This window comes from Hordeum vulgare, chromosome 2H (assembly GCF_904849725.1).
Source record: "Hordeum vulgare subsp. vulgare chromosome 2H, MorexV3_pseudomolecules_assembly, whole genome shotgun sequence".
Taxonomy (NCBI): Eukaryota; Viridiplantae; Streptophyta; class Magnoliopsida; order Poales; family Poaceae; genus Hordeum; species Hordeum vulgare.
The window spans coordinates 645,914,556-645,985,667 of record NC_058519.1 but is presented as its reverse complement, the minus strand read 5'-3'; the positions used below and the strand labels follow the sequence as shown (position 1 = coordinate 645,985,667).

The window sequence follows — 71,112 nt, the reverse complement described above, 5'->3', positions numbered from 1 at the left end:
CGTCACACGGAGTGACAAATCCCAGTCTCGATCCATACTAACTCAACGAACACCTTCGGAGATACCTGTAGAGCCTCTTTATAGTCACCCAGTTACGTTGCGACGTTTGATACACACAAAGCATTCCTCCGGTGTCCGTGAGTTATATGATCTCATGGTCATAGGAACAAATACTTGACACGCAGAAAACAGTAGCAACAAAATGACACGATCAACATGCTACGTCTATTAGTTTGGGTCTAGTCCATCACATGATTCTCCTAATGATGTGATCCCGTTATCAAGCGACAACACTTGCCTATGGCCAGGAAACCTTGACCATCTTTGATCAACGAGCTAGTCAACTAGAGGCTTACTAGGGACAGTCTTTTGTCTATGTATCCACACAAGTATTGTGTTTCCAATCAATACAATTATAGCATGGATAATAAACGATTATCATGAACTAAGAAATATAATAATAACTAATTTATTATTGCCTCTAGGGCATATTTCCAACACCGAGTACGTCTCCGACAGTGGGGAGGCGGAGGAGGAGTCTGAAGAGGAGGAGGGGGAGGCTGGGGAGCAGAGCTCGCCACCTCCACCATCACAGCCTCGGACTAAGCGCCGTCACAAACCCGCGGCTCCGCCGGCTCCTCCAGCAGCTCCGAGTGCTCCGCCTGCTTCTTCCGTGGCTCCGAGTGCTCCGCCAGCTCCTCCCATGGCTCCGAGTGCTCGGAGCGTGAAGAGGACCAGGGACGCTGCTGCCGAGCCTACGGACCAACCGTCCAAGGTGGCCAAACCAAGTGGGCCCAAGCCTCGGAAAGCTTTGCCTCGGATGAGGATCGTTGTTCCAGTTGCCTCAACATAAGTGTCTTGTTCTCCCATCTTCATTCGATATTTGACTGAACTCATGCTTATCGGACGAGTGGATTTTACTCGACAGAGCTGCCACCTCTCTGCCGCGCCAGGACGATGATCCCATGGATGCGGATAACGTTGCCACATCTCAGCAAGGTACGTTGTGACGACTCCAAGAGTTTGCATTATTGTTTCGCGAGTGTTGTCTTTAATCTTGCCCTTTTTCTGCAACCTCATGTTGTTCAGTCAAGCTTCCTTCGGAGGTGATTCATCTGGAGGAGGAGGACCAAAGGGGATCAGGGCCAACTTTGGCGCCTGTCCTTGAGGTTGTTCCATCTGCTGCTGCTCCCACCATGGACGGGCCGCCGACCGAGCCGATGCCGTCGACTGAGGCGGTGTCCCTCGCAGCGGAACCGACTGGAGCAGGACTTGGGATGCCCAAGGAGTCTTCTGTTGTGCCAGGCATGTCGATAGTCCAGTACGAGATCCGACACCTCCCGGAAGACCAAGTGGGAGCCGCCAAGGAGGCGATGGTGCAGGTGGATTTGATGGTGGGTGATGTCAAGGGAGCGTATGACTCCATCACGTCTTTGTACAAGAGAAGCTTGGAGCTCCGAGACGATATCCGAGTAAGTGCGCTAGTAGGTTTTTACTTCCCTCTTGTAACCCACTGGGTGTTCAAGTGATATACTCGGATACAGTAGGATTATTTTGCAGTGGGTTCACTCAGAGTGAACCCAGTGGGTGTAGTCCCCGAGACTGTTGTTGAGTGCTTGCACTGGCAGTTGTCTTTATATGTATTTCCCGTTATCTGAGCAGATCCGAACTGGTCTGCCCGAATATTACCAGTGGGGGCACTCGGAGTGCATCCACTTGATGTAGTCCCCGAGAGTAGTGTTACTCAGGTCGGGTTATAGCATTCTCGTAGATTTGCATGTTCGTCATGTAGCTCAATAGGGCCGGCCTATTCGAGCTACATGCCAGTGGGGTCACTCTTAGTGAACCCACTGGGTGTAGTCCTCGAGACCGCTGTTGAGTGCTTGCATCGGCACGGGTCTGAAGAACTTTGTTTGTTTTCCTTGTTGAATCTGTCTGAGCTTCCCTTTGGGCTGATTTGGCAGAAGACTTGCGAAATGGGATCCGCGTACAATACTCTGAAGGCGGAAAAGGTTCAGCTTGCTATGGAATTGGAGGCGGCTGTGAATGACTTGGCTAGTGTGAAGGGGGCACTTGCTGACCAAGAGAAGTCTTTGGAGGAGTCCCGGGAGACCAACAAGGCATTGGTGGCCGAAATAGAGAAAATGGGCAAGCAAAGAAGTGAACTGATGGGTCAAATGAAGGTGATGAACCGTCGATGCATTTCGCAGGAGAAGTATGTCAACGACTGGGCGAGGAAGATGATTGCACTGCTCGGTGGTAAGCTTCTTGCCGAGTGCTACTTGACTTTGTAATTCATTCTGCGCTTACTTTCTGCTCTTCTTTTCTTTGCAGATTTTTGTCTGGACGCTGAGGCTGAAGCAGCCGACATTGAACGGTCGGTTGTTCCGAACGTTCCACTCGGCGACGAAGCGAATCGGGACATGCTCCGAGCACATATTCACCTTGGAAGAGTGGGGCCTTTCATCGGCCGTCTGAGAGAAGTCATCGGCCGGATCGACAAGGAGCTGTGGCCCGAAGACGATTCCCGGCAGGAAATAGAAGGGTTGATGACTCGGCTGGAGGACGTCCCGAACAGAGTGCAGGCATGGAAGAAGTCAGCCGCGCGTTGTGGTGCGGACGTGGCGCTATCGCTGGTCCGAGTGCACTGCAAGGAAGCTCGCGAAGAAAAGCTGAAGGCGTTGCAGGTCGCCAACACCAAGAAGCTTCAATTAGAAGATTTCATGGAGACCTTCCTCAAGACAGCCACTCGTATCGCGGACGGGATCGATCTTCAGACCTTTGTGGAGCCTGCCAGTCCTGGTGCCAGTCCTGATGACGCTCGAAAAACTTCACCTCGGTATGCCGAGTGGTATCTGTATCAAACTTGGGCCACTGCTGTTGGCCGTCACATTCGTGGTTTGGTGTGGGTAAGCTTGATCCACACCGAGCCGACTATCGTAGATCCAACGTTGAATTCGAATCGAATATTTTGTTGTTCTTTCGCCAAGTTTATTTTCTGACATGATTTGAGATCGTGGTTTTTGTTTGGCGTTTCTTGGTGAAGCCAATGGCAAACATGCGGAGCATGTAATTGTCAATTGTCTTCACATCCACATGAGCCTCAATGAGGGTCTTCTAAGCCTTGGAGTGGATCTCGGGGATACACTCGAAGGAAGCTTTTTTACTTAGGCGATTCTGGATCGCAGCTAAGTCCCCGAGTGCGGCATCTCGTGCGCACTCGGAGCGAGTTGATACTCATGTAGTTGTCAGTTGTCTTGACATCCACATGAGCCTCAATGAGGGTCTGCTAAGCCTCCGAGTGGATCTCGAGGATACACTCGAAGGAAGCTTTTTACTTAGGCGATTCTGGATCGCAGCTAAGTCATCGAGTGCGGCATCTCGTGCGCACTCGGAGCGAGTTGATACTCATGTAGTTGTCAGCTGTCTTGACATCCACATGAGCCTCAATGAGGGTCTGCTAAGCCTCCGAGTGGATCTCGAGGATACACTCGAAGGAAGCTTTTTTACTTAGGCGATTCTGGATCGCAACTAAGTCCCCGAGTGCGGCATGTCGTGCGCACTCGGAGCGAGTTGGTACTCATGTAGTTGTTAGTTGTCTTGAGATCCACATGAGCCTCAATGAGGGTCTGCTAAGCCTCCAAGTGGATCTCGAGGATACACTCGAAGGAAGCTTTTTTACTTAGGCAATTCTGGATCGCAACTATGTCCCCGAGTGCGGCATCTCGTGAGCACTCGGAGCGAGTTGATACTCATGTAGTTGTCAGTTGTCTTGACATCCACATGAGCCTCAATGAGGGTCTGCTAAGCCTCCGAGTGGATCTCAAGGATACACTCGAAGGAAGCTTTTTTACTTAGGCGATTCTGGATCGCAGCTAAGTCCCCGAGTGCGACATCTCGTGCGCACTCGGAGCGAGTTGATACTCATGTAGTTGTCAGTTGTCTTGACATCCACATGAGCCTCAATGAGGGTCTGCTAAGCCTCCGAGTGGATCTCAAGGATACACTCGAAGGAAGCTTTTTACTTAGGCGATTTTGATCGCAGCTAAGTCCCCGAGTGCGCCATCTCGTGCGCACTCGGAGCGAGTTGATACTCATGTAGTTGTCAGTTGTCTTGACATCCACATGATCCTCAATGAGGGTCTGCTAAGCCTCCGAGTGGATCTCGAGGATACACTCGAAGGAAGCTTTTTTACTTAGGCGATTCTGGATCGCAGCTAAGTCCCCGAGTGCGGCTTTTAGGGCGCACTCGGAGAGAGTTTTTTACTTAGGCGACTCTGGATCGCAGCTAAGTCTCCGAGTGCGGCTGTTAGCGCACACTCAGAGAGAATTTTTTGACTTAGGCGATTCTGGATCGCAGCTAAGTCCCCGAGTGCGGCTATTAGCGCACACTCGGAGAGAATTTTTTGACTTAGGCGATTCTGGATCGCAGCTAAGTCCCCGAGTGCGGCTGTTAGCGCACACTCGGAGAGAATTTTTGACTTAGGCAATTCTGGATCGCAGCTAAGTCCCCGAGTGCGGCTGTTAGCGCACGCTCGGTGAGAATTTTTTGACTTAGGCGATTCTGGATCGTAGCTAAGTCCCCGAGTGCGGCTGTTAGCGCACACTCAGAGAGAATTTTTGACTTAGGCGATTCTGGATCGCAGCTAAGTCCCCGAGTGTGGCTGTTAGCGCACCCTCGGAGAGAATTTTTTGACTTAGGCGATTCTGGATCGCAGCTAAGTCCCCGAGTGCGGCTGTTAGCGCACACTCGGAGAGAATTTTTGACTTAGGCGATTCTGGATTGCAGCTAAGTCCCCGAGTGCGGCTGTTAGCGCACACTCGGAGAGAATTTTTGTCTTAGGCGATTCTGGATCGTAGCTAAGTCCCCGAGTGTGGCTGTTAGCGCACACTCGGAGAGAATTTTTGACCGGAGTCTGCAAACGCGGAAGAATTTTGGACCTGCAAAAAATCAGTCTGCTTTGTATTACTTCAATGATACTTGTTCTTTACATTGCCTCCGTCGGCGGTCACGTGAAGAAGCGCTTCAGGAGATCTCCGTTCCATGCTCGCGGCTCGTCTGTTTCCCTGTCGAGGTTGTAGAGTCGATATGCTCCGTTGTTCAGCACCTTAGAGATGATGAAGGGTCCTTCCCAGGAGGGAGCCAACTTGTGAGGCCTCTGTTGGTCCACTCGGAGCACCAGGTCACCAGCTTGGAATGTGCGACTCCTGACGTGTCACGCGTGAAAATGCCGCAGATCTTGTTGATAAATTGTTGAGCGAGTGAGTGCCATCTCGCGCTCTTCTTCTAGTAGATCCACTCTGTCTTGCCTGCCTGCTCCGCTTCGGCTTCGGAGAAGAGTTCGACTCGTGGAGAGTTGTGAAGCAAGTCGCTCGGAAGGACTGCCTCTGCTCCATAAACGAGGAAGAACGGGGATCGCCTTGTAGATCTATTCGGAGTTGTGCGGAGGCCCCACAACACCGAAGGCAGCTCGGTGACCCACGCGCCGGCGGCATGTCCAACTTCTCGCAGGAGTCGAGGCTTCAACCCTTGAAGAATAAGTCCGTTCGCCCGCTCTGCTTGCCCGTTGGTTTGAGGGTGCGCCACAGATGCAAAATCCACTCGGATACCTTGGCCTGTGCAAAAACCTTTGAATCTGTCCGAGTCAAAGTTTGTGCCATTGTCAGTGATTATGTTGTGCGGGACTCCGAATCTGGAGATGATGTCTCTGACAAATTTGATGGCCGTAAGGGCGTCGAGCTTCTTGATGGGCTTGGCTTCAATCCACTTGGTGAACTTGTCGACTGCCACCAACAGATGAGTGAATCCCCCTTGGCATGTTCTGAATGGACCGACTATATCTAATCCCCACACTGTGAACGGCCAAACAAGAGGGATTGTTTTCAACGCGGATGTTGGCTTGTGGGACTTGTTCGAATAGAACTGACAGCCTTCGCATCGGTCGACCATATCCTTTGCCATTTCATTCGCCTGCAACCAGAAGAAGCCAGCTCTGAATGCTTTGGCGACGATTGCTCTTGAGGAGGCATGATGGCCGCAAGTTCCCGAGTGAATTTCTTCCAGGATTAACTGCCCCTCCTCGGGGGAGATGCATCGCTGAAGGACTCCTGAAACACTTTCCTTGTACAACTGGCCATCAATGACGGTGAAGGACTTCGACCTGCGGACGATCTGCCTCGCTTGGACTTCGTCCTCTGGTAATTCTTGCCTCAGGATGTATGCAATGAACGGCACAGTCCAATCGGGGATGATAGCAAGAATCTCCATGATCAAATCAACCACAGCGGGGACCTCGACTTCAGTCGGATCTGTTGAGCTCTTCGGTTGTACCGGTTCCTCTGTAAAGGGGTCTTCTTTCACCGAAGGGAGATGTAGGTGCTTGAGGCAAACATCACTCGGGACTGGTCTCCGAGTGGATCCGAGTTTTGCCAACTCATCAGCTGCTTGGTTCTTCAGTCGCGGAACATGATGAAGTTCCAGACCTTCAAACTTCTTCTCGAGCTTCCTTACTGTGTTGCAGTATGCAGTCATGGTGGGATTCCTGACATCCCACTCCTTCATCACTTGATTAACCACCAAATCTGAATCGCCATAGATCATCAGGCGACGGACGCCGAGTGTGATGGCCATGCGCAATCCGTAAAGGAGAGCTTCATACTCTGCTTCATTGTTGGAGGAATCGAAATGTATCTGCAACACATACTTAAGATTATCACCTTTCGGCAATACGATCACTACGCCAGCGCTGGAGCCATTCAGCATCTTGGACCCGTCGAAGAACATAGTCCAATGAGCCGAGTAGATGTGAGTCGGTTGCTGTTGTTCTACCCATTCTACTATCAAGTTAGCCAGGGCTTGAGGCTTTATAGCCTTCTTGGCTTCAAACTTGATGTCGCAGTATAACATCTCCATAGCCCACTTCGCCACTCGGCCTGATGCATCTCGATTGTGGAGGATTTCCGACAACGGAGCATCAGAAACGACAGACACCGAGTGGTCTTGGAAATAGTGAGCCACCTTCTTTGCAGTCATGTAGATCCCATAAATAAGCTTTTGATAATGGGGATACCTCTGCTTGGAAGGAGTCAGGACTTCGGAGACATAATATACTGGCCGCTGAACCTTGTACGCTTTGCCTTCTTCTTCACGTTTGACTGTAAGAACAGTGTTGACGACTTGATTTGTAGTCGCGATGTACAGAAGAAGGGGTTCTTTACTGAGCGGGGCAGTAAGAACCGGCTGGGTGGAAAGCAGGGCTTTGAGGTCGTCGAATGCAATCTGGGCTTCGTCTGTCCACTCGAAAGTATCTGATTTCTTCATGAGTCGGTACAGAGGTAATGCCTTCTCGCCGAGTCGAGCGCTAAACCTGCTCAAAGCCGCTAGGCAACCTGTGAGCCTTTGAACATCATGTATTCTAACCGGCCGCTCCATTCGGACGATGGTCCCAATCTTTTCGTGGTTGACATCGATTCCTCGTTCAGAAACAAAGAAACCGAGTAACTTTCCGCTGGGAACACCGAATGAACACTTGGCAGGGTTGAGCTTGATATCGTACCTTCGAAGGTTGGCGAATGTTTCTGCCAAGTCAGTCAGCAGGTCGGAACCTTTGCGTGACTTGACTACGATATCGTCCATATATGCCTCCACATTTCGACCGATCTGGTCAAGGAGGCATTTCTGGATCATGCGCATAAAAGTTGCTCCTGCATTCTTCAAACCGAATGGCATAGTGATGTAGCAGAAACACCCAAATGGGGTGATGAAGGCTGTTTTTATTTCATCGGGACCATACAGACGGATCTGATGATAGCCCGAATAGGCATCAAGGAATGATAAACGCTTGCAACCCGCAGTCGAATCGACAATTTGATCAATGCGGGGGAGCGGGAAATGATCTTTCGGGCAGACCTTATTGAGATGCTTGAAGTCGATGCACATACGGAGGGACTTGTCCTTCTTGAGCACCATGACAACATTGGCGAGCCACTCGGAGTGGTGTACCTCGCGAATGAAGTTGGCTGCCAAAAGTTTAGCCACCTCCTCTCCGATTGCCTTCCTTTTGTGCGCGGCGGACCGACGCAGGCATTCTCGGACGGGCCGAGCGGTAGGATCCACATGTAGTCGATGCTCAGCCAACTCCCTGGGTACACCTGGCATGTCAGCGGGCTTCCATGCGAAAATGTACCAGTTCTCACGGAGGAATTGGATGAGCTCGGCTTCCTATTTTGGATCAAGGGTGGTGGAGATGTTCGTCGGGGCGGCGGTGTCGTCCGTCGGGTGGATGCTGACTTTCTTCGTGTCGCCCGCCGACTGGAATGCAGACTCCAAAGCTGGCTTCTTCGAACGCATCAAGTCAGCGGGGTCGGCCGTCTTCTTGTACTCATCCAGCTCGAGGATAGCCATCTGCTGGTCGGCAATCCGCGACCCCTGCTGCAGACACTCTTCAGCCCGTTGCCGATTGCCTGTGATGGTGATCACACCTTTGGGACCCGGCATCTTCAGCTTCAAATACACGTAACATGGACGGGCCATGAAACGTGCATACGCCGGACGGCCCAGAATCGCATGGTATGCACTCTGGAAGTCCACCACCTCGAATGTCAGCTTTTCCTTGCGGAAGTTCTTGTCGGAGCCGAAAACGACGTCTAACGCGATCTGACCGAGTGACTTGGCCTTTCGTCCTGGGACGACTCCGTGGAACTGCATGCTGCTCTCGCTAAGTTTGGACATCGGAATGCCCATCCCCTTGAGAGTGTCAGCGTACATGATGTTCAAGCCGCTGCCGCCATCCATGAGGACTTTGCGCAGTCGGACTCCTTCCACCACCGGGTCGACTACCAGAGCCTGCCTCCCCGGGGTGGGTACGTGTTGGAATTATGCCCTAGAGGCAATAATAAATGTATAGTTATTATTATAATTCCTGTATCAAGATAATAGTTTATTATCCATGCTATAATTGTATTGAATGAAGACTCATTTACATGTGTGGATACATAGACAAAACACCGTCCCTAGCATGCCTCTAGTTGGCTAGCCAGTTGATCGATGATAGTCAGTGTCTTCTGATTATGAACAAGGTGTTGTTGCTTGATAACTGGATCACGTCATTGGGAGAATCACGTGATGGACTAGACCCAAACTAATAGACGTAGCATGTTGATCGTGTCATTTTGTTGCTACTGTTTTCTGCGTGTCAAGTATTTATTCCTATGACCATGAGATCATATAACTCACTGACACCGGAGGAATGCTTTGTGTGTATCAAACGTCGCAACGTAACTGGGTGACTATAAAGATGCTCTACAGGTATCTCCGAAGGTGTTAGTTGGGTTAGTATGGATCAAGACTGGGATTTGTCACTCCGTATGACGGAGAGGTATCTCGGGGCCCACTCGGTAATACAACATCACACACAAGCCTTGCAAGCAATGTAACTTAGTGTAAGTTGCGGGATCTTGTATTACGGAACGAGTAAAGAGACTTGCCGGTAAACGAGATTGAAATAGGTATACGGATGCTGACGATCGAATCTCGGGCAAGTAACATACCGAAGGACAAAGGGAATGACATACGGGATTATACGAATCCTTGGCACTGAGGTTCAAACGATAAGATCTTCGTAGAATATGTAGGATCCAATATGGGCATCCAGGTCCCGCTATTGGATATTGGCCGAGGAGTATCTCGGGTCATGTCTACATAGTTCTCGAACCCGCAGGGTCTGCACACTTAAGGTTCGACGTTGTTTTATGCGTATTTGAGTTATATGGTTGGTTACCGAATGTTGTTCGGAGTCCCGGATGAGATCACGGACATCACGAGGGTTTCCGGAATGGTCCGGAAACGAAGATTGATATATAGGATGACCTCATTTGATTACCGGAAGGTTTTCGGAGTTACCGGGAATGTACCGGGAATGACGAATGGGTTCCGGGAGTTCACCGGGGGGGCAACCCACCCCGGGGAAGCCCATAGGCTTTGGGGAGACACACCAGCCCTTAGTGGGCTGGTGGGACAGCCCCAAAGGGGCCTATGCGCCAAGAGAAAGAAAATCAAAGGAAAAGAAAAAAAAAGGGAGGGAAGAAGTGGGAAGGGAGGGGGACTCCTCCCACCAAACCAAGTCCAACTCGGTTTGGGGGGGGAGTCCTCCCCCCCTTGGCTCGGCCGACCCCTTGGGAGTCCCTTGGACCCCAAGGCAAGGTCCCCCTCCCTCCTCCTATATATATGGGGCTTTTAGGGCAGATTTGAGACGTTTTTCTCACGGCTGCCCGACCACATACCTCCATAGTTTTTCCTCTAGATCGCGTTTCTGCGGAGCTCGGGCGGAGCCCTGCTGAGACAAGATCATCACCAACCTCCGGAGTGCCGTCACGCTGCCGGAGAACTCTTCTACCTCTCCGTCTCTCTTGCTGGATCAAGAAGGCCGAGATCATCGTCGAGCTGTACGTGTGCTGAACGCGGAGGTGCCGTCCGTTTGGTACTAGATCGTGGGACTGATCGCGGGATTGTTCGCGGGGCGGATCGAGGGACGTGAGGACGTTCCACTACATCAACCGCGTTCTCTAACGCTTCTGCTGTTCGATCTACAAGGGTACGTAGATCACTCATCCCCTCTCGTAGATGGACATCACCATGATAGGTCTTCGTGCGCGTAGGAAAATTTTTGTTTCCCATGCGACGTTCCCCAACAGTACGTGTGCTGGATGATCCGACTGATCAAAGGTGATCGAAGTCTGAGACCATTTGAGGAACGTGGGGTTGGTCGGGGTGGCCATGTTCACCTCCCAGTTCACCAGCTTCAGTCGACTCTTGCTTTCCACGTCATCATAAATCATTAATGTTGCGTGGACTTGGGGGAACGGATCCTCCTTGTCCTCATCATCCTGCTCGTTGTCCTTTTCACTCGGCTGCCCTTCGCCGAACCCTTGGATCAGGAGGCGACATTGCCGAGTGGTGTGCTTCGGGAATATGGCGTTGCCTTCTTCATCCATCTTCGTGTGGATCGGACATGGCTGATCCAGGATGGAGTTCCCGAACTGCTTCTTCTTGGGGGTATACTGAGCTTTCCCCTTGCCCTTGAACTTGGCATTTGTAACAGCAACTTCCTCTGCTTGCGGAGTGGGCGGAGCTTTCTGCTTTTGCTTCCGATTGTTGTTCCCATCTTCGTCGGCGACTGCCTTGTGCTTGCCGCTACGTATGCGGTCTTCTTCTTCGCCATTTGCATAGCGTGTGGCTATCTCCATCATCTTGCTCATGGAGATGTCGCCTGTCCGACCGAACTTCAGGTATAGATCTCTGTATCGCACGCCTGCCTTGAATGCGCAGACTGCTTGATGCTCAGTGACGTTCTCCACCGTGTGGTAGAGGGTCGTCCAGCGCTGGATGAAATCGCGCAGGGGCTCATTCTGCTTCTGGACGCAGTGTTGGAGCTCCACGAGACCAGCAGGGCGTTTGCACGTGCCCTCGAAGGTCCTGATGAACACTCGGGACAGATCTGCCCAGCTTTAGATGCTTGATGGAGCCAACTGATTCAGCCACGCTCGTGCTGAGCCGTCGAGCATCAGGGGGAGATGATTCATGGCGACCTGGTCATCTCCGCCACCGATCTAGACCGCCACTCGGTAGTCATCCAGCCACGTTTCTGGCTTGGATTCTCCTGTGAACTTGCCGATCCCCGTCGCCAATCGGAAGTTGGGAGGGATGTCAGCTGAACGGATGGCCCGACTGAAGCACTCGGGACCAGAGACGATGGTCCTGCTTCCACTCAGACGGTCTCTATCGTGACCATCACGGTGGGCTCGACTCCTGTCGACCTTCCTCTGGGCGATGTGTCCTCTTGCGTCGGGCCTTGGATCATACGTGTCACCGACTGAACGCCGATCATCATGATGTCGAGGCCCGTAAGGCCCACCTCGTGGAGGGGTGCGTGAACGGCGACGAACTTCGGGATTCGTGGAACGGCTGCCCCCTCCGCGTCGCTGATGAGAGTGGGGGATGTAAACCGACCGATGCGTGTTCGCGTGAACAGAACTGTTGTGGATCCTGTTGTGCGACTGGGAGACCGCCGAATTCTGCTGCTGCGCCGTGTGCAACAGGGCACGGATCAGCTCGATTCCTCTACCAGCCTCCGAATCAGTCGGTTGGAGGGAATCGGCTATCTTGGCAGCGGCAGCCAGGTTGAGGACGGGTGTACGGAACACCTCGATGTTGCTCTGACGAGTGCGTCGACTGGAAGAACGGTGGTGTTGACGGCGAGCGCGGGACGATTCGCCGACCTCGTGCTCGTTCCGGCTAGTCCGGTGGGGACTTTCATGGGAATTTGCCATGAGAACTTCGGCTGCAGGCCCGCGACCCAAGTACTCGGAAGGCAACTCAGTCAGAACTGATTCCAAGCACTGGGACGGTGACGCGACCACAACCGACTCGAGGACCGCCACTTGAGAGGACGCGTTCTGGCGCGCCTGGGCGTGTCGCACCCAATGCTGGAGCCGCGGATGGCGGGACCGCTTGTTGCGGCGCGTGACGGGGGCGAAGGTCGACACCGGGGCCGACTGCTGGAGAAGAAGGACGCCGCGGGGACCGGCACGGAAGTGCGTAGCCCCGCGACTGGGGAGCGCCTTGACGTCGAGAGACGCATCCCGAAGCCATGCCGAATCGTCGACGATGAAGGAGAGTGCACCGAAGAGGATCTCCCGACCCATGCACAAATCTCCGGCGGACGACATGATGAAAAGATGAAGCTACAAACTCGCCGGAAGTCGCTTAGACGCCTGCCCCAAGGTGGGCGCCAACTGTCGTGGTATAAGTCTGACAGTAGATGTGTAGGGTACGAAAGGATGGGCAGAGCCTTAGCTACGGCGAGGTTGTATGAGTTCAGGCCCCTCTGCGGTGGAGGTAAAAGCCCTATGTCTCAGTGCTCTTGGGAGCTTTAGTGTCGAGTGGAATATAGGATTACAGTAAAAGCCAACCCCTGCACCAGTGGGGAAGGGTGGCTTATATAGAGTGCGTTGCCCTTCACAACGGTCCAGTGGACATGGGTGGAGTAGTGGCGAATAAATGCATACGTTACAGGTAACGTATGTCTTAAATGCGAATAATGGTGTATGAAAACGTACGACCGTTGCCCTCCTGGGAGGTTACGATGTGCATAGTGGAATTCAGTCGGTACGATAAATACGCTCCGAATGCTCGTCACCGACTGGATGATGGGGGGTCCATAGTTCAGTCGGAACTGTCTAAGGGCCTTGCCCTCTGTGAAGGGTAGTCCTTGGGTAGGACCTATAGGGCAGGCCTATGACCCTACCCTGGGACTATAACCCCATCAGCTACAGTACCTAAGGAAGTGGTGATTTGCTTTCTTATACTAATGATATCACGAGTTTTTGTTTAAGTTTCGTGTTGTGAATTTTTCAACTTTTGGGTGAAGTTCTTATGGACAAAGAGATAAAGAGTGGCAAGAGCTCAAGCTTGGGGATGCCCAAGGCATCCCAAGTTGATTCAAGGATTGCGAAAAAGCCTAAGCTTGGGGATGCCCTGGGAAGGCATCCCCTCTTTCGTCTTCAATCCATCAGTAACGTTACTTGGGGCTATATTTTTATTCACCACATGTTATGTGTTTTGCTTGGAGCGTCTTGTATCGTAGGAGTCTTTTATTTTTGTTGTGTCACAATCTTCCTTGCTGCACACCTAGAGAGAGAGACCTGCACTCACCGTGATTTTGTCGAGCTTCACTTATATCCTTTGGTTAGGCAATTCAGCTCACATGTGTTTCACTTATATATTTTGAGCTAGTTGATTTTGCTCTATGTGTTTCACTTCTATCTTTTAGAGCACGAAAGTGCGTGGCGTGGTAGTTGATCTATGCTATGAAAGTAGTCTCAAAAGGGGTGGTTATCCAAAGGGATATGAAAACTTCCACCTTCATGTGCATTGAGTAGTTAGAGAAGTTTGATTCATCTCAATTAGTTTTGAGTTGTGGTTGTGGTAATATTGAAGTTATACTAGTAAGGTGTTGTGGATCTAGAAATACTTGTGTTGAAGTTAGTGATTCCCGTAGCATGCACGTATGGTGAACCGCTATGTGATGAAGTCTGAGCATGATTAGTTTATTGATTGTCATCCTTTGTGTAGCGGTCGGGGTCGCGTGATGGTTTATACCTACCAACACTTCCCCTAGGAGTATGCGTTGAATGCTTTGTTTCGATTACTACTAAAACTTTTGCAACAAGTATATGAGTTCTTCATGACTAATGTTGAGTCCATGGTTTAGATGCACTTTCACCTTTCACCATCACTATCTTCTTTAGTGTCGTGCAACTTCCGCTGGTGCATAAACCACCATTAGCCTCCCTCAAAACAGCCACCATACCTACCTACTATGGGGTTTTTTTCAAAGTCATTCCGAGATATATTGCCATGCAACTACCACCATGACATGTGCCACAACTTCTACATCGCCATTGCATGATCATAAGATAGCTAGCATGATGTTTCCATTGATGTCTATGATATGCTAGATCATTGTCACGGTACGCTATCGAAGGCATTCCATATAGAGTCATCATTGCTCTAATTTTTGAGTTGTAAGTGTGATGATCATCATTGATGGAGCATTGTCCCATGTGAGGAAATAAAAGAGGCCAGCGAAGCCCATTTACAAAAAAAGAGGCCAAAGATGCCAACCAAAATAAAAATAAAAATAGAGAGGCCAAATAGCCCACCAAAAAAATAAGAGAAAAAGAGAGAAGGGACAATGCTACTATCTTTCCACACTTGTGCTTATTAAGCACCATGATCTTCATGATTGAGAGTCTCTCGTTTTGTCACCACCATATAGCTAGTGGGAAATTTTCATTATATAACTTGGCTTGTATATTCCAATGATGGGCTTCCTCAAAATTGCCTTAGGTCTTCGTGAGCAAGCAAGTTGGATGCACACCCACTAGTTTTCTTTAAGAGCTTTCACATACTCTTAGCTCTAGTGCATCATTTGTATGGCAATCCCTACTCATTCACATTGATATCTATTGATAAGCATCTCCATAGCTCATTGATATGCCTAGTCAATGTGACCATCTTCTCCTTGTTTGCCTTGCAACCACCACCACACTCCATTCCACTTATGGTGCTATAACCATGGCTCACGCTCATGTATTGCGTGAGAGTTGAAAAAGTTTGAGAAAGTAAAGGTGTGAAAACAATTACTTGGCCAATACCGAGGTTGTGCATGATTTAAATTCGTTGTGCAAGGATGATAGAGCATAGCCAGACTATATGATTTTGTAGGGATAACTTTCTTTTGGCCTTGTTATTTTGAAAGTTCATGATTACCTTGCTAGTTTGCTTGAAGTATTATTGTCTCCACGTCAATAGCAAACTATTGTTTTGAATCTAATGGATATGAACATTCATGTCACATAAGAAGAGTTACAAAGTACATCTATGCTAGGTAGCAGAAAGCATCAAATTATTCATTCTTTATCACTTCCCTACTCGAGGACGAGCAGGAGTTAAGCTTGGGGATGCTTGATACGTCTCAAACGTATCTATAAATTTTTATGGTTTCATGTTGTTATCTTGTCAACTTTGGATGTTTTATACCTTTTATATCTATTTTGGGACTAACTTATCAATTCAGTGCCAAGTGCCAGTTCCTGTTTTTTCTGTGCTTTTGACTCTTTAGAGATCTGATTTTGGAACGGAGTCCAAACGGAATAAAATCCTCGAAATGAATTTTTCCAGAACAAAAGAAGATCAGGGGACTTGAGGGCCAAGGCAGGAGGCCCAGAGGGACCCCACAAGCCCTGTAGCCGCGGCCAGGGGGGCCGCGGCTACCACGCTTGTGCCCCCCCTGGAGCTCCCCTGCCCTAGCTCTTTGGCCTGTATATTCCCTAAAATCCCAGAAAAAATAAGGGCGTCCACGAAACCACTTTTCCGCCGCTGCAAGCTTCCGTTTCTTCGAGATCTCATCTGGAGACCCTTCCCGGCATCCTGCCGGAGGGGACTTTGGAGTTGGAGGGCTTCTTCATCATCATCATCGCCCCTCCAATGACTCGTGAGTAGTTCACTTCAGACCTACGGGTCCGTAGTTAGTAGCTAGATGGCTTCTTCTCTCTCTTGGTTCTTCAATACAAAGTTCTCCATGATCTTCATGGAGATCTATCCGATGTAATCTTCTTTGGCGGTGTGTTTGTCGAGATCCGATGAATTGTGGACTTGTGATCAGATTATCTATGATATATATTTGAGTCTTTGCTGATTTCTTATATGCATGATTTGATATCCTTGTAAGTCTCTCCGAGTCTTGGGTTTTGTTTGGCCAACTAGATCTATGATTCTTGCAATGGGAGAAGTGCTTGGTTTTGGATTCTGCCATGTGGTGACCTTTCCCAGTGACAGTAGGGGCTGCAAGGCACACATCAAGCAGTTGCCATCAAGGGTAAAAAGATGGGGTTTTTATCATTGGTTTGAGATTATCCCTCTATATCATGTCATCTTGCTTAAGGCGTTACTCTGTTCTTTGGACTTAATACACTAGATGCATGCTGGATAGCGATCGACGTGTGGAGTAATAGTAGTAGATGCAGAAAGTATCGGTCTACTTGTTTCGGACATGATGCCTATAGAAATAATCATTGCATAGATATCGTCACGACTGTGCATAGTTCTATCAATTGCTCGACAGTAATTTGTTCACCCACCGTCTACTTGCTTTCATGAGAGAAGCCACTAGTAAACACTACGGCCCCGGGTCTATTCACATCCATCGTTTACATCTCCGCTTTTACTTTGCTTTGTTACTTCGTTGCTTTCAGTTCTCACTTGGCAAACAATCTATAAGGGATTGACAACCACTTCATAGCGTTGGGTGCAAGCTTTTGTGTTTGTGCAGGATCTTGAGATACTCTTCCGCCGGATTGATACATTGGTTCTCAAACTAAGGGAAATACTTATCGTCGCTGTGCTACATCACCCTTTCCTCGTCAAGGGAACACCAATGCAAGGCTCCAAGGCCACGGGGGAAATCCTTTGCATACTTTCCTAGGAAGTCCCTTAAGGCGTAGCCGTAGTTGAAGGATTCCTGGTGCCGTCGACACAACTATTTCTGGCGCCGTTGCAAGGGATACACAGCAAACATCAGAAGTATTTCTGGCGCCGTTGCCGGGGAGGATAAATCAAGATCTATCCAAGTAGGTCTCACAAACTCTTCTCTTGCATTTACTTTTGTTGCCAGTTGCCTCTCGTTTTCCTCTCCCCGAGTTCACATTTGCCGTTTTCATTCGCCTTTCTCCTTCGCCGTTTCCTTTTGCCCGTTTCATTCTCTCTTCCCATTCGTTTGTGCGTGAGATAGTCCATCAATGGCTAGACCCACCACTCCAAACGACACCCCTGGAAATGAAGTTCTCAATTTCAGGCACAATGAGGAAGAAAATTTGAAGGACGCTTGGTACAGGATTTGCAATGCTCAAAGTAGATCTACTCGTAAGCAATCCACTACCGTCCTCCTTCGCAGTTTCTATGTTGGAATTTCTCCTTGGAATAGGTATATCCTTGATACAATTGTAGGCGGGAACTTTTTGGGGAGCCATACCGTTGACTCCTATAGAGCTATCATTAATTTGGTAGGCTCACACCCGCTCATGGTTAATGGAACTATCTTGACCTTGGAACACGTGATGCAAAGGCTTGACGCTATTGAAAACAAAATTGCCACAGTTGAACTTATTGAGGGTTTGGATAGAAAGATCCACAATCAAATTACTCAGTACGGATCCAAAGTGGGAAACTTTTTGAAAAATTTAAAGGAGAAGGAACTTATAGTTAACGATTCTTCTAGAATTGCCAAATTAGAAAATGTCATAACTAACTTGGGTTCCGCTTTTGCCGCTGTGCAAAATACTCCAAAGACCGTCAAGCCTGTTTTTGTTCCTAGAGCTAGTGGTGAGTCATCTAATAAAGATGAAAATCTTAAGATGATAAATGATCACGCTACTTGTGGTTTGAGTACCAAAGATGACTATACGTGATTCCATCACTTTCGCCTAGCTAAGGGCGTTAAACAAAAGCGCTTGTAGGGAGGCAACCCAACGAATCTATCCTTTTTATTTCTGTTTTGTGTTTTCCACACTTTCATAATTCTGTTATGATTGTGTTTTTTGTGTTTCTTTTTGCGTTTGTGCCAAGCAAAACCGTTATGATTAGTCTTGAGGATGATTGTTTGGTCACGTTGGAAAAGACAGAAACTTTCTGCTCACGAAAAGAATTTTAATTTTTTTTTCCTGTAAGATCTTTTGAGTTGATTCTTTTTGCTGCTGATTGCTACGCAAATTCTTCAGACTATCGTAATATTTCAGAATTTTTTAAGTACCAGAGGTATACGAAACATACATATTGCTACAGACTGGTCTGCTGTTAACAGATTCTGTTTTTGTCGTGTTGGTTGCTTATTTTGATGAAACTATGGATCGTATCGGGGGGTATTAGCCATGGAAGATTGAAAGTATAGTAACCCAACATCAGCACAAGTAGAATTTGAGTTTGCTACAGTACCTAAGGAAGTGGTGGTTTGCTTTCTTGTACTAATGTTATCACGAGTTTCTGTTTAAGTCTCGTGTTGTGAAGTTTTCAAGTTTTGGGTGAAGTTCTTATGGACAAAAATATAAAGAGTGGCAAGAGATCAAGCTTGGGGATTCCCAAGGCACCCCAAGAGATTCAAGGATGCCGTAAAAGCCTAAGCCTGGGGATGCCCCGGGAAGGCATCCCCTCTCTCGTCTTCAATCCATCGGTAACGTTACTTGGGGCTATATTTTTATTCACCACATGTTATGTGTTTTTGCTTGGAGCGTCTTGTATCGTAGGAGTCTTTTATTTTTGTTGTGTCACAATCATCCTTGTTGCACACCTAGAGAGAGAGACATGCACTCACCGTGATTTTGTCGAGCTTCACTTATATCTTTTGGTAGACAATTCAGCTCACATGTGCTTCACTTATATCTTTTGAGCTAGATACTTTTGCTCTATGTGCTTCACTTATATCTTTTAGAGCACAGCGGTGCATGGCTTGGTAGTTTATCTATGCTTTGAAAGTAGTCTCAAAAGGGGTAGTTATCCAAAGGGGTACGAAAACTTCCACCTTCATGTGCATTGAATAGTTAGAGAAGTTTGATTCATCCCAATTAGTTTTGAGTTGTGGTTATGGTAATATTGAAGTCATGCTAGTAAGGTGTTGTGGATCTAGAAATACTTGTGTTGAAGTTAGTGATTCCCGTAGCATGCACGTATGGTGAACCGCTATGTGATGAAATATGAGCATGATTAGTATATTGATTGTCATCCTTTGCGTGGCGGTCGGAATCGCGCGATGGTTTATACCTACCAACCCTTCCCCTAGGAGTATGTGTTGAATGCTTTGTTTCGATTACTAATAAAACCTTTTCAACAAGTATATGAGTTCTTCATGACTAATGTTGAGTCCATGGTTTAGATGCACTTTCACCTTCCACCATCACTATCTTCTTAGTGCCGTGCAACTTTCGCCGGTGCACAAAACCCACCATTAGCCTCCCTCAAAACAGCCACCATACCTACCTACTATGGCTTTTTGAAGGTCATTCTGAGATATATTGCCATGCAACAACCACCATGATATGTGCCACCACGTCTACATTGCCTTTGCACGATCATAGATAGCTAGCATGATGTTTCCGTTGATGTCTATGCCATGCTAGATCATTGCCACGGTACACTACCGAAGGCATTCCATATAGAGTCATAGTTGCTCTAAGTTTTGAGTTGAAAGTGTGATGATCATCATTATTGGAGCATTGTCCCATGTGAGGAAATAAAAGAGGCCAAATAAGCCCATAAAAAAGAGGCCAAAGAGCTCACCAATTTTTTTAAAAAAAATAGAGAGAAAAAGAGAGAAGGGACAATGCTACCACTTTTTCCACACTTGTGCATATTGAGCACCATGATCTTCATGATTGAGAGTCTCTCGTTTTGTCACCACCATATAGCTAGTGGGAAATTCTCATTATATAACTTGGCTTATATATTCCAATGATAGGCTTCCTCAAAATTGCCTTAGGTCTTCGTGAGCAAGCAAGTTGGATGCACACCCACTAGTTTTCTTTAAGAGCTTTCACATACTTGTAGCTCTAGTGCATCATTTGTATGGCAATCCCTACTCATTCACATTGATATCTATTGATGAGCATCTCCACATCTCATTGATATGCCTAGTTAATGTGACTATCTTCTCCTTTTTGTCTTGCAACCTCCACCACATTCCACACCATCTATAGTGCTATAACCATGGCTCACGCGCATGTATTGCGTGAGAGTTGAAAATGTTTGAGAAAGTAAAGGTGTGAAACAATTACTTGGCCAATACCGGGGTTGTGCATGATTTAAACTCGTTGTGCAATGATGATAGAGCATAGCCAGACTATATGCTTTTGTAGGGATAACTTTCTTTTGGCCTTGTTATTTTGAAATTTCATGATTACTTTGCTAGTTTTCTTGAATTATTATTGTTTCCACGTCAATAGAAAACTATTGTTTTGAATCTAATGGATCTGAACATTCACGTCACATAAGAGGAATTACAAAGGACACCTATGCTAGGTAGCATGAAAGCATCAAAAATTCATTCTTATCACTTCCCTACTCGAGGATGAGCAGGAGTTAAGCTTGGGGATGCTTGATACGTCTCAAACGTATCTATAATTTTTGATGGTTTCACGCTGTTATCTTGTCTTCTTTGGTTGTTTTATGTACCTTTTATATCTTTTTTGGGACTAACTTATTGATTCAGTGCCAAGTGCAGTTCCTGTTTTTTCCGTGTTTTTGACTCTTTTCAGATATGATTTTGGAATGGAGTCCAAACGGAATAAAAACCCTGAAATGTTTTTTTCCTGAACGGAAGAAGACCAGGGGGCCTTTGGGCCAAGCCAGGTGGGCTCCAGGGAGCCCACAAGCTCCCGCCATGCCACTAGGGGGGAGGCAGCGGTGGGCAAGCTTGTGGCCTCCCTGGCCGCCCCCTGACCTAGGTCTTTGGCCTATAAATTTCCAAATATTCCGCAAAAAATCAGGGAGCCTCGAAAATACTTTTCCGCTGCCGCAAGCTTCCGTTTCCGCGAGATCTCATCTGGAGACCCTTCCCGGCACCCTGTCGGAGGGGACTTTGGAGTTGGAGGGCTTCTTCATCATCATCATCGCCCCTCCAATGACTCATGAGTAGTTCACTTCAGACCTACGGGTCCGTAGTTAGTAGCTAGATGGCTTCTTCTCTCTCTTGGATCTTCAATACAAAATTCTCCATGATCTTCATGGAGATCTATCCGATGTAATCTTCTTTGGCGGTGTGTTTGTCGAGATCCGATGAATTGTGGACTTGTGATCAGATTATCTATGATATATATTTGAGTCTTTGCTGATTTTTTATATGCATGATTTGATATCCTTGTAACTCTCTCTGAGTCTTGGGTTTTGTTTGGCCAACTAGATCTATGATTCTTGCAATGGGAGAAGTGCTTGGTTTTGGGTTCTGCCATGTTGTGACCTTTCCCAGTGACAATAGGGGCAACAAGGCACACATCAAGCAGTTGCCATCAAGGGTAAAAATATGGGGGTTTTATCATTGGTTTGAGATTATCCCTCTACATCATGTCATCTTGCTTAAGGCGTTACTCTGTTCTTATGGACTTAATACACTAGATGCATGCTGGATAGCGGTCGACGTGTGGAGTAATAGTAGTAGATGCAGAAAGTATCGGTCTACTTGTTTCGGACGTGATTCCTATAGAAATAATCATTGCATAGATATCGTCATAACTCTGCACAGTTCAATCAATTGCTCGACAGTAATTTGTTCACCCACCGTCTACTTGCTTTCATGAGAGAAGCCACTAGTAAACACTACGGCCCCCGGGTCTATTCACATCCATTGTTTACATCTTCGCTTTTACTTTGCTTTGTTACTTTGTTGCTTTCAGTTCTCACTTGGCAAATAATCTATAAGGGATTGACAACCCCTTCATAGCGTTGGGTGCAAGCTTTTGTGTTTGTGCAGGATCTTGAGGTACTCTTCCGTCAGATTGATACCTTGGTTCTCAAACTGAGGGAAATACTTACCGTCGCTGTGCTACATCACCCTTTCCGCTTCGAGGGAACACCAACGCAAGGCTCCAAGGCCACGGGGGAAATTCTTTACATACTTGCCTAGGAATTCCCTTAAGGCGTAGCCGTAGCTGAAGGATTCCTGGTGCCGTCGACACAACTATTTCTGGTGCCGTTGCAAGGGATACACAACAAACATCACTCCACTACCATCACCGCCACACCATCGTGTTGCCGAAGAATTCATCTACCTCTTCGTCTCTCTTGCTGGATCAAGAAGGCGGAGATCGTCATTGAGTTGCACGTGTGTTGAACGCAGAGGTGTTTCGTCTCTCTTGCTGGATCAAGAAGGCGGAGATCGTCATTGAGCTGCATGTGTGTTGAATGCGGATGTGCCGTCTGTTTGGCGCTAGATCGAGACGGATTTTGTGGGATGCTTGCGATTCGGATCGCAAAGACGTTCAACTACATCAACTGTGTTTCTTAATGCTTCCGGCTTAGAGATCTACAAGGGTATGTGGATCCGATCTCTCCTCTCGTAGATGATCATCACCATGGATAGGTCTTGCGTGTGTGTTGGATTTTTTTTTGTTTCCCATGCAACGTTCCCCAACAAGTAGCTAGATGGCTTTCTCTCTCGTTTTTCTCTCAATATAATGGTCTCTTGGAGATCCATATGATGTAATTCTTTCTTTTGTGGTGTGTTTGTTGGGATCCGATGAATTGTGAGTTTATGATCAGATCTATGAAAAGATATTTATGCTTTATTATTATAGCCTTGTATTTCTTGTCCAATATTTGGTTTTGTCTGGCCAACTTTATATTTTATATTGTAATGGGAAGAGGTGCTTTGTGATGGGTTCGATCTTGCGGTGCTCAATCTCATTGACAGAAAGAGCCATGACACGCATGTATCATTGCTATCAAGGATAAAACGACGGGGTCTCTTACTACATGAATAGATCTTGTCTAAATCATGTCATCGTTCTTAAGGCATTACTCGGTTTCTCCATGAACTCAATACACTAGATGCATGCTGGATAGCAGTCGATGTGTGGAGTAATAGAAGTAGATGCAGGCATAAGTCAATCTACTTATCTTGGACGTGATGCCTATATACATGATCATTGTCTTGAATATCATCATAATTATTTGCTTTTCTATCAATTGTCCAACAGTACCCACCGCTTGCTATTTTCTCGAGAGAAGCCACTAGTGAAACCTATGGCCCCCGGGTCTACTTCACATCATCTATTTGCAATCTCTATTTTGCTATTTGTTTTTCTACTTTATTTGCTCTTTTATTTTAGATATATATTATGAAAAAACCCAAAAATACCTTGGTGCGTTCTATTTGCTATCACTCTTATTTGCATCTATCAATCTATCCTTACTTTACCCACGAGGGATTGACAACCCCTTTATGCGTTGGGTTGCGAGGATTTGCTATTTATGTTCAGGTGTTGCTTACATAGTCTTATGGATCTTCCTACTAGATTGATACCTTGGTTTCTTAACTGAGGGAAATACTTCTCGTCGCTGTGCTACATCACCCTTTAAGTTTGGAGGGAGACCAATGCACCTGCGAGGACCATCACATATCTATCGTGGCATTTTCATAGCCATTTCGAGATATATTGCCATGAAACTTCCACAATTCCCTCACATGACTTGTGTGTTCATTATCATGTTGCTTTGCATGATCATGTAGATGACATAGTATTTGTGGCAAAGCCACCGTTCATCATAACCTACATGTTACGCTAGATCATTGCACATCCCACTACACTGCCAGATGCACTCATATAGAGACATCTTGTATATAGTAGTTGTTCATATCGAGTTCTAAGTAAATAAAATTGTTATGATCATCATTATAAGGGAACTTTGTCTCAATTAAGAAAGGATGATGTAGACTGTGATTCCCCACAAGTTCGGATGAGACTCCAAAAGGAAAAAAAAGAAAAAAAAGAGAAAAACGAGAAAAATGGGGGAAATGAGGAAAAATAAGACAAATAAAAAAATTGAGAGAAAACAGAGATGGGTAGTGCTACTATCTTTTTCCACACTTGTGCTTAGAGGGAGCACCATGTTCTTCATATAAAGTCTCCTGAGTTGTCATTTTCTATGCTAGTGGAAAATTTTCATTATAGAACTTTGATTGTATATTTCAATGACAAGCTTCCTCAAATTCCCGAGGTCTTCATGAGCAGGCAAGTCAGATGCACACACACTTAGCTTCAGTTGAGCTTTCACACACTTATAGCTCTAGTGTATTTGTTGCATGTCAATCCCTACTCCTCACACCGATGTCGATTAATGGGCATATCCATAGCCCGTTGGTCCACCTAGTTGATGTGAGACTTCCTTTCCACTTTGACTCCTTTTGATCTCTACCACCATATTCTATTCCATCCATATGCCATATAATTCACGCTCGTGTATTGAGTGAGGTTGAAAATGTTGAAGCACGTTAGAAGTACGATCCAATTACGTGACTTGACACCGAGGTGTTCATGATTTATACTTATGCGGTGAGGACGGAGTCATGCCATGCTAATATGATAAAATGAGTAGGGAAAAACATTCTTTAATGATCGTATATTTTGAATATGAATGAATAAGTTGTTCATGTTTATGGATATTATTATGTTGATATCAATTAGTTCATCGTTTCTCAAGATCATACCTAAAAGAGATTACATTTTGGGTAGCATGTCGCATCAAAAGTTCTGTTTTTAATCATTTACCTACTCGAGGACGAGCAAGAATTAAGCTTGGGGATGTTGATACGTCTCCAACGTAACAATATTTTTTATTGTTCCATGCTATTATATTATCAATCGTGGATGCTTTATATGCAATTATATGCCATTTTATATCATTATTGGGAACTAATCTATTAACCAAGTGCCAAGTGCCACTTGTTGTTTTCTACATGTTTTTTGGCTTTTCAGTAAACCACTACCAAACGGAGTCCAAACGCTATGAAACTTTTGATGATTTTTTCTAGACCAAACTAGGATATGGAAGCTTCACATAGAGACCAGACGACACACGAGGAGATGGCAAGACAATAGAGTGCGCCCAAGGGGGTAAGAGCGTCCTGATGGCTTGTGGGCCACGTGGCTCCGTATGACCTAATTCCACCTCCATAAATTCTCTAAAATCTTGAAACCAACATAGAGCCACCCGAAACACTTTTTCTACCGCCGCAAGTTTCTATTCCGATGGAAGGCCATCTGGAGACCTTTTCTAGTGCCCTGGCGGAGGGGGAATCGATCATGGAGGCCATCTACATCAACATTGTTGCCTCCATGATGATGTGTGAGTAGTCCACCACAGACCTACGTGTGCATAGCTAGTACCTAGATGTCTTCTTCTCTCTCTTTTATCTTCAATACAAAGTTCACCGCAATTCCCGCGGTGATCTATTTGATGTAATCTTCTTTGCGGTGTGTTTGTTGGGATCTGATGAAGTGTGGCTTTATGATCAGGTTATTCATGAATATATATTGAGTCTTCTCTGAATTCTTTTATGCATGATTGTTATAGCTTCGTATTTCTCTTCGGTCTAACGGTTTGGACTAGACTGATTTGTCTTCAGTGGGAGTAGTGCGTTTTGACGGTGTCCTGGAATATGGGGCCCTAACCTAGTCACCCAGGCTCCTCAGATCTGGCCGATGGGCCCTCCTCCTTCTCAAGATGTACTCCGGAGGTTGCACGATGGGGCGTGATCGGGACTGCATCTGCCGAAGACCAAACATATACTCAAAGACTTCTCCTGCTGCCTCCACGCCCAAATGCTTTATTACTTAAAACATTCAAGCATTACACCTGGCCTTCGCATAACCAAGATGCACACAAACAAGATTCTCTCACACAAACGAAAAACGAAAAGGCAAAATACAAAGAAACATGTAGAGTCTGTATAACGCCGAAAGCGCGCGGGGGGGGGGGGGGGGGGGAGGGACAATCATAAGATCATGGTGTCACCCATGTTGGGTAAAAGTATACCTCATTGTTGCTTCTAATCGTGTACACATCTCCGTAAACAGGTCTCGATTCTCCACACGTTGTAGGGAGGACCATAAACGAAGAGTGTTGGTACATCTGTAGGTAACTGACAATAGAGAAGTACTTTTATCGTTTAAAACCTCATCATTTCTAAATTGCCAAAATGACCAAATAACGACAAGCGCTACCATCCTTAAAAGAGTTCTAAACCTGTTATCAATCCCATGTAACAAGTTCTCAAATACATACATCAACAACACTACAAGGAGGATACAAGGCACAAACTATTTGGATGATTGACCATATAGAACAATTCGATTTGCATTGGAAGAATAAATGTTTTATTGTCTCATCATGGTGATAAAAAACACATTATTGACTTCCATGCCAAATCCTCTTAATAATGTTATCTTTAGTAAAAATGACTCCGCGATGAAGATACCATGCAAAGATTTTATTCTTAAGAGGTGTCTTCATCTTCCAGATCTTCTTGTCTTTAGCTTCCAACTTTGGCGTGCGTGTGTGGGCCGAGAGCGGGCACATAAATCAACGACTAACGGGGGAGAGGACGACGCGCGGCGAAGCGGACTGCGCAACCCTCGCGGAGCTGCGCGTGGGGCGGAGGGCCAACTCTAGCGTCCCGTTGTACCGGTGCGGGAGGAGCAACGGTGCATATCGGAGCTGCCCCTGATGTTCACCTTCGAGCGCTCGGGCGCAATGCTTTTTTTTGAATACTATACAACCGCAAGCATTCATATAAATGCGCGTACACTCACCCCTATGAACGCGCGCGCACACACACCTTACCTCTTTGAGCACCTTCGAGAGACTGAGCCGTCATATCATCTTGAGATTTATGATGTCACCATAGGTGCCTCGTCGTTGGCGGAAGTGTTTCCTCCCACCGAATGCACATCGCCGAAAGTCCTGAAATAAATCCAGGAATAATGCGAGCACCATGACTTGAACCCTGATGGGCTGGTGATACCACTATCTTTCTAACCATCCAACCACAAGGTTGTTCGTGCTCCAACGCAATGCTGAGGGCCAACTCCTTCTCGAGGTCGATGTTGGAGCCCAAGTGGTTGCTGAAGCTTGGCATGCTGTGAGATTCGATCGGAATGAGAGAGAGGAAAGGGGGGAGGGGGAAAGCGAGAGAGGAGAGTGGAGTGAGTTACGGTTCGGAAAGGAGACATATTGTTTTTTTTGTGATGACATCGTGGGGGCGGTGGTGGGCCGAACTGATGTGACCGGACGTGTCTGGGCCATCCCATATCCATCCTACATTTGAGCTGGATATGAGGGATGTCGGACAATCCAGACGAGTCCAGTTTAAGACGTTCAGGTGGGTCGATTTTTCTACTGGTCCATTCGGCCGGACATTTAAGTTGGGTTTGAAACGACCGACTATAGATGCTCTAATTTCTTTTACTTGTCTACATGTAAGTGTGGGTGTGGTGGGTGGGCATCCATGAGGTTAATGTCAGTCTCAAAGCCCATCCCATGCGCCCAATTCAGCTGCCCCCTTCTCCATTGCCTTTTGCGTTTGTCATCTCCTCTGATTATTCCCCCAATATGAGATCCGTCTCCACTTTTGCATGGTGGTCTGCCAACCAGCACACATGGCCATGGGAATGGGATGGTGGCAGGGCAGATGCAGAATAGATAGAGAAATTTACACACACAGCTCCCAGAAAAAAAAGGAGGAGCGAGCAGCAAACAGCCCCCGCATTTTCCTCTCTCCCCTTTCCCCTCGGATACCCACCCTCACCCCCCCGCCCGAGGTCCAGTGGAGCCACGCACTGAGCCCGCCCGCCCGCCGCGAGCCCGACCCCCTTCTCCCTCTCCTCCTCCTCCTCCCGTCGCCGCTGCCCCCTCCGCCCGCCGGCGCTCCCCCCCTCCGCCCGCCGGTACCACGTCCCCCACTGCCGGTTCGACTCGATCCGGGCGGCCCCGACCCGTCAAGCCGCGCCGGAGATCGAGGAGGGCTCGCCTGAGGCCCACCAGGCCCCGCGGTGACCGGCAATTCCGCCGCCAAGGAGGTGCGGAGGTGCGTCCCCGCGCCCGCCCGCGCTCCCTCCCTCCCGCTCTACTCCGCTCCAGGGAAGGGAAAGAGCGCATCTTGGAGGGACGATTTGTCCGTTCGTCTTCGTCCCGCTGCTGGTGCGGTGGGTTGGCTCGCTTGCTCTGCTCCGCTCAGCTCAGCTCAGCTCAGCTCACGGGGCCGGATTTGGTTTGGCGGTGTGGGTGCGGTTGGGGCGTGAATTAAAAAAGGGCGAGGAGGGGGAGTGGTTAGTTCTTCCCTTGGCCGCTTGCAACGGGAGCGCTGCTTCGTTGGCTCGCTCGTGCCATTAAAGGCGTCTCCTTCCTCCCTCCGCCCCCCTCTCTCTCCCCCCCGTCGCCCGGTGGTTGGGTTCTTGGAAGATCTGCGGCGGTTCTTGCCAGGGGTTTGCGCAGATTTGACGAATCTGGAAGGAGGAAGAAGAGGACGGGGGCAGGCTCTGATTCGCCGTGGTATTTATGTGCCATGAGGAAGCTCTTCTTCTCCGAGTTGACCTCCTGCAAGGAGACCAAGCTCCAATCAGCCACCCATTCATGGCTGCCCATGGACAAAGGCAAGCTCTCCAAGTTCACTGGCCACTCCAGCTCCTCCTCCTCGATGTAAGCCTTCTTGCTTCCCCACCATCCCTTATTTCCTTGCAAGAACGCAGTACAAGTGCTCTGTTTGCTGCTGAATTGTGCTATGCCTTTGGTTAATTACTCTGGTCTTAGTGTGGTGAACATCAAAATTCAGATTTTTAGTGCTGCTAGTTGGTTTTGGGCGTCAAGAGCCAGCTGATTCAAGTGCCTTTCCTTGTCTTTGCGATGCAGAGAATGTCTGATGAAAATGCCAGAGCCGCCGGTCCTCCCGCACTTCAAGCCCGCTGACTACGTTGACATACTGGCTCAGATTCACGAGGAGCTGGAGTACTGCCCTCACGATGAGAAGTCGTGCCTGTACCTGCTCCAGTTCCAGGTCTTCCGTGGGCTTGGCGAGGCCAAGCTGTCGCGAAGGAGCCTCCAGGCTGCGTGGGAGAAGGCGAGCACGATACATGAGAAGCTCATATTCGGGGCATGGCTCAAGTACGAGAAGAGAGGGGAGGAGCCGATATCTGACCTTCTTGGCTCGTGCGGCAAGTGCTCTCAAGAGTTCAAGCTGCTGGACTTCGTCTCGCAGATCTCCGCCGAGTCGCATGGGATAGGCTTTGACGACGAATCTGATGAATTCCAGGGCTCCCCGGTGGTTCATTTCAGGATAAGAGATGACATGATTGCTTGCGATAGGCGGAAGCTTGCGGCCTTGTCAACTCCACTGTATGCGATGCTTAATGGTGGGTTTAAGGAATCACATCTTGAGGTCATTGACATGTCTCGGAATGGCATCTCCCCTATTGGCATGCGGGCCATCAGTAAATTCAGCCTGTCAGGAAGACTACCGTATTTGTCAGCAGAAGCTATCTTGGAGATGCTTGATTTTGCTAACAAATTCTGCTGTAAGGGCCTCAAGGATGCTTGCGAGCAAAAGCTTGCTTCTTTTGTTTCTTCCAGGCAAGATGCTATAGATTTCATGGAATGTGCTATTGAGTTGGGCTGTTCCATCCTTGCCGCGTCATGCTTGCAGGTGCTCTTGAACGAGCTTCCAGAATGCTTGAATGATGAGCAAGTGGTTAGGATATTCTCCTCTGCGAATAAGCAGCAGAGATCCACTATGGCTGGCAATGCATCTTTCTCCCTATATTGCCTTCTTGGTGAAGTCTCCATGAGCATCAGTGCAATATCAGATGTGACTGTAAGCTTCTTGGAGAAGCTGGTTGACTCAGCATCAGATTCTAGGCAGAAGCAATTGTCCTTGCATCAATTGGCTTGCGTCAGGTTGCTACGGAAAGATCATGCTGAAGCTGAGCGCCTGTTCAATGCCGCCTTTACCGCTGGTCATGTCTACTCGGTAGTGGGATTGGCTAGATTGGCCTCTCTGAGGAGTAATAAACATTATTCTCTCAACTTGCTTGACTCTGTCATGTCATCTCGTTGGCCTCTTGGGTGGATGTATCAAGAGAGAGCCCTATATCTGGACGGTGATAGCAAGCTGGAGAATCTCAATAAGGCTACTGAACTGGACCCTACCCTTACATACCCCTATATGTTTCGAGCTGCATCTTTGATGAAAAGGCAAAGTGTTGAAGCAGCCCTGATGGAGATTAACCGGATCCTGGGATTCAAGCTGGTCCTGGAATGCTTGGAGCTAAGGTTCTGTTGCTACCTTGCTCTAGAGGATTACAGAGCTGCCTTATGCGATGTACAGGCAATCCTCACGCTTGCTCCAGATTATCGTATGATTGGTGGTCGGGTGGCTGCGAAGCAGCTGCGTACCCTTGTGATGGAGAATGTAGAGCAATGGACGACTGCTGATTGCTGGATGCAGCTTTATGATCGGTGGTCCTCTGTGGATGATATTGGATCTCTCTCGGTCATATATCAAATGCTGGAGTCAGATGCTGCTAAAGGAGTACTGTACTTCAGACAATCTTTGCTACTTCTCAGGTAACTTAATTAATTTATGTCATTACAGAGAATAATTAATAGCTGGCATAATGCGGTTGGTTAGTCTATCAATAATTGGCGTTGTAGATGCTACAATCACATGGTTTGCATGCCTGGCATGTCTTGGAATGCTAATTCAGTAGACGTCTGATCACTGATCAGCATAGTTGCACATGCCTCCTCCATTATCTAATTCTTTGGCAGTATATGTTAGGACTAATGCAATTGTCTTTGTTCTTTTTCCAGATTAAATTGTCCTGAGGCAGCAATGCGCAGCTTGCAGCTTGCTCGCGAGCATGCAGCAAGCCAGCATGAACGACTTGTTTATGAAGGATGGATACTGTATGATACTGGCCACTGCGAGGAAGGATTGCAGAAAGCGGAAGCATCCATTGCCATACAGAGATCATTTGAGGCGTTCTTTCTAAAAGCTTATGCTTTAGCTGATTCGAGCCTCGAGCCGTCAACCTCAGCAACAGTCGTATCGCTTCTTGAAGATGCATTACGGTGCCCCTCAGATAGACTTAGGAAGGGCCAGGTAAGACTTTTGTACACCTCTTTCTCAGTTCCAATTAGCTAAACATTCCATGCATGATCGTCGTCTTGTTTCTTCTGTGGACATGTTGCGATATAGAGATTCAGAGATCTTATACCGTAAATACGTATGTAGCAAACAAGGGTTTTGTCTTGGGCTCACAAATTACGGAGTGGTAATTTGTTGACTTTCTTACCTATTGCTTTTGTGTAGTATTATGCATGTGCATTTCTTCATCATTTGTTAAATGTATAGGTGTCTCTTTATGATTCAGATCAGGTGTTGCTATACATAGCCCTTGTTAGGATGTCATATTCATTGTTGCATTGAGTAATGGGAATGGTGCTCTTATACCATTAAAAAATTGTTGTCCTGGTGCTCCTAACATGGCAACTCATTAACTGGTCTCTTGAGGGCACTCAAAAAGTGATTTGATTTCTTGTCAAGTGGATATCTTCTTGTCGAAGTTAGCATGCCATACCATCCAGGGTATAGGATGCCACTTTACCATATATATGGAGCAGGTTGTTGGGTTCAGTAGCTGCTCAAATGAATTCCAACATTTTTGTAATCATCTTAGCTACCTGCTGGTGTTTATTTCTGCATCAATTATAACCTACTTAATTGAAAACTGTTTCTTCAGCACAGCTTGATCCAAGTTCATATATAGGCGATTCTGTAACTTTCTAGACTCAAATGTCCAGACAAGAAGCATCTAACACATATAGTTGTTTCACATCTTACAGGCTTTGAACAACCTTGGGAGTGTTTATGTGGATTGCGGGAATCTAGACTTGGCAGCTGAATGCTACATTAATGCTCTAAAGATTGGCCACACGAGAGCTCATCAAGGCCTCGCCAGGGTTCATTTCCTTAGGAATAACAGGACCGGTGCATTCGAGGAAATGACAAAGCTGATAGAGAAGGCCAGGAGTAATGCATCAGCATACGAGAAGAGGTCTGAGTATTGCGACCGCGATCTAACTAAAGCTGATCTGCAGATGGTCACCAAACTTGACCCCCTGCGTGTTTACCCCTACAGATACCGTGCTGCTGGTAAGCGCTTGTACCTGCCTAGCATATCTAGTTTTAGATCACCAGTTTCAAAGAAGGTTGAAACTTTGAATACAAAATTCTGGTCAAAGTAGTTCAATTTATTATTGGTTGTAGCTCATCTGCACCCAACTCCCAGAGAGGGTTTGTTGGTACTTTAACAAACCAACTATCCAGTTCCTAACATGGGCTAGTAATAAGTCAATGTTGTTTGCCATATTCTATGCTAGTTGGTGTAACAACCACACATTTCATTTAGTTCCTGAAGTAGCTCATCTGTTTAAAGTTTTCATGCCTCCTTTATGCTGATGTGGTCTTCTGTATGACCTGGTCCTCAGTTCTGATGGACAACCACAAGGAGAAAGATGCGATCTCAGAGCTGACCAAGGCAATCGCCTTCAAGGCGGACCTGAACCTGCTCCACCTGCGTGCGGCCTTCCATGAGCACGTGGGCGACATCTCAGGCGCCCTCCGGGACTGCCGTGCAGCACTTTCCGTGGACCCCAACCACCAGGAGATGCTCGAGCTTCATCACCGGGTGAACAGCCAAGAACCCTGAGCCCGTTGTTGTACATACAGGAGGGGCTGCCATAGCGAAAACCCATACCAGTGTATGTTCTGTACCATACACAGCAAGCAGTAATTTTTAGTTTTGATGGTGTCTAGTGCGGCTGTAAGGATTGTGATCATCAAAACGTCTAAAATTAAGCCACGTGCTATATGGAAAATATTACAATTTCCACTTTTGTCACTTGGCTACACTAACTGGGCAATAGGCTTCAGCATGCAACAATACACTACATCCTGCAGATTGAACTGAAGGCCTGGCTATTGTGTTCTTCAGTTTTTGCACTGCTGTAAAGCTCCACTTCTTTTGTGTTAGTAGTGGATCTGTTATGACATGCAATTTGATTTGTCCATTGTGTTACCATTTGCATGTTCTGTAAACTGGTAAATATTAGTATTAATTAATCCTCAGACTGGAGATGTAAAGATAGTTCAAGTAGTTGTTTTTGCGTGATTAACTATGGTCAGGGTCTGAAAATTAGATATCGTTTCTGATTTTCATGGTCGGTAAACTGGTAAACGACACTACCAATTGTTGCATATGATTGAAGACTGGAATGATCTGCATGAGATGGTTACCGCTGCATGTTATTCCCCTGATGGACAGGTATAGTTATTTTCCTTGTTAGTGAACATGTGTACTGATCATGAAGCTAGATGAGCTTATGCTATATTTCTCTGTTACTTTTGAAGGTTGCAATGGCGGGATCTCACAAGGGAAGTTGCCATTTATTTGATACAACTGGTATGCCACTCTAATCATAGTTAAAAGCATCTGTCAATGTTATTTACAATTAAGTAATAGTAGGCTGATATAAAAAAGCATTAATATGTAGACACGTACTCACTTTCTGTAGTGTTTGATTATGCTGATGACTGCAGAAAAGAAGCTTCAGTACAAAAGTCAAATAAATCTAAGAATGGGAACAAGAAATCTGTCCAGAAGAAAATTACTGGCTTCCATGTACTCCCTCCGTTCCTAAATATAAGTCTTTTTAGAGATTCCACTACGGACTATATACGGAGCAGAATGAATGAATCTACCCTGTAAAGTATGTCTATATACATCCGTATATAGTCCGTAATAAAATCTATAAAAAGACTTATCTTTAGGAACGGAGGGAACTTATTTGTGCAGTGGATGCATTAGGAACTTAATACTCCCTCCGATCCATATTAATTGTCGCTGACTTAGTGCGAAGTTGTACTAAAATCAGCGACCATTAATATGGATCGAAGGGAGTAGTTAATACTCGGTTAAGAAATACTCATGCTTAGCCTTCTTGAGATTTGGACTCTAAAATTCATCTGTTAATGTGATGCCACCAATACCAGCTAAAGCATCTGTATCTCACGCAGCAGTTTGCTCCAGGAAGCTCCTTCGAAGTCCTGACTACTTCTGCGGATTGAGGAATCCGTGTTGTTAATGACGATGAGTTTCTTCACAAATTTAAAGGTAACATTTCGTTCTCCTCCCATTGTAAAATATCTAGGATATGTTTGCTGATCAAAATAAAGTTTTATTTTTCGCAAATCCAGAGCACATGAACAATGTTATTCTGTGTAATGCAATTTGTGCTGACCTGTTTCCCTTGGAGGGAAACACACACACACACAGGGAGATTTGGTGCACTGCACGACTTGTGTCTTTTTTCTGTTTCTTTCTTCTCACTAACAAATGAACCAGATACAATGGCTTAAATAGCGAAACGTGCAACGCACCAAGCCTCACTGGCCTGATCACCATGCTGTTTCTTTCTTCTTATGGACCCACTCTCCACTAGCTAGCTACATGCACGCACACGTTCTCCACTTGTGCAGCATCACCGCAACGGCTGTACAAGCCAGCCAAAACAGCATGCATTCACGTTCTCCACTTGTGCAGCATCACCGCAATGGCTGTACAAGCCAGCCAAAACAGCATGCATTCAGCCGGCTGACACTAACAACCTCCATGCAATCTACTCCCTCCGCCCCATAATATAAGGACGTTTTTGACACCCTTATATTATGGGGCTGAGGGAGTAGCTAACTAACACAGGTATACACGGCACTTGCACGTCCAGGTTGCATCTCCACTGGGTGCACTGGGGCCGTTCCTTGTTCACTGAAACACACGTGTACACAAAACGACTCCAAGAGCACCTGCATGGTTGCCCTTGGCTGCTAACTTGCGGAGCATGGTTGCCCTTGGCTGCTAACTTGCGGATGTGCTCACGTCGCTGCCGCCACACACGCTTCTATCTCTGTGCTTCTCCAGCTGCTGTTCCGCCCGTGTCATGAAGCAGCACATGCAATTTTCCTTCAACCTATTAATGAGATCTGTGACAATGAACTATGCAATACAAATAAAAACATCAACTAGACCTATACAACAAGGCAAACTCTAACAGAGCAATGCCTTTGCATTCACTTTATGTTTGATATTCTCAACAGGGGTTCAGCAATGCTAGAAGCCAAATCTCAGCTTCTGTAGCTGCAGAGAGGAAATTTGTAGTCTGTGCCAGTGAGGACTCCCATGTGTTAATGTGTATGTCTGGAGACATGGCAGCAGTCCCCGTCCAAGCAGAAGCAGAAGCAAGAGTCCATGATGTAGCTGTCCGACTCGGATGGCCTGGCATCGTCTGAGGGTCGTAGCAGCAGACAGCCAGACACAGCGATTCGGACGGTGCAGTGAACTCTGTCCCTGAAGCTCCTGTACAACAAAGACAATGGGCATGAACCGAATGGGACTGCTCAGAGATACACCGAGAGCCCAGTTTGCCAAGCTGGTTCAAAGCACAAACACTAGCAATCATCCAGTTGAAGCAGTGTCCCAATCCTTGCTCGACAAACAACCACCGTCTGCCAAGAGCAGTCGTTGTCATGGCTGCAGAGCGCCTGTCTGTGCGGGGTTTGGTAATTGTCATGGCAGGACGAGGAGGAAAAACCAGTGTGTTCCAGAATTTTGGTTTTCCCGTTCGAGTGTAAAGGTAGTGTAAGAGCGCGGAGCTGTTGGTTTCTACTGTATAGGTATATCTTTTATTTCTTCACCAGTTCACCTAGAATCTCAACTATTTGAAAGTTCTGGGGACTGGTTAGCATGCATGCGTCCACCATTCATCATCATTTGATGGTTCGTGTTACGTTTTTCTAGTTCGGTCAAAATTTGTCGTGTTACATAGTATATTACGTAATACGTATTTCATTCAAGTATTTCTTGTGTGCTGCATGATGTTTCTTTTAGGACTTTGATAACTAGCGAACATCAGATTTGTTTTAGAAGGGTATGGCAGTTTTTCAAGCATGACAAATGAACCTTTTGTTATGGCAATTTCCATGTTCAGTTTTTATTTTTTGCTAGAATTTGCCGTGATTGTTAAAAGAAATTGCATCCTTACGACAACATAAATTACCATAAAACAACGTCAGATTTTGTTCTACTTTTATTTATGGGGTTTCTTCAAAAAATTTAGGTGTATCTTTCGTCGTGTATACTAGTAAAATAAGACTAATTGTCAGATTTTTTTAGCGAGTACAGTTTTCTGTCTGGTTTAATGTTTCGTCGTATATCAGCAAAACTCGAAAGCATGAATCACTAAACACATTGAACCGTTAAAAGTTTCTCTGTTTTGAGATCACTCTGTTGAAAGTTCTCTATGTTTTGATGCCTTGAGAGCTCACTTCCCAAACCACACCATTCTTTCTACTACTGCTGATACAAGTCTCTCTGTAATTGTATTGGTATTAGCATCCAATACATTTATTTGTTCATGCCTTGGTTCTTTATTTGTACAGAATAGATAGCGTATTGCAATTAAGTTCATGAACAAAATAACATTACGTGCTTCACTACTACTTCCTCAGTCCCAAAATAAGTGTACCTGATCAGTATAAAATTTGTATAATTTAATATTAAATCTGGGACACTTATTTTGTATTTTTTTCTTGACAGTGATGATTGATGATTGAGCAACAACACCATATATAACCATTTATTGTAAATATGTAATATTGTATCACTGCACGGACCAAACTACATCGTCCTCCCTGCTGATCATGGTCCATTGATTCAAACAACAATCGCCACATCATTTGTACCTAAGCATGAGAAGAAACGCAGTGAAGTCGTGGGAGGATCCATGGAGCTACATGAGCATGAGCATGAGTACATTCCTAGCTCAGGAGACACACTGGTAATAAGGTAAGCAACAACTAGCTGATCGATCGAGGCTGCGATGATAAAACAGGAGCCTCGAACGCGCTGGCGGCACGCTGACTGACATGACGAAGCCGATCATCAGTTGCCGGCCGCCGGGGGTGGCGGCGGTGGCCAGGTGAGCTCCAGGCCGCCCAAGTCCTCCCACGCGCCGGTGGGGGCGAGCGCCCCGTCGCAGCCACCCCACGGCGCGAGCCCGTCGTAGAGGTTGTCCGTGGCCGCCGGCGTCGTCCACGGGAACCCGCCGAGCCCGAGGTCGAACTGCGGCAGGAAGACGGGGCCGCCGTCGGTGAGGAACGGGAAGACCGGGAGCGGGGGGAGCGTGTCCTGCTGCGGCGAATCGGAGGAGGTCGTGTGGGGCTCGGCGGAGGGCCTGCGGCGCTTGTTGCTGCTGCCGGAGCCGCGGCGGCACGCGCCACCGACGGGGACCTTGCGCAGGGTGCCGCCGTGCGTCCAGTAGCGGCGGCAGGTGCGGCAGTAGTGGCGCGGCTGCGCCGTGCTGTAGTTGTTGTAGTAGCAGAACTTGGTGTCGCTGGAGCTGCACCGCGGGCACTCCAGCTTCTCCTGCTGGCTCTCGCCATGCTTCTTGGTCACCGCGCTCTGCTGGTCACCACAGTTCACCACACGCGCGCGTTAGCAGGTACGTACGAATGCCGCTTGCCGGAGAAGAGTCGGACAGAGCGAGCACTGAGCAGAGAGTCGACTGACCTGCGCGAGGGGCTGCCCTTCATCAGCAGCGTCGACGGCGGAGTCGGCGGCGAAGGGGCGCTTGGCGCCGGCGGCGGGAAGGAGCGATGCGGAAGCTGGAGCCATGGTTTGCCGTGCGGGCGGAGCAGCGCATGCCGTGTCCGACCCGGCCGGCTTAAAAAACGTGCCGCGGGCGCGCGTGGTGACCACCGGCTAGCTAGTTCTAACTGAGCTACCCGTAGCTAGGCAATTAGCTAGGAGAGGAAGAAGAGAGTGAGACGTAGCGGTCAGTCTGAGCTGGATGGGCGGCGGCGGCGGCAATCAGATGATGGAGCTGAGCTGACGGGAGCGGTTGGTCGTGGCCTACTAGCAGTAACCTATGCGAGGCCGTGCGTCCAGTGGGTGTCCTATATATAGAAGCCGGCGCGGGCGCGGGGCTTGCGTCCGAAGGCAGCTTAGCTTCCTCCACCCGCGTACGTCGCCGTCGGCGTCAGCGTCAGCGTCGCGTTACATGCATGTATGTCTGGCACGACCGGGGACACAGACCATGCCCATGCCTGATTAGTGGCACGAGCAGGAGCGTTCGGTTTGCTGAGGAATCGAGACGGAACGGGCCGGCGTCCATGGCGTGGTGGTGCAGAGGAGACCGGAGAGTTCTCGCGGTCCGTCCGTCCGTCCTCGGTGGTGGACGGAATCTTGCAACCAGTCCGGTCCAGACATGCATGCACGCGCGCTCTCGCACTGTCATGCTCTCGTGATCGGCAAGCGGGCATCGTCGCGTCAACATCTGGCGGCGCCGCCACTGGGACACGGCGCAGCGAGGCGCCGGCCGGACGCATGCATGCAGTGGGTGTGGACGAGGAGCGATTGGTGCGGGTCGGGGGTTAACGGGGACGGACTCGAGGTGGCCCTCCGGTCGTCCTGTGCTCTGCTCGTCGCCTCACCGTGACGCGGCGCGGGGCCCGTCGGAGGTTGGCGAGCTAGGATCTGGGCTGAGCAAGGACATGGTCGGTGCCGCTTTTTCTACGCGCCGTAAGTGCTGTCACCGTCACGGACGGGTGGCCGATGCGACCCACTCGCCGGCGTCATTCCGCGCCTCTCGTCGACCGATCCATCGGCCTTGTCAACCAAGATTCAGGACTCAATACTCAAGTCTGTTTACCGCCAGACCTAAAGGCCTACAAACGAATCTCTCTTGAAATTTCTTGCCATACCTAAAGTCCTAAACGATATTCACTTTTTGATAAATACTTCCTCCGTTTTAAAAAAATAAATAAATGTCTCAAGCTTAATACTTCCTCCGTTCCTAAATATAAGTCTTTTTAGAGGTTCCACTAAAAAACTACATACGGATGTATATAGACATACTTTAAAGTGTAGATTCATTCATTTTGCTTCGTATGTAGTCCCCTAATGAAATCTTTAAAAAATATTTAGGAACGGAGGGAGTACAAAATTGTAACACTTTTTTCGAGATGGCGTGAGTATTGTTTCTATCAAAATTATCTAGAATGGTTTTAAAATCCTTTTTTTTTGCGGGGTAGGATGTTTTTAAAATTCTAGACATGCCACAACGGAGAGTAAATAAACCAGGGCGAAAACACGAGACAATGTGTATGGCGTGCAGAGCAGATTGAGCACAAGGGGGAGAAGCAGGTGCTACCGTGACTTCAAAACAGGGACATTGTAGGTCAAGATGGAGAAGTTGACGACAAGAGCATGTCGAGCAAGCGAAAAGTGGCAACCGAGGGGAGAAAATTTTAAGAGAGTTATCCATATGATCGAATTCTTCCATTCCCTTTGTACTTTGCATGAGTATATATCTTCATACCACCATACTTTACTTTGGTTTCCTCGCGGACTGATTATCGCTGGCATAAAAATAGCAAAACTTAAATTGCAAGGGCATGCATGTATAATCATTGATATAGATAACATACTCTTATCTATAGTCCCTTTGTTCTACAATGTACTACACATTGATTTTTTTTTTACCAGTTAAATTCTATATACTTTAATCAAGTTTACACCTTCATAATGTATATATTTGGTATCGTATTTATAAACATGTTTTTATAAACTTTAGCAAAATTTGTAAAGTTTGACTTTCTAGAAACTATATGCACTATATTATAGAACGGAGGAAAGGGAATATCATCTATGTCGTTAAGAGAAGACGAAAGACGTACTATACGAATACGATGAACTATTCTTTTCATTCCAATTTTTTGTTGTCTTAGACTTGTATACATCTATTTTTTGATAAACTTAAGACTAGAGTTTCGAGACGGAAGGAGTATATCTTACTGTTATTACCTAAGCTTGTGGAAGTTAATACTACAACATACTGTACTTTACCAGTTCTTTTTTCCTGATCTGTGAATATGTGTACCAGGTTTGATTACAATTGTTCTAGGTTCCATTCCTACGTGCGCGTATGTGTGTGTCAGCTGGTCTATCCGGCCGGCCCGCGTTACGAGGCAGCTAACATGTTTGCGGTGGCGATTGATCCAGTCCAGTGTAAACGTGAGTTGAGTGTGTCGGCAGAAGATTAGCCACGAGCAGTACCAGGAGTGCAGGACTCAATAGAGAAATTGCACTTTCGGCAACGCACGGACGTCGACCGTTGACTGACTACACAGCCGTTGCAGTCTTCCAATTTTCAGACGGATCTTCTTGGGTCCAGTCATCTTAAGTGAATCTGCTTGGATCTGGCCGGCGTTCTCCTCTGACGGATCCGTCATGGATTCAACCGATCCTTATTTCCATTGTTGTATTTGTAGACATGGCACTTCAATCTACGCCTATCATTGTCGGAGAGGGTTGATGTTCTGGTGCGCTGATCGTCTCCAACCTTAGCATCATTAATTGTTGATTAACAAAAGAGCCCGTGCGTTGCAAAGGAAAAACAAAATCCTCGTTTGCACCAAACGACTCATTCATGTTGCCACTTCTATCTTCCATCTTCTCCTTTCAATATTATCGGGGTTTGTGGTTTAATATGGCATTGTTCTTTAATTTCACCCCTTTTCTTTCATTTCCTCATGAGAATCTTCGCCTTTCGATCTTATCGAATTTTGTGATTTATGCCACTGTCTTTTAATTTCGTCCTTCAAAATATCATACACTGTACATTTGACTACCTAGGATGATCCTGCTAGGGATACACCTCGGGAGTTGAAACATACCTTCCACATATTTGATAATTTCAAAATTCGATAACGACTATTTGACCTCAATGAACATGTATGTCTAAGTTTAGCAGTAACAAAAATATACTGAATTAAACCATGCAAGTCACACACCATATATAATAATGATATTTCTAAGTATATCAAGAAAATTACATTGTTAGCTCAGAGTAACCACACAGGAAAATATATAAAATCACGAAGATGCACACTATTACAATAATTTTGTTGTGGTGAAATTAAAACAAATAATTATTATGCAATTGGGAGGAAATGAGAAAGATAACAACAGTTTGATATTGTGCATTACATTTGACTACCTAGGAAGATATCCCTTTGATCTGCCTTAAAAATATCAAGCTTAATTAGTGTGCCTAACTTTCATCAGGGAGTATCTTTGTAACTACTCTACCATGAAGAAGCTAGGAAAATTACTAAAAAGGATATTGTGTGAAACGCACGTGTAATATAATCTTAAAAAAAAGATTTGTATTAAGTTTATTCGAAACCCTAAACTTGTAAAGAAATATGTGCAAACATTAGTAGCTACATTCTGAACGAAGATTCTGTTTAATAACGCACGTCTCAAACATAAGTGCGGTGGGCGAGCGGGGCGCGGCGCATGGGCGAGCGGCGCGGTGGCCCGGGACAACCGACGCTGAACCGGCGCGACGAGCGGGGCGAGGGGGCGACGACCTTCGTTGCAAGTGGGGCGAGGGGGCGGCGACCTTCGCGGCGAGCGGGCGGGGCGAGGGGGTGGCGACCGGCGAGCATGCTGCACTCACACACTACGGAGCGCATATTTCCCCTCCTCGACCTCCCAACACTGCCTCCAGGCTCCAGCCCTCCACCATTGCAACTCGCATACCTCTCCTCTTCCTCATCAACTTCCGCCGAAGCTTGGACGACCCCGACCTCCCTCCCCACCGTGACATTGGGCTACGGCCGGTCATACCACCACGGCTGCGGGCATGGCGGAAGGTCCGTTGGTGGGGAAGTGCAAAAGTAATATGTAGGAGGAGAGGAGGCGCGAGGGTGTTCACTGGAGAGGTGAGACGTAACACCTTAGTTTCTGCACCAAATATAGAACAACATCGAGTCAGGGAAACAAAACAATAAGAGCAGAGTTAGAACGTAGATGCAAAATCAGCTTCCCATATAGTCCAATTCCCATAGAACTGCCACAGCTACACCCATGGTCCTGAATAATATAAGTTTTGTATGCTCATATATTCATAGATTAAGGAATACGGCAATACCATAGAAAATTAAAATGGAGGACAGTGCAAATGATTTTATTAGTTTGATAGTTTAGAAAAAAACAGTCGGCGGGTTACACAAGAGTGTCCCCATGTCCCAGCTGACCCTTCTGCTAGAAATAACAGTAGTGTTAAGTAAGACACATAACAAAAATTAAGCATCGACTCATACCTCATTTTGACCCGACGAGAAACAACGACTGTCAGAATTGAAAGCAAGACTGTAGCAAGCCCCTGGCAAAATACAGGAATCCATTATAAAAATCGATATGACCATAACTCAATTTTACTACTTGACAACATTCAAGAAACGCGATGACAATCCAGTAATACTTCCGCGCATAAACTGGACGACTTTCCATGCCTCCTTATATTAGATGAAGAAATACAATGGAGTAAAGTAAGGAACTCACGAAGGAGGAAAGTAAGGACGCCGAAACGGATGTCCAAACCCACGAGCCACGAGAGGGCACAACCGTGTTGGGGACATCAGGTTGCAGGCGCTTACATGTATAGGAGTCTCTGCTTCCAATGTTGCAGGTACTTGAACACTGGAAAAATACCATCACTCACTTTAGAATATAGCTGGCACCCGGCGACTGATTAGGCACCGATGCAAACAAAAATCCTAGTCCCGTCTAGGAACACGGCCAGGAAAAGTAACAAATCACCCCGGAAGATAAAGCTGGTGCTTGACATGGCCTATGGCATATGTATATTCACCTCCCATGTTCGTCAGAGACATGTCTCCATAATTTTCCATGTCTGAAAATATATGAGGTGATCATCAATTCTCAAAGAGGAAAAGTGAAACTACAGATCATGAGAGGAGAGAAAAAACTAAACTTCCCTAAAAAATGAACACCCAATATTACGTCAAGATAGGAGTACTGCCCCGATTCCTTCATTTGATTTTCATAATTCTCCATAATTTTCCTTGATTCGTCGTGGACTCTTTTACCACTCCGATCCATATTAATTGTCGCTTATCTAGTAGGAAGTTGGTATATGCATCAGAGGGACCAAGGGAGTACTAATTAGTATTAAAATTTTCTAACTCTGACTTAGCATATTCATATAAAAAAAGTAAGCGTCGATTAAGAACACACTGTTCTAGATTCCACTTCACACTTACTTTCAGTTGTCGAGCATTAGGCAGTAATTGTTCCAGAGACCAAGTCGGTATGCTGCACAAGTAAGGGTCGATCAAGAACACAATGTTCTAGATTCCACTTCACACTTACTTTCAGTTGTCTAGCATTAGGCAGTAATTGTTCCAGAGACCAAGTCGGTATGATGCACAAGTAAACAAGAGGACGCAATGATCATCATGACAATAGTGACAACATAATAGAAAAAAATAAGAACACATGCTTGTAAACGTCAAGTGGTTGTTGATGTGTGGCATTGTCCAACAACAGCGATAGCCATGGAGGAGGATCTTATGTGTTCTACGACAAAGAAGAAAAGCCCCAGCAATCTGAAACCCAGCCCACTGGCTACAGAATGCCTACAATCTCTCATCCATAGAACGGTGAAAGCGTGCATTTGTGGAGATCAAAACAAATTGCAGCCAACGGAATGGTTAGAAGCATATGATGGAACGAGTGAATCACCTGGCTGGGAGAGCGCAAGATTACTTTCCCAATTCCAGTTCTGCTTCAGATTGACTTCCTCTTGATCACGGCTTTCGCTTTATCTGCCTCCCTGATTTCCTGTCAATTTTCGTTTAATGGCTTGCCGATGCCGACAAACTTGGCACCAATGGACCCCAATGCCTGTAGTGTTGTGCCTGCAGCAATGGGAAGCCCGGCATCGTCAGCTGCAGAAACCTCAGATGTCCTTCTGAGAGTCCACCCACCTTCTATAATAGCAAAGATATTGTCACATCCATGAGCTAAACAGGTTTAATATCGTACAAATAAGTGAAATTAAGAAGAGCGTGCTGCAACGCTACAGCGGTAGGCTGCAAGAGCATCAGAGTTATTTTTCATACTACCAAATAAACCAAAAAATCTTTAAAAGAAAGTTGAACAGCAGGGTGAAGCAGTTCCATACCTTTAACTCAGAGTCATCTACTCCAACATAAACAAGTTTTCGTTGTCTTTCTTCCTTTTTCCCAAACGTAAAATTTGTAAAATCTTCAACCTGTGGGATGACAGGACAGAAGCATTGCCGCCGAAAAAATTGGGGAAAATTTGAATAGGCTGAATAATAGATCCCCTAATGTCCAGAGTCTGTGTGGGAGAAAAGAGAACAGTTTGCCTATTCTGCATAACAATTCCAGGATCTTTCATTAGAAAACAGAATTTAGTATTGGTGATGGCTATAGAAAAACAAACGACATTTATAGAATAAGAAACTGTAATTAGTTCCCGCTTAATTCAATTTAGATAATAACAAACGGCATTTATATCCATTGGAGTTTATATGTATCATCTGAGTTTTTCGTGAAGCCTCATAAGCAAATATAGTGACTATGGGTAATATGAAGAAATATGTTTCACTTGCTCCATCAAAAATGGGAATAGAAAATTACAAAACTTGCATGAAGAGACCTACTACTCGGCCAATCAGTACCAAATCTTCCAGATCCCAGGAATGGCTATACATCATCAGTCACGCCAACCTGCTGATGGTTCAAAAAACGCAAGCATGCAAATCTTAGTGATAGCTACAAGATTAGAAAATAAATTCAAATAGAACCGATGAACTTGTAGCATCATCAAGTGGGGATTATAAAGAACAATTCGCTCATGTAAGATCATTGAAACCAGTATAAGGCAAATTCTTACAATAGATGGCCATTCCAAAGTTTATATGGATAAAAGTGGACATGCCTTGCATTGGGACTTACAGCATCACAAGCGCCCTAGTCGTCATCGGGACATAAAACCTTCTCCCGCCTGCTCGGTCGCCATGGGCAAGAAGCCAACAAGGGCTAGCGTTGGCGATGCTTCATGAACAGAGAGATGTTCCCCTGCAATAGAGAAGAGAGGGAGCTTCAGGAACAAAGCACCAACTCAAAAAGTCCAAATCAAAAACCAGAGAGAGAGAGGGAGAGAGAAGTGCTGGAGAAGGCACCTTTTCGATGGCGTTGACACAGGCATTATGAATCTGACCATGTTTACTTCTTTCTGGAAAGCCACTTAAATCGTGCTCTCTGTTTTGGTTTACAAATTTCTGATGATTATGTATGGCTTAATGTTTATACCTGTCGATTTCAAGGGTCTTCTGAACATATCGGTTCTTGATCTTGCATATGCATGCATCTATTGAAGATAAATAAGGCTAATTAGTCTGCCCGTGCTCAAACTTCAGTTATTCTCTCTAATTTCTAGTCAGCCTGCTTTCAACCAGCTACGGACTGTTGAGCAACTTGGGTATATAACATATCTTTCTGTGAGGTACGTCCTTTCAAGAGAAACATACACGGTTTGGCTGACCTCACAAAGCGTGACACCAAACTGAGAATCAACGAATTCATCACAGTGCTCCTGTTTGGCTGGCCTCCTGTACTTATTGCCATTTTCTGTAAAGCAAGTGTTGCAAAAGCATACTGATAAAAAAGAAGGTTCATCACTTTTGGCAACACATGCACTTTAGTTTCCCATTGGAGTAGGCAGCCAAAAATATGTTTTGAAACTGAAATGGAACTAATAGCAAATAAGACCATAGTCGCAATTCACAGTGTGTGTGTTTTCTAGTAAGTGCAATCTGAGCTATCATTCAACAAGGCTAACTGTTGTTAGGTTATCCAACACATTAGAGATATATGGCTGCTCAACCAAAATATCATACTGAACAACAGAAGTTCAGTGGTAAGTTACAGATCCCAAACGCATACTCTTGAGTATTTTGTCAAATGTCATCTACCATAAGAGACAAGGAAATGTTTTTAGAAAATATACTTCAGGGTCATCAGAACTTCCAAATAGTCAATCGGAGGTATGCTCCAAGAATGTAATAGCACCACCAAGATTCTTCTCATTCACACTCATCTGATATCACTTCCTCCTATATATAAATGTTATCAACTGACATTGTATCTTTAGTTTAGATTACTTAACAGACAATAATTTTCCATTTGCATGCCTTTAGGATACAATTGCATGCGATTGTTTTAGTATCAGCAGGCAGTCATGTATAAGTATTGCAGAAAATGCAACCCTGAACTCCAAATGTTCATATGTCATGAATCAGAGAAGGTGAAGTGTTCCAACCTTCACTAACAAGTCCAAGGGTCTCATACTGGATTGATGAATCTGGGGGTGCACGACTTCAGATCCTCATCTCTGGTTTTCTGACTGCTACCTTTGATCTTTTCATGCAAAACAAATTTATCTTTCACCCATACACACTCCAGGATAGTACCGGGATCATTGCTGGAGGGGTAGTACTCTCTGAAAGCCTGTGACACAAAGAGGCAAAACCAAGGAGTTATGCACTGAGGTAACTGCAAGGTCCAGCTACTGCACTTCTGTGTGAAAGCATGATCTTACGCAATACATATTTTTCCATGATCAATAAGGATACAGGTTACCTAGGCCATCGTCGGTTGCCGTTGTCGCTGCACCGTCATGCTCATTATCCTCCCCGCATTGAGCACCTCCTGGACTGGGTGAACAATAAATGAGATGGCAAGCGACTCCGATCTAGATCGAGGTTGTCGTATGCGAGGAAGGTCGCTCGAGGTCTCCATAGACGGGGAAGGTCGATTGGATGACGAAGACGGCTGGATGAAATTGTCGAGGAGGAGAGGCCGCCGATGGCTCCGTTGAGAAGGCAAGTGGATCAGGGACATGTCCCTCTGGATGGAGAATGGAACCGGGGCAGGTGTTGACGATCAGAAAGCTAGATCCCATGGGTGAGAGGAGAGAAGGGGGCCCGTCAGAGGCCTGCGCCAACGCAACCGCGACGCCCCACGCGCCGGAGCCGAACGCGAAGGTGTCATCGCCGACGACGAAGTTGACTTCGTTGGGCCTGACCACCTCCTCAACCGCGGGGGCGTCGGGGCGGCTCCAATCGACGGCCCCGTCGTAGGCCTGCGGCAGCGCGACCGCGGCGCCCCCCGCGCCGGAGCCGAACGCGAAGATGTCATCGCCGGCGACGAAGTCGACCTCGTTGGGCCCGACCACCTCCTCCACCGCGGGGGTGACAGGGCGGCCAGATGGAGGCGGCCTCTTTCCTCCCGCGCGAGCATGGCCGGCGGCGGCATCCCTCCCCCCGTGCGAGCACGGCTGGTGGCGGATCATGAAACGGCTTCCCTGCCTGGCCGGGTGGGAAGAAGAGAGGGGAGATCGTGGGCATCACGAGATGGAGGGGATCAGGATCGAGGAGGTTGGGAGAAAACGGGGTCATGGTCTGTGGATGCGGCTCTTTCGTTTTTTTTTCTAGTATCCAACCGAGGAAACGAGAAGGGTTAGCAGGAGCGGGATCGCTAGACTAGGAGGTACAGGTTTTGTCGTGGGTTAACCGGTTTGGTTTAAGGAGGGATAAAAAAATCGATTGGTTTAAGGAGGGATAGAAAAAAAATCAGTGAACTGTGCTGGTACAAACTGGGGATTGCACGATGTCAAACCATCATGACGACGGCAGATCCCGCTTTAATAGTAGAGATTATCTACGGCGGATGCTCTGCCAGCAGGCGAGGCGACATTGGCCGTCAGCTGCTGGAGCTGGCCGACGTGCTCGTTGTTGGGGTGAGGTGTTCGGTGGCTCTTGATGGCTCTGGCCGGATCTGGCCATCGACCTCTACAGCGGGGAGGTGAGGTGTTCGGTGGCTCTCCGATGCCGCTGGCGCGGTAGCTTGGTGGGAGACGTGTGTGCTAGCGGAGGTGTTGTGTTTGGGGTTGTGGTGTTGGGAGGTGCTCCGGGTGGAAACTTGTGAGGCAAGAGCTTGCCGGCCGACGGTGTTAGCGTTTGTGGATGTCGTCTCACCTCCTTGGAGGCATCGTTGAGGAGTTCTCTTCCTACACACCCCCGGATCTAGTTCTTCGGATGAAAACCTTAGGCCCGGTTGGGCCGGACGACGGCGTCGGCATCGTCACTTCCTCCTTGAGGGCGTCGTCTTGAAGAGCTTTGAATCTCGTTTGCACTTTCCAGGGGCTAGACGCTCGCAACATTGCGGTCGGCTGGGGCTCGTCCGACAATGTGGATGATCTGCGCGGTTTCTGTGTGGCAACGATGGCCCCTTCAAGCGGAGTAGGATTTGCTGTTGGGTTCTGGTAGTTGGTCTCGTCCGGTGTGTTCGAGGGGTCGCCCTACCTCTCTTGTCTTCTGAAGTCGGAGCTGTTTGAGGGGATCCTTGCGGCGACGATGACGTGAAGACGGGTCGTCGGTTCTGGTGCTGGCTCGGTGCAGGTCCAGTGCTTTTCTTCCTTCAATGCTTGTCGGCTGAGTCGAAGCTGCCTGGTCGCCGGCGCGTGTGGTGGACTGTTTGGCGTTGTCCGACGTAGGCCTCTATGCTTGTCTGCGGTGAAGGCTACATCTGTGGTCATCGACAATGAAGTCGGAGTCGCCCTCGTGGAGGCGTGATAGCGATGGCACCGGATTACAACCTCGACGGAGCTCTTCCCCTAGGCGGCGTGTGTGCGTTCTTGTGTAGGTTGTCAGGTCGCCATGTGTGCCCTGTTGTGGCGAGCGCATTGTGACGGTTTTAACCCGTTTTTCCGATTATTAACCGGGCAACTCTCTTCAATCTTTTTAATAAGATCGGTACCTAAGGGACCATGTTTCAAAAAATTATTGATTGTCTACTCTAACAAGGTTTGCCAGACTCCAGTGAAGAACGGGTGATGGTGGTGGTAAGCTCGGCTCACACCAATGCCTGTAATATGTTGTGGGGATTTATGTACTATCGTTACATGCTATTAATAGACATGGGGGCTTTTAAAAAATAATTAAGATGGGCACCAGGACGACAACCCTGGGTTCATTGATTGAGTAACCTAATGACACTAGTAAGCTTGCACGTGCAATGCACGTCTTGAATAATACATTTTTTATTATACTTTAATAATACAACGATCTATTAACCATTTGAAATACAAATATTAGCAAATTTCATAATAACTACACCAAATATGCTCCTTCCTAAAATTTTAAGTTATATATATACTCTAAGTGTGTTACCACATCAAATATGAACATGATACATTTCTAAACATCTAAAAAGTGCAACAACGTAAATATGTGGTATTGGGTGGTGTACTTTAAGAATCCATCAAAAAATGATTCCAGTAGAGTACTTCTATCTGGTGCTTCAGTGATAGGATAAGTTTGTCACACACCTGAACAACCAACAGAAATGAAACTAATGATTATAAAACATCAGGGCAAGGTAACAAAACATGCTTATAGAATTAACCATGGGCTAAGTAGTTACCCTTAACAGAACTAACCATTCTAGATGGTTGGCTGGTCTTGGTCTATTGCATTTATAAAATTACTCAGTCCAACCATTCTAGATAATATGTACTGAATTTATGGAATTACTCGGTCCATCTAGGCTGGTCCAAACATATTTGTATAACCAGTCAACCCATTAACAAAACTTCATGCGGATTAAGGGGTTGTTTGTTCTACACCTAGCAATGCCATACTTTGCCACAAAATGTTACCACACTTGCCTAAGATTAGGGGTTGTTTGGATTGTAACTATCTTTGTCATATTTTTCCACATCATTTTTGCCACACTTGCCTTACTTGAGTTACTCAAATTGTTAGTCACATTCTTGCCTAATGGATTCTTGTCACACTTTCTGTATGTATGACATATGTAGTTCACTCCTTATATTTTTTTTACCATAGGTGTAGCAAGAACGAAACACCCACCTAACTTCGTCAAATTTGACTAAGGTGAGGTGTGGTAAAGTGTGGCAAGGTGTGGCTAGAAACCAAAGAACCCCTTAGTTCTTCAAAATAAGAGCCACAAGCTGGCAAGTCTAAGGGAATATTGTTGGAAATATGCCCTAGAGGCAATAATAAATTAGTTATTATTATATTTCTTTGTTCATGATAATCGTTTATTATCCATGCTATAATTGTATTGATTGGAAACACAGTGCATGTGTGGATACATAGACAAAACACTGTCCCTAGTAAGCCTCTAGTTGACTAGCTCGTTGATCAAAGATGGTCAAGGTTTCCTGACCATAGGCAAGTGTGGTCACTTGATAACGGGATCACATCATTAGGAGAATCATGTGATGGACTAGACCCAAACTAATAGACGTAGCATGTTGATCGTGTCATTTTGTTGCTACTGTTTTCTGCGTGTCAAGTATTTGTTCCTATGACCATGAGATCATATAACTCACTGACACCGGAGGAATGCTTTGTGTGTATCAAACGTCGCAACGTAACTGGGTGACTATAAAGATGCTCTACAGGTATCTCCGAAGGTGTTCGTTGAGTTAGTATAGATCGAGACTGGGATTTGTCACTCCGTGTGACGAAGAGGTATCTCGGGGCCCACTCGGTAATACAACATCACACACAAGCTTTGCAAGCAATGTGACTTAGTGTAAGTTGCGGGATCTTGTATTACGGAACGAGTAAAGAGACTTGCCGGTAAACGAGATTGAAATAGGTATGTGGATACTGACGATCGAATCTCAGGCAAGTAACATACCGAAGGACAAAGGAAATGACATACGAGATTATATGAATCCTTGGCACTGAGGTTCAAACGATAAGATCTTCATAGAATATGTAGGATCCAATATGGGCATCCAGGTCCCGCTATTGGATATTGACCAAGGAGTCTCTCGGGTCATGTCTACATAGTTCTCGAACCCGCAGGGTCTGCACACTTAAGGTTCGACGTTGTTTTATGCGTATTTGAGTTATATGGTTGGTTACCGAATGTTGTCCGGAGTCCCGGATGAGATCACGGACATCACGAGGGTTTCCTTAATGGTCCGGAAACGAAGATTGATATATAGGATGACCTCATTTGGTTACCGGAAGGTTTTCGTGCATTACCGGAAAAGTTTCGGGCTCATCGGTAGTGTACTGGGAGTGCCGGGAGGGGTGCCGGGGACCATCAGGAGGGGTGTCACGCCCCAAGGGGTCTCATGGGCTATGGGAAGAGATTAACCAGCCCCTAGTGGGCTGGAATAAGTTCCCACTAAGGCCCATAAGGTTTGAGAAGGAAAAAACACAACGTGGAAAGAGTTTCCAAGTGGGAAGGTAGAATCCTACTCCAAGTAGGATTGGAGTAGGACTCCTCCACCTCCAATTTCGGCCAAACCTTTAGGTTTTGAGGCTGCCTCCTCCCCTCCCTCCCTCCTATATATAGTGGGGTTTTAGTGCTGATTTGAGACAACTTTTGCCACGGCAGCCCGACCACATACCTCCACGGTTTTACCTCTAGATCGCGTTTCTGCGGAGCTCGGGCGGAGCCCTGCTGAGATTAGATCACCACCAACCTCCGGAGCACCATCACGCTGCCGGAGAACTCATCTACCTCTCCGTCTCTCTTGCTGGATTAAGAAGGCCGAGATCATCGTCGAGCTGTACGTGTGCTGAACGCGGAGGTGCCGTCCGTTCGGCACTAGATCGGAGCGAATCGCGGGACGGATCGCGGGACGGTTCGTGGGACGGTTCGCAGGGCGGATCGAGGGACGTGAGGACGTTCCACTACATCAACCGCGTTTCTTAACACTTCTGCTGTGCGATCTACAAGGGTACGTAGATCGGAAATCCCCTCTCGTAGATGGACATCACCATGATAGGTCTTCGTGCGCGTAGGAAATTTTTTGTCTCCCATGCGACGTTCCCCAAGAGTGGCATCATGAGCTAGGTTCGTGCGTAGATGTCTTCTCGAGTAGAACACAAAAGTTTTTGTGGGCGGTGATGTGCGTTTTGCTGCCCTCCTTAGTCTTTTCTTGATTCCGCGGTATTGTTGGATCGAAGCGGCTCGGACCGACATTACTCGTACGCTTACGAGAGACTGGTTTCATCGCTACGAGTAACTCTGTTGCTCAAATATGACCGGCGAGTGTCGGTTTCTCCAACTTTAGTTGACTCGGATTTGACCGAGGAGGTCCTTGGATGAGGTTAAATAGCAATTCATATATCTCCGTTGTGGTGTTTGCGTAAGTAAGATGCGATCCTACTAGATACCCATGGTCACCACGTAAAACATGCAACAACAAAATTAGAGGACGTCTAACTTGTTTTTGCAGGGTATGCTTGTGATGTGATATGGCCAACGATGTGATGTGGTATATTGAATGTATGAGATGATCATGTTGTAATAGTTAATATCGACTTGCACGTCGATGGTACGGCAACCGGCAGGAGCCATAGGGTTGTCTTTAAACTAACGTTTGTGCTTGCAGATGCGTTTACTATATTGCTAGGACGTAGCTTTAGTAGTAATAGCATGAGTAGCACGACAACCCCCGATGGCGACACGTTGATGGAGATCATGGTGTGACGCCGGTGACAAGAAGATCGTGCCGGTGCTTTGGTGATGGAGATCAAGAAGCACATGATGATGGCCATATCATGTCACTTATGAATTGCATGTGATGTTAATCCTTTATACACCTTATCTTGCATAGAACGATGGTAGCATTATGAGGTGATCTCTCACTAAAATTTCAAGACGAAATTGTGTTCTCCCCGACTGTGCACCGTTGCGACAATTCTTCGTTTCGAGACACCACGTGATGATCGGGTGTGATAGACTCAACGTTCACATACAACGGGTGCAAAACAGTTGCACACGCAGAACACTCGGGTTAAGCTTGACGAGCCTAGCATGTGCAGACATGGCCTCGGAACACATGAGACCGAAAGGTCGAGCATGAATCGTATAGTTGATATGATTAGCATAGAGATGCTTACCACTGAAACTATTCTCGACTCACGTGATGATCGGACTTGAGATAGTGGATTTGGATCATGTACCACTCAAATGACTAGAGAGATGTACTTTTTGAGTGGGAGTTCTTAAGTAATATGATTAATTGAACTAATTGTCATGAACATAGTCTAATGGTCTTTGCGAATTACGATGTAGCTTGCGCTATAGCTCTACTATTTTTATACGTTCCAAGAGAAAATTTAGTTGAAGTTGATAGTAGCAAACTTTGCAGAGTATTGTCCTCGTTGCTGCGTAGAAGGCTTATGTCCTTAATGCACCGCTCGGTGTGCTGCACCTCGAGCGTCGTCTATGGATGTTGTGAACATCCGACATACACGTTTCTGATGACTACACGATAGGTCAGTGCAAAATACTTAATGGCTTAGAAGCAAGGCGCCGAAGACGTTTTCAAACGTCACGGAACATAAGTGATGTTCTAAAGAGATGAAATTGTGATTTCATGCTTCTGCCCTTGTTCAGAGGTACGAGACCTCCTTCCCGTTGTACGCCGGCGACACCCCCACCGCCTGCCGAGCACCATGTCTCGTCCCCGCTTCACCTGCAGCAAGTGATCACCCTCGAACTTGGGACCGATGTGTTCCTCGTGGAGGCTAATGTTGACCAACAGCCGTGACTCGCTCCTGTGCAGCGGGACGTCCACAAAGCTATTCATGTCGAACACCTCCTCGGCGGCTCCATGCTCCGTGTCATAGGCGTACACCTTGTGTCGGCTCGTCACCAGCAGGATCTTCTTCTTCACACTGCAGAGCGGTACTGTTGGGGATATTATCTGTTGATAACCCGCCCTAATTGGGCCGGGTCACCAAAGCTGGCGACTCATCTAAGATGTAGTTTGGGCCTTGGTCTGGTAGAGCCAAGAGTAGTATGGCGGTTTATGACTTTCGGAAGGAGTCCATAATAAAGAAGGTCCCCAAGCTTCGGAAGGAGGCGACTTAAAGATCGCAAGGGTCACGATTTGTGTAAAGAAAATGATCCTTGTAAACCCTAAGGACTCGACCTGTATATAAAGGCGAGTCCCAGGGGAGAAGAGGACAGGTTAGAAATCATCTATTGCTAGGTCTGGCGAGTTACGCCCTCCTTGTAATCGAAACTCCATCAATACAACTCAAAGCAGGACGCAGGCCTTTACCTCCTCACGAGGGGCCGAACCTGGGTAAATCGCCGTCTCTCTCCCGTTCAACCCCTTTGAGTCGTCACCAAAGTGTGATCGCTCCAGTACTAAGTTCTTTTACGAGGACATCTGCCGTGACAAAACCACGAAGTTGGCGCCCACCGTGGGGCCTGCGCACGGTGGAGTTGAGTTCTCAAAGGGAGCCCTACCAGGGTTTGGGAGCTACGCGACGGGGCCCATGACCCGGAGCCGCTGTGGGATGTTCTACATCAACAACCTGCAATGGGGGCCCGAGGCGGATTCGATCGAATCTAGTTACAGGGTCCCCTTCGGCAAGATCAACGTCTTCATCGGCATGATTGGATCATCCGTGCCTGAGCTGGACATCTCCACCGACATCGTCGAGCCGACCAGGTACGTCCGCCCACTAACGACGTCAAATCTGACTCGCCCGATCTTTGATGGATTCACGCAGGGATCTGAGGAGCCAGAACACTCAGCAACCCACGAAACCACACCCGTCAACACGGATGTCATCCATGGACGATTCAGATTCAATCCGGTCTCTACATGGGGATTGTCTCGGGGGCTTGTCGTTGGCCATGGACCCCGAAGTCCTTGACCGAACTCGCCGCTAGATCGCTATTTACATGGCTGGGGCGACTCAACCCTCGCCAAAGGTGGCAGGCGGGGATGGGCCTGGCGAGACATCTAGAAGCCCGACCGCTGCCTTGGTGGAATTAGCAACAGAAATTACGAGGCTTATGGCGACTCCCATCACACAGGAAAACCAGGAGGCAGTAAACACGGAATTGGCGAAGCTAAGAGAAGCAGTGGCAAAAGCACATCGGGATGCCGAGGTGGAATCTGCCAGAATCGAGACCCGGCAGGCTCAAATTACCGCCGAGAGAATTCGCTTAAATACTGACAACTGGCGGCTCGAAAGACACCAGCGCGCACCTGACGACGTCCATCAGCGGAGGCACCAGGGTCGCCTACCCCTGATCTCAACCCGACCCGCCTGTTCGATACTCCCCGAACTCCCGGGGCGGGAGCCGCCCTAGGGGGAGGACCAGGCCAACCACCTAACCCACCGGTTCAACCAATTGAGGATCGCGTTCCCCAATTCCGGACACCTCAAGGTCACTTTTCCAACCCAGTGGACAACGTCCTTGCTGCAACTCGCCATTTGGAATCTCTTCCGATTCACGGCAATACTCCTGCCGAGATAGAAGCAAGAAACGCCATTGAGATGTTGAAGACGACGGTGGTTCAAAATGCCCAGTTCTCACATAGCCTAGATAGGCTGCATTCCACTCCCCAGGCGAGTCACACCAGGAGTCGGCCAGAGGACCAGCCCGCTGTAAACAGCGGACGGCGACTCATCCCCCACGACAACCCGCCTGACCATCAAAACCCGCCGGGCCGGGATCTCCCGAACATCCAAGTCGCCCCAGCCCCTCTCGTCGGAAGCGGTGGATGAGTGGGGGTGCCGTGCTTGGCCCCCGCCCTCCGCGACGAACGAATGCCAAAGGATTTTAAAGGACCAAGAAAGGTGCCTAATTACACACCGGACCTTGAGCCGGCATCGTGGGTCGAGAGTTATGAAATCGCCATGGACATGCTGGACGTAAATGAAGCAGTTTGCGCCAGATACTTCACGATGATGCTCGAAGGGTCAGCACGTACTTGGTTAAAAAACTTACCCCCCAACTCCATCCAGACCTGGGCTGAATTGAAAGAGCGCTTCATCAAAAACTTCCGAGGAACCTGCAAACGACCAATGACGATTGTCGATCTGCAGCACTGTGTTCAGCGCCCCGATGAGTCGGCCCACCGTTGGTCACGGCGGGTCGCGGAAATTATCCATTCATCAGACGGTATCACGACGGCTCAGGCTGTGTTGATCCTCGAGCAGAATTGCCACTACGAACCCCTGGTGCAGAAGTTTGGGCGACTCAAGCGAAAGGTCCAAGACATGGGGGAGCTAATGGATACTCTTACTAGATACGCTGAAGCGGACGACACCAAAGATCCCGCCGAGGACGGTAAAGCTAACTCGCCAAAGAAGGGCGAGTCATCCAAAAATCATACCCGATTCCAGGGGATTGACGGTGGCGGGCTCGACCATTGGCGGGCCGGGGGAGCTCCAGGAACATTGGGGAGGGGCAGCGGATTGCTGGGGAGCTCAGGCACGCTCTAAATAGTTCGAGGGAGAGCTCGGGAATGCTCTCAGCACATGGGCAACATGCCATGGCAGAGGAAGACGACAGAGTCACGGGGGCGCTTTGTTCCTCGACGGAGACGACGTGAAGAGGAAGAATCCGGAGGGGGGAACATGGTCCAAGGTGAAGGCGAGGCCAAAACAGAGCTGTTGGACATGGCTAGGTGTCGAGGGCGCGAGGGAACGAACGAATCCGAAGGCCCCGACTGCCAGAGCGCGGGCATTGGCATGTCATCCACGTGGTAACCACGTGAACACAACGGTGACACGCGCTCTGGTCGACCATACCTTGTCTGCTCGAACGACCACCCACAGGAGAGGGCCAAGGGGCAAAGGAACAAACGTAGTGGCCACTGATATTGCCACAAAGAGTTTGAAGACAACAAAACAACAAGGCGTTTGTTGCTTCCTCAGGAAGATTGGTGTTGGGAGATATTCTGATCTTTCGGTGAGAGTGATCAATCACTAAGATGACCATCTATACAATTTTTCAGCTCAAAAGGATGAAGCTAGATAGCACTTGCTGTATAATATACCCCACTAGGCAGAAATGCAATATGAAGTAGCACTCGCATGCTTGATTGGGTTGAGCTGAAACTTGGGAGAGATGAGCTATTTGGGCAACAGGGATGCACTGTAAAAAATTCATACCAACTAGATATACCAAAGTGGTACTTCCTTCACACTGCATCTCTCTAGATAGAAACTTAGAAATATTTTAGGGGAAGTTTGGATCAATGAAATGATCACGAATTTAGTGGAGGCAAGAGATATGGATAGCTGAAGGTCCTGGTAAAGTTCCAGAAATAATGAAGTAGTATAAAATATAGTTGCTTCACAAACTGAAAATCTGACTGGGCTCGCATGTGTGATGGAGAAATACTCAAATTGGGAGGAGGGCTATTATTTGAGCATACGAAGGTCATGTCAAAATTTAAAATTATTTCGATATTCCTAGCTAGTACCTACTTCATAAAGTTCCTTTCTGGATAGAAACTTTGGAAATTAGCTGCGGAATATTTTCTAGGCAAATAAAGTTGAATTTTGGCATGATGTCCTAATATGTATAGGAAAGGGTCCACAATTTTTTAGGGTAATCAATAAGATAGAAGTGACATTTCCTTCACAAAGTGTCATTGAGGGCAGAATAGGAAATGGAATATCCATGAATTATTTTTGAACTAGACAAGGAAGTATTTTTGACATATTTGAGGAAGATATGACCCAAACAATTTATGAGAGTTACTTGAAAATTTTAGGAGAGACAAAAATATAGGTTGCTTCACAACTTAAGGCAAATAGGGTTATTCCTTTAATAGAAAAAGAAATATTTTCAAGAAAAAGAATATTAAGATAGGTCCAAGATGGGAAATGACATGATCTTAGGAAGGATTTGAGGATGACAAGCCACTATGGAGACTAGGAAGAGATGATCTTCCCAAGTTTCCAGACCACATAGCCACACAAAAGCAATTTCAAACAAAATCTTAAAGAAATTCAAAAGAAAAAAGAGAGGGAGAAAATCCAGGGTGTTACAGAAAAGAAGGCCGCTACGGACATCGCCCTCAAGGTGGCCGCGCTGCGTGCCGCTCAACGCACGGGCGACATTGATGACAAGCCATCGTTGTCAAGGCACACACCCTTTTCATGTTAGGGTTGTGCCGACCCTCGCGGTCATTCTGCCGGTCGCTGCCATGGCCGTTGCCAAGAACACATTTTTCTTTCCTTTTTTACATTTTTTTTATGGACAGGAGCATATGCCCCCAAGAACGGAATTGGATTTTTTCATGGATAATTGTTGTCGAGCTCAAATACACCCGCATGAATATTTAATTCAGAACATAGTACAAATAACTAAAACCACACTTTTTTTTGTCGATGAACATCAACTAGCATTCTGCAAAATTCATCTTGTCAACCTTGTTGATCTTCTTTCACAAAAAAAAATCAGATGTTTCAATTTTTACTTCTCTTTTTGGAATTTAGTGCGGGTGAATTTGTGCACGAGATTGGAGCAATGCTTTCAAAAGAAATGGCCATTTATTACAACATTGCTCTACTCAAGTTGCATGAGTTCCTATTCCCATGAGGTTTATCTAGCACAACAAAGTACTTAACAACATGCGCTTGCTAGCCACATCCAAATTACATGAAAAATTTAACTTCAAATGGATCGAGCTATGTTATCAGACATCAAGTGTGGAGAAAGATGTCTAGTTGGTCACATCACATGAGGCTGCGATGATAAAACAGGAGCCTCGAACGCGCCGGCGACATGCTGACTGACATGATGACGCTGGTCAGTTGCCGGCAGGCGGTGGCCAGGTGAAGTCGAGGCCGCCCAAGTCGTCCCACGCGCCGGCGGGGGTGAGCGCCCCATCACAGCCACCCGACGGCGCCGCGAGCCCGTCGTAGAGGTGGTCCGTGGCCGGCGGTGCCGTCCACGGGAATCCGCCGAGCCCGAGGTCGAACTGCGGAAGAAAGACGGGGCCGCCGTCGGTGAGGAACGGGAAGACCGGGAACGGTGGGAGCGTATCCAGCTGGTCCGGCTGCGGCGAGTCGGAGGAGGGCGTGTGGGGCTCGGCGGAGGGCCTGCGGCGCTTGTTGCTGTTGCCGGAGCTGCGGCGGCACGCGCCACCGACGGGGACCTTGCGCAGCGTGCCACCGTGCGTCCAGTAGCGGCGGCATGTGCGGCAGTAGTGGCGCGGCTGTGCCATGCTGTAGTTGTTGTAGTAGCAGAACTTGGTGTCGCTGGAGCTGCACCGCGGGCACTCCAGCTTCTGCTGCTGGCTCTCGCCGTTCTTCTTGGTCACCGCGCTCTCCTGGTCACCACGGTTCACCACACGCGCGCGTCAGTACGCTTGCCGGAGAAGAGACAGACAGAGCGAGCACTGAGCAGAGACTGACCTGCGCGAGTTGTTGCCCTTCTTCAGAAGGGTCGAAGGCAGAGTCGGTGGCGAAGGGGCGCTTGGCGGCGGCGGCGGGGAGGAGCGATGCGGAAGCTGGAGCCATGGTTTGCCGTGCGGGCGGAGCAGCGCATGCCGTGTCCGACCCGGCCGGCTTAAAACGAGCGGCGAGCGCGCGTGGTGATCACCAGCTAGCTACCCGTAGCTAGACAATTAGCTAGGAGAGGGAGGAGAGAGTGAGACGTAAGCGGTCAGTGTGAGCTGGATGGGCGGCGGCAATCAGATGATGGTCGTGGCCTAGTAGTAGTAACCTATGCGTATGCGAGGCCGAGTGTCTAGTGGGTCTCCTATATATAGAAGCCGGCGCGGCGGCGGGGCCCGGGGTGACGCGGCGCGCACGTACGGCGGCAGCACCAGATGCGATGCTCTCCTTGCGTCCGAAGGTAGCTTCCTCCACCGTGCATCCCCACCAGCGTACGTCGCCGTCGCGTTCTACATATGTCTGTCTGGCACGACCGGCCGGCGCACGGGTCAGTCTACCGAGGAAACCGAACGGCCGGCGGGGTGTGCATTGTGGGCGCGGTGTGGAGAGGAGACTGGAGAGTTCTCGGTGGTGGATGGAATCTTGCAAGTTGCCGCTGGCAGCGCGCTCACCAGTCCGGTCCAGAGCCCAGACACGCACGCGCGCTCCCGCGGCACTGTGCCGAGATGCTGTGATGGACGTAACGCGACGGACCCAGCTATTCTGCACTGCACGTACGTACCACGGCTACGTGGTCGATGGGCGCCAAGGCATCGTCACGTCGACATCCGGCGCCGGCAGCGCACACTGCGATGCTTGCGGCGGCGCCGGCAGCGCATAGTGCGACGCTTGCGGCGGCGCCGGCCGGACGCATGCATCAAACCAGTTTGTTTTGCGTGAACGAGGAGCGATGTGGGCGGCAATGGGGACGGACGCGAGCTGGCGGGCAGTCGTCGCTTCACCGTGACGCGGCCGGGGGGCCGACGGAGGTTGGCGAGCTGGGCCAGAGAGAGGACGAATGGAGGGACATGGTCGGTGCCGCTTTTTCTACGCGCCGGGGCCACACGCGCCATGAGAGACGGCGACGGCGCTGTCACCGTCGTGGGTTTGGTGTCTCGTCCCGGGTGAAGGTTAATTTCTGGCTTCGTTGGTGGCTGGCCGACGGTAGGCGCGGAGGCCGGGCCGGCGTGATTCCGGGCTTCTCGTCTGCGGTTGGCCCCTCTGCTGCGAGGCGACGCTGCTGGATCGGCGTTGTCAAGACTCAAGGGTCAAGTCCTGTTTACCGTGGAGGGGGTGCGCTTCCGGATCGGTTCCCGGCAGAAAACAAATTCGATTACTTTTGAAAAAATATTCACGGATTCCGATAAAGGGAACTGATCTCCGCCGGCGCGCCGGGCCAAACTTTCGGCCGGCCGCGCGCGAGCCGCAGGATCTACTGACCCCGCGTCGTCTGTACCGTTGGATCCGCATGCAATATTTTTTCCCCTTATGCAGCAAAATTTCGATGCGATGCAATAATTTTTTCAACGGTTACAACAAAAAACAAAATTTGTAGCAAAAAAATATCTACGTGATCGTAGCAAAAAAAGAAGTTGATGGTACGTGGTAGCAAAAGTCAAACGCCGGTTGTAACAAATATTTGCGTGACGTGTATGGAACTTTTTTATTGAACGGTTGCAGCAAAACACGATGCCGGTTGTAGCAAAAATTAACACGGTTGTAGCAAAAAGTAAAAAACATCGATTGTAACGAAAAATCCGACGAACTGGAGTTGCAGCCAAACGTATATGCAGTTTTTTATTGGGATAAAAAATAGTAAAAAAATGCTTGCAGCAAAAATGACGTTGGTTGCAACATATTTAGACAAAAAATGTTGCATCCATTAACCAGAGAAGCGCGCGGGTGGGAAAAATGTTGCAAGGGCCCACGCGCGAGGGGGCGACCGACGCGTCGGTTCGGCCGGCGCGCGGGTGAGAAACGATTCCCTTCCGATAAATCTCGAACGTTTGTATTTTAATCATACCATCTGAAAGGTTTTTTCGTGACAATTTTAGTTGTGGTGAGGTGGCAACTTTATTCTAGTTCATTTTTTGTCGAAAAATTATCATATTTGTCTACCTCGCGTGAACTAAAGTTGCAATGAAAAAAAATTAGGATTGGCATGCTTAAAATCCAAACATTCGGAATTTATCATTTCCGTTTTTCGGTGAGAACTTTTCAAGAGCATCTATAACCAGATTATCATTTTAAGATGGTGATTATTTTGACTCAATCGGCTTGCTCAAACGGCTCATACACGTTCGAGCAGACCGAGACATCTAATATCTAGCTCATATATGGGGTGGACTGGAAACACCAGTCGGATACATGCTAGCCCGCACCGACTCCACCCTAGCCCCTAAAAATCCCTACTTGGATCAGAACCTACCTACTCCCTCACTCTATGCTCCGTGACCCGCCGAATCCCCTCCCTTCTCTGCGCCGTCATGTCCTAATGTTGAGCACCAGCAATGGCAGCCGCAGCGGATCCGGCGTCGAGAATGCCTTGCCATCTCCCAATGTTGAGCACCAGCAATGTGCCCCCTTCTCCGCCCCGTCATCTCGCAATGTAGAGCACCAGCAATGGCGCTCTGCTGGCTCGGGTCCCTTTGCGGTCTTCTCCAACCCCTCTGCCGCTTGCTCGACACAGTCCTCGGTGGGCGCTGGTGCCCGCGTCGAAGCGAGACCACACACGAGGGAGAGGGCGATGGCGGAGGCTGCTGCTTCCTCCCGCCGGTCCTACCACAAGCCGGCAGTTGATGCAGAGGAACATTTCCTAAAGAGCTCTTCCGTTGCTCTCTCACCACAGCGCAGACCGACGCGTGGCGGCTCCGCCACAAGAACGCGAAGGTGCACTCGCTCAACATCGAGTAGTCGGAGCGTGAAGCCACATAGAGGGCGGCAAGGGAAGCGAAGCCCGCTCGGCTGACGAAGTAGCAAGCACACACAATCCATGTGATGACCGACATCATCTCCTTCTCCGACGACTCCAACGACTCCGGTGACGCCCGTCCCACCGCCGATTCCAACACGCAGGTTTACAGCGGCACCGACGACGACCACAAGTGTCATGGTTTTGTCACGACAGATGTCTTCGTGAAAGGACTTAGGTATGAGACCATCACAACTAGGAGGCGACTTGAACGGGGTTCACCGGAATCGGGAGACACAAGTTTACCCAGATTCGGTCCCTCTCAAGGTGACAAAAGGGCCTTCCTAAGTCGGTGATGTCTACTACTCAACTTTTCTCTTGTATACTATATTAGGCCTCCAAGCGCAAAGTTTTGTAGGACAGTAGCAATTTTCTCTTAAGTGGATGATCTTAGGTTTATCAATCCATGGAAGGTGTAGGATGAAGATGGTCTCTCTCAAACAACCCCGCGATCAAATACATAAAATCCCTTGTGTCCTCAACACACCCAATACAATGGAAAATTGTATAGGTGCACTAGTTCAGCAAAGAGATGGCAATACAAGTATTGTATGGATAGTAGATATATGTTTTTGTAATCTGAAAATATAAAAAACAGAAAGGTAGCAAATGTAAAACAACGAGCAAAAAATTGTATAAATGGTTGGTAATAAGGCCTATGGTTCATAATTTCACTAGTGCAATCTCTCAACAATGCTAACATAGTAGAATCATATGACCACCCGTCAATGTGTAATAAAGAATCACTCTGAAGTTCCTATCTAGCGTAGAACAATAAGATGAAGTTGGTGTAGGTAGTAGAACCACCTCAAAGCTATTCTTTCTGATAAATCTTTGGAGCTATTCCTATAAGTGTCACAAATAGCCCTAGAGTTCTTACTAGAATAACACCCATGATGCATATCAATCAACCCTAATGTCACCTAGATACTCCAATGTCACCTCAAGTATCCGTGGGTATTATGCGACATGCGTCAAACAATTTCAAATATATCATATTCAATCCAACACAAAGAACTTCAAGGAGCACCCGAAAAATTATATCGGAGAACATAGTATGAAAACGTGCAATCAACCCCTATGAATAGATCCCCAAGGTCACCAGAATCGACAAGTTGATGCCATAACATATATCAAGTGAATTACTTGAATACCCTCATGTCACTACGGGTATCCACATGCAAGACATACATCAAGTGTTGTCAAACCAAAAAATTCAATTCAATATAACGAGATCTTAAAGGGAAAGATTCAATTCATCACAATAATGTAGCAATGGAGTAACATAATATGATCCAACTAGATTAACAAGGCCCGTGATACATCAAGATCTTGCCATCTCAAGAACACAAGAGAGAGAGATTAACACATAGCTATTAGTACATACCCTCAGCCTCGAGGGTGAACTACTCCCTCCTCGTCATGGCCTCCACCGGGATGATGAAGATGGCCACCGAAGATGATTTCCCCTCTCCAGCAGGGTACTAGAAAGGATCCAGATGGGTTTTTTGTCAATACAAAGAGTTGCGGCGGTGGAGCGGAAGCACTCTTTTTTATTTCTGGTGTTTCTGTATATACAGGATTTTTCAACGTTGGGATTAGGCGCAACGGAGCCTTGTGGGCCCCACAAGCCATCAATGCATGACCTAGGGATGGGCGTCCTTTTGGCTTGTGGCCCACAGGTGGCTCCCCTCCAGTGGTTCTTTGCTCCAATATTGCTTATTTCCTCGAAAAAATATAAAAATATAAAAGTTGGTTAAGAAAGGGGTCATCTGGCGTGTGGGCAATGGCCATGATATTCGTACTTGGCGGGATCCTTGGATCCCTCGGCCTTCATCCTACAGACCAATTACTCCTAAGGGCACTTGCCGGTTCAATAGGTTCTCCGAGTTCTTAGACGACAACGGTGCCTGGAGGGCCGACCGTCTCAATGAGTTCTTCTTTCCCATGGATGTGGAGCACATTCTGAAGATTCATGCCTCTTTGCGCCCGAGGAATGATTTCCTCTCATGGTGCCCTGAGAAGTCCGACCGAATTTCTATGCGAAGTGCTTACAGACTTGCCACACAGGATCACAATGATGCCTTTGTTGTTGGTGCGTCAAGCATGAACCCTGTCGGTATGCACACTTCATGGAACTTTATTTGGCAGTCTACGATCCCCCAAAACATGAAGATCACTGCCTGTCGTTGCGCCACCGGTACTCTGGCTACACAGAAGTGCAAAAAATTCAGACACCTTTCAAACAGGTCGTCTTGTCCGCTATGTGGTGTCGCAGAGGAGGACTCGTTCCATGCACTGATTATTTGCACCCACGCCAGGATCTTATGGGTAAATATGCGGCGTCGATGGCCACTCCCCGGCGACGATTTGCTCATTTTTTATGGGACAGAGTGTCTTGTCACCCTGCTATCCAAGTGTTCTGTGCCGGTCCGGAACATGCTGATTCTCCTGCTTTGGCGTATGTGGCAAACTCGGAACCATATGGCTCATGGGAAGGAGACTACAACCATCCTAGCCACGGTAGAATACCTTGACAACTACTACAAGTCGATCGTCCTGGCTGGGCGATTCTCGACGGAGGAAATCCTAAAAGGAAAGATGCCCTCGTCGATGGATGTAGAAATAGTCCGGTCTCTGTCTCCAACTGCTGCTCAATGGTCGGCCCCGTCGGCTGGTTTGCTTGCGTTGTCTGTCAATGGCTCCTTCCTGAAAGATGACGGGACGACGGCGGCGAGCATGATCATCAGAAACAAGAAGGGGGAAGTGTTGTTGGCGGCCTATCTCTATCTCTTCCATTGCAACGATCTGCTGGAGGCCAGACTGCATGCGATCATGCTAGGTATGCCCCTTGCAATTCAACACTTCGCTTCTCTGGTGGTGTTGCAGTCGGATTCATCCGAAGCCCTCTTCAGTCTTACTAATGATGCGCTTCTCCGCTCGTCCTATGGCCATCTGGTCCTAGAGATCAAGGCTCTTCATGATGATAAGGAGTTTTATCCGTTGAAAATCAATCGCTCTTAAAATAGAGTTGTCGATCGCTAAATATAGCCGCTCTAAACGTGGGTTCAGTCCCACCATGTATTCAGGGCCGGCCCTGGGGGGTTCCGCGGGGGCGGCCGCACGGGGCCCAAATATTTTAGGGGCCCCCTGCGTATATACGTATACTAAGTATTATAATTAATATAGAAAAATTGAAAAAATAAATAGAAACCAGGCCTATTTGCATGGGCCAAGAGACAAATGGGCTGGAGCAGGGGATCTCTTATCACGACAGGAGATCGTATGGATGGATTGATCCTTTGATCGTGCATGCTTCTGGTCCGCCGCACGCACGAAGCCACGAGCGCCCTGGCTCTCTCCAGGAGCCGCTCCTCGCCGCACGCACACGCACGCGCTACTACGAAGTCTCCCTGCACGCCGCGGTTGACGGCTCTCTCATCTACTGATCTACGAGTATCGCGTCGCGCGGAGCCGCTCCTCGCCGGCAGCTTCCCCCGTGGCGCCCGTCGCCGTCAGTCCCAAGCCTGTTCAATCCGTGGTGCGTCCCTTCTGCTGATGGACCTGGTCATCTGGACGGCAATTGATTACTTCTAGTGATTCCTTTTTAATTTTTAGGTAGTTTATGCCCTAATTTTCATTCATATTTATTTATTTTGAAAATTATTATGAAGCCTAAATCAGGTGCTGCTAAAAGAAAAAAAAGGAAAGCAGATAAAAAATTGATAGATTGACAAAGAGGATCTCTTCCTAAGTTTTTTAAGAGTAACCCGTCCACTTTAAAAAATCCAGATGAGTTGGCATTAGTTCTTGTGGGAGAACCAAGTAATGTGAATCTAGAAGATGATATCCATACAGAAGACAATGTTGACATCGACGCGAACGATAACAATGTGAGTGATCATGACCATAATTCATCTTCCATGAAATCTGCTACTGTTGATGAAGAACCAGTTCATATGGATATTTATGATCCAGCAAATTGGGCTAGTCTTGATAACAAAGCAAGGGATACAATAGTTGAGAAGGGGCCTATTAGAGAAGATGATATTACTTTTCCTTTAAATGGCAAGAGAAAACATTTTTCATATGCCCATTACTCTAGAACAATGAGCAACGGAGAGGTACGTGATCGAAAATGGTTAGTTTATTCATAACAGACTGACAAAGTGTTTTCTTTGCTATTTATTTCACTAATCTATACTATTTATTTATACTAAGGGGCCTTAAATTTTAGTTTCGTCCTGGGTCCCCGAAATCTTAGAACCGGCCCTGCATGTATTGAGGACTTGTGGCATCTCGACTGTAACTCTGTTTCCTTGAAATAAAATTCCCTTTACCTCCGCAAAAAAAAAAGCAGGGCGAAAGCATGAAACGACACGTTTAGTGTGTAGAGTGAGCACAAGGGCAAGAAGCAAGCACCATGGTAATGTTGACCAAGCACACTGTAGATCCGGATGGAGAAGCCAGCGGTGAGAAGCAAGGGACACAGTGAAATCCAAGGGGAGGAATTTTTTAGAGTGGCGTAATCGCCCTAGGAATAGTTTTCCGTTAGTCCATACCGATATCCATTTCATCAAATTCTTTCATCCGTTTTGTATTTTGCATGTGTATAGATTTTTGGACCGCCGTACTTTGGCTTTTCGCACAGATCGATTATAGCTGGCTTATCACCCAAGGTATAGTAAGGGTAATGAATCTACAATGATTAACCACATCTTCTTGTCTTATACTCTCTCCATCCTATAATATAAGAATATTTTTCAAGCTAACATCATGTATGTCATTTAGAGAAGACAAAATTCAAATACAATGAACTATATTTTTAGTGTTATCTCCTAGATTTGTGGAAGCTATACTAGAAATCATATAGGTTCATTGCAATTGTCTTAGAGCAAGTCTAGTAGAGCCCTCAAACCCCCAAACCCTTAAAAATAATCGTTTTTTTTTACAGTTTTCGTCCAAAAAACGGCGTAGACTAGAACCCTTAAACCCTTAAACCCGTAAATATTTTTAGAGGTCCGACCCTCAAACGCCATCGCAGCCTGTAGAGACCTGCACTCCATTTCCTCGCGAGCGCGGGAGGAAGTTTCAGCTTCCTTCCCTCCCTCCGCAGCGCCGCCGCCGCTCCGCTCCGCCGCCCCTCCCTCGATCCGCCGCCGCCGCCCCGCCCTCCGCCGCCTGCGCCCCGCCCCGGCCGCCCTCCGTCGCCTGCCCCGTCCGCATCGCGCGGCCGTCCCTCCGCTGCCACGCCCCGCCCCGGCCGCCCTCTGCCGCCGCCGCCCCCGCCGTCCCTCCGCCGCCACGCCTCGGCCGTCCCGCCGCCGCCCCGCCCTCCGCAGCCCGTCCACGCCGGCCCTCTGCAGCGCCTCCGCCCCGCCCTCCGCAGCCCGTCCACGCCGGCCCTCCGCAGCGCCTCCGCCCCGGCCGGCCCTCCGCTCCGCCGCCCCGTGCCGGCCGCCCCTCCCAGCGCCGCTGCCTCGTCCCGGCTGGCCCTCTGCAGGTTCGAATTTTTGCTTTTTTCTTCATTTTTACATTTTGGCACTCATATTGTAGATGGAGTTGAACAACGCCGACATGGACTCGTTGTCCGATGCGTCGGATTGGTCGTCATCCGACGATTCGGACATTGACGAGTTGTTGCAAGACGACGACGTTGAGATGATGAGCCTCCTCGTCGACGTGCAAGCGTTTGAAGACCGCGTGAAACTTATGGATCAGAGGAGAGGGTCGACGATGGGGCGACTCACCATCTACCGGAACCGTGCTCTCAGACACGAGCATTTGATGCAAGACTACTTCGCGGAGGTACCTACATACCCTGCTCGTCTCTTTCGCAGAAGGTACCGAATGCGTCGTAGTTTGTTTGTGAAGATTGTCAACGATTGTGAGGCTGCCTCCTATTACTTTAAACGTCGTAGATCCGCCGCCGGTATCATGGGGGTTTAGTGCATATCAAAAGATATCGGCGGCAATGCGGGTACTCGCTTATGGCATACCCGCGGATTATACTGACGAGTATCTTCGCATTGGGGAAGATACAACCACGGAGTCCGTCCGTAGGTTTGCCAAGTTGGTCATCCGGTTGTATGGTGAGAAGTATCTTCGGGCACCAAACGAGGAAGATACAAAGAGATTAATGGAAATGAATGAAAAAAGAGGATGGCCGGGGATGCTTGGTAGTCTTGATTGCATGCATTGGAGGTGGGAAAATTGCCCAAAGGCATGGCATGGAATGTATTGCGGTAAAAGCCGTGATGCTACCATTGTGCTTGAGGCCGTAGCATCGGAGGGCACATGGATTTGGCATGCATTCTTTGGGTTGCCGGGAACACTCAATGATATCAATGTCCTCAATAGATCTCCATTGTTCAAAAGATTAATTTCTAGGGATGCTCCAGCTTGCAACTACAAAATCATGAACAATGAGTATTCAATGGGATACTATCTCACCGATGGCATCTATCCCGAATGGGCAGCTCTTGTGAAGTCCATCAAGGAGAAAAATGGGGTGCCCTTAACAAGAAAAGAGGCTCATTTCACCAAGGCACAAGAGGCAGCCCGCAAAGATATCGAGAGAGCTTTTGGTGTTTTACAAGCAAGGTTTGCCATAGTTCGGGGTCCAGCTCGGTTTTGGGACAAGAAAACCTTGGTGAACATCATGAAATGTTGTGTGATTCTACACAACATGATCCTAGAGGATGAGAGAGGGTTAAACCTCCCTTGTTTCTATGACAATGTTGGTACGCGTGTGCAACCGGAAAGAAACCCTTCTCGCATACACGCCTTTTTTGAAGCACATCGTGAGATTGAGGATGCAACCACTCATGGTCATCTCCGGGATGATCTAGTAGAGCACCACTGGCAGTTGGATGGGCGGCGTATTGGCCCATGATGTATCTTTGTTTTACTTTTCTATGTCCTATTTGATTCGAACAATTGTTGTAATTTGCTCAAACATTGTTTTATGTTGTAATTTGCTCAAACATTGTTGTAATAATTTGAATGATTATTGTTTTATTCGGTGTTGTAATAATAACTAGAATGATTATTGTTTTATGTCAAATGTGTTTGAATTTGTGATATGTCATATGATGAAATGTGATGAAATGTGTGATATATGAAATGACAGTTTTAAGGTTTGGGGTTGGGGCAAAGAGTAGAACCCTCAAACCCAACCCTTATAACGGAATATTCCGTTATAAGGGTTGGGTTTGAGGGTTCTAGTCTTTGCCCCTGTTTTTCAACCCTTAAAAGTGTCAAAAATGGGCAATTCTCAACCCTTAAAACTGATTTTACATTTAAGGGTTTGAGGGTTCTACTAGAGATGCTCTTAGGTCACATTCGTAAGATTGGACCCGGACCCATGTGTTAGTGGCCCAACATCAAGGTGCCAACGTAGAGTACCTCAGGGGATCCGACTCCGGTAAGATGACACCATCACACGCCCTAAGGCGTCTCCAACGGCAAGCCACAAATTTTCACCCGCATCCATACGTGGACAGGAACATAGATGTGGAAGGTTGACAGTCAACGTTGTTCGCATACATTCCAACAATTTTTTTAACCAACCAGACAAAATTCATGCAAACACGATCGAATTTCATATGAATATGGTTGGATTTCATATAAACATGACACACTTCATTACATTTAAATCAACTAAGCAGTGCTTGTCCGACTCTAGAGGTATAATTAATAAACCTGATCTATGATCTCGGCGTCCGTTCCCCGTGTCCGGCCATGAGTCCCGAGAACTGAAACTTTGTCTTCTCCAGCTCCGCCTCCGTAACCTCCTTCTTCGGAGCCTCGGAATTTGAAGTTGTCTGCCTCAACGTCGCTGCGAAGCGGCTAATTGGTCGATGATGTTGGGGCCGCCAAGCTTGGCTTCAACGGGAGGGGAGGAGCGGTGGCCTTCTTGGGACCCGAGAGTCGCGTCCTACTCTGCTCTACTCTTCCTCGTTGTTTGCAATGTTCTCTGCATCGTTGTCGGTCTTGCCAAGCATGACGCCCGCTGCTTCGTTGAACTCCTTGTAGGCGGCCACCACTTTCGTTTGACGCTGACGGTATCGTCAGTGGTCAAGAGGGATCTAGCAGACGGAGTGCTAGGACTCAATCATCACCCCCTGCTCCATCAGGTCCGCTTCTGGCGCGAACACCCTGCTCTCGACGAGCCGCTCCTCCGCTTGATGGTGCTCCTGGAGGAGGTAGTGGTTGTAAGCGGCGTTGGCTTGCACCTCCCAGAACCGCTCCTTCCGTACCATGTCCGTGTAATGGGCACGGGCCTCACCGATGGTCATGGTGCAATGTACCGGCAAGCGTGGGGTGAAGAAGGAGGAAGGTGGTACAGACGAGGGTGGGCGGAGGAGGAGGAGGGTGGCATCGGCTCGTCTAAGGCCGTGTCTTCCATTGCGCCATCGTCGCCGTCCAACTGCCTGTCGGCAAACCAGCCAAATGCAGTCTTGGACATCTCCTTCTTTTGGTCCGCCGTCAGCCCGTCTCATAGAGCTTTGGAGCACAAGGAAGCCATGGTAGGAGTTGTGCGGAGAGAAGAAGGATCGAAGGCAGATGAGTGCGCCTATGGTCGGGGAAACCGTTCTTATAGGAATGGAGTGCCTCCAAGCGACGGACAGGTGAAACCGTAGTAGATGGCTCGTCAACCACGTGGCATTAATGGTGGCGGCAGATGAACGAACGACGGTCGTCGTGTTGTTTAAACATGGAGCAGTCGCCTGCATCGGGAAGAGGCACGGGTGACGCTCTCTCGTTT

At 47.6% G+C, this 71,112-nt stretch overlaps 4 protein-coding genes across 8 annotated transcripts; 1 reads left to right on the top strand and 3 right to left on the bottom strand.

Moving 5' to 3' along the window:
- The first annotated feature begins 28,069 nt into the window (after positions 1-28,069).
- Positions 28,070-36,068, top strand: LOC123428337 (ETO1-like protein 1). 4 transcript variants are annotated; one of them, XM_045112537.1, is made up of 8 exons: positions 28,070-28,798; positions 29,009-30,718; positions 30,965-31,256; positions 32,000-32,309; positions 32,645-33,480; positions 33,567-33,618; positions 34,246-34,329; positions 35,310-36,068. In XM_045112537.1, exons 1-5 carry the CDS (start codon positions 28,665-28,667, stop codon positions 32,863-32,865), a joined length of 2,667 nt encoding a protein of 888 aa, XP_044968472.1. In that variant the 5' UTR covers positions 28,070-28,664; the 3' UTR covers positions 32,866-33,480; positions 33,567-33,618; positions 34,246-34,329; positions 35,310-36,068. The 4 variants fall into 4 exon arrangements, with proteins under 4 accessions (XP_044968472.1, XP_044968470.1, XP_044968473.1 ...); XM_045112535.1 differs by having other exon boundaries at positions 34,236-34,329; XM_045112538.1 differs by having other exon boundaries at positions 34,233-34,329; positions 35,350-36,068.
- A 745-nt stretch (positions 36,069-36,813) lies between these two features.
- Positions 36,814-38,150, bottom strand: LOC123428338 (dof zinc finger protein 2-like). Of its 2 annotated transcripts, none has more exons than XM_045112539.1 (2): positions 37,780-38,150; positions 36,814-37,674 (listed from the first exon to the last, which is right to left on the bottom strand). In XM_045112539.1, exons 1-2 carry the CDS (start codon positions 37,882-37,884, stop codon positions 37,153-37,155), a joined length of 627 nt encoding a protein of 208 aa, XP_044968474.1. In that variant the 5' UTR covers positions 37,885-38,150; the 3' UTR covers positions 36,814-37,152. The 2 variants fall into 2 exon arrangements, with proteins under 2 accessions (XP_044968474.1, XP_044968475.1); XM_045112540.1 differs by having other exon boundaries at positions 36,814-37,671.
- Positions 38,151-46,863: 8,713 nt separating this feature from the next.
- Positions 46,864-47,463, bottom strand: LOC123428896. The gene has a single exon (XM_045113002.1). It carries the CDS (start codon positions 47,461-47,463, stop codon positions 46,864-46,866), a length of 600 nt encoding a protein of 199 aa, XP_044968937.1.
- An 11,001-nt stretch (positions 47,464-58,464) lies between these two features.
- On the bottom strand, positions 58,465-59,671 carry LOC123431182 (dof zinc finger protein DOF3.1-like). Its single transcript, XM_045115019.1, has 2 exons — positions 59,351-59,671; positions 58,465-59,265 (listed from the first exon to the last, which is right to left on the bottom strand). The coding sequence occupies exons 1-2, from the start codon at positions 59,453-59,455 to the stop codon at positions 58,744-58,746; spliced, it is 627 nt and encodes a 208-aa protein (XP_044970954.1). The 5' UTR covers positions 59,456-59,671; the 3' UTR covers positions 58,465-58,743.
- Positions 59,672-71,112: the final 11,441 nt, after the last annotated feature.

Bases quoted from the DNA above. Each gene is read 5' to 3' on its own strand.
- LOC123428337 (XM_045112537.1), top strand. From the start codon at position 28,665: ATGAGGAAGCTCTTCTTCTCCGAGTTGACCTCCTGCAAGGAGACCAAG. The intron at 28,799-29,008 runs GTAAGCCTTCTT...TTTGCGATGCAG, and splicing joins TCCAGCTCCTCCTCCTCGAT to AGAATGTCTGATGAAAATGC. The intron at 30,719-30,964 runs GTAACTTAATTA...TTCTTTTTCCAG, and splicing joins CAATCTTTGCTACTTCTCAG to ATTAAATTGTCCTGAGGCAG.
- LOC123428338 (XM_045112539.1), bottom strand. From the start codon at position 37,884: ATGGCTCCAGCTTCCGCATCGCTCCTTCCCGCCGCCGGCGCCAAGCGC. The intron at 37,675-37,779 runs GTCAGTCGACTC...TGTGGTGACCAG, and splicing joins AAGGGCAGCCCCTCGCGCAG to CAGAGCGCGGTGACCAAGAA.
- LOC123428896 (XM_045113002.1), bottom strand. From the start codon at position 47,463: ATGATCCGCCACCAGCCGTGCTCGCACGGGGGGAGGGATGCCGCCGCC.
- LOC123431182 (XM_045115019.1), bottom strand. From the start codon at position 59,455: ATGGCTCCAGCTTCCGCATCGCTCCTCCCCGCCGCCGCCGCCAAGCGC. The intron at 59,266-59,350 runs GTCAGTCTCTGC...CGTGGTGACCAG, and splicing joins AAGGGCAACAACTCGCGCAG to GAGAGCGCGGTGACCAAGAA.